The sequence below is a fragment of the Trachypithecus francoisi genome, unplaced genomic scaffold (genome assembly GCF_009764315.1).
Source record: "Trachypithecus francoisi isolate TF-2019V2 unplaced genomic scaffold, Tfra_2.0 Lachesis_group0, whole genome shotgun sequence".
Classification (NCBI taxonomy): Eukaryota; Metazoa; Chordata; class Mammalia; order Primates; family Cercopithecidae; genus Trachypithecus; species Trachypithecus francoisi.
Window position 1 is genome coordinate 188,836,563 of NW_022681453.1, and position 72,089 is coordinate 188,908,651.

The 72,089-nt window shown below is 38.7% G+C and overlaps 1 non-coding gene and 1 pseudogene across 1 annotated transcript; one reads left to right on the forward strand and one right to left on the reverse strand.

The window, feature by feature from the left end:
- Window positions 1–892: 892 nt before the first annotated feature.
- On the reverse strand, window positions 893–999 carry LOC117084602. The gene has a single exon (XR_004437532.1). It is a non-coding gene; the product is annotated as a U6 spliceosomal RNA (small nuclear RNA).
- Window positions 1,000–2,243: 1,244 nt separating this feature from the next.
- LOC117078900 lies at window positions 2,244–36,278 on the forward strand (annotated as a pseudogene).
- The last annotated feature ends 35,811 nt before the right edge of the window (window positions 36,279–72,089 follow it).

Consider the following 72,089-nt stretch of genomic DNA (forward strand, 5'->3'; position numbering starts at 1 on the left):
TGCCTTCCTCAGCCTGCTGACTCAAAGGTGAATCTCTTTTGGCAACACCCACACAGACAGACCCAGAATTAATACTCTGTATCTTTCAATACAATCAAGTTGACACTCAGTATTAACCATCACAGGTCCATTTGGTCTATCGTGCAGATTAAGTCTGATGTTTCTTTACTGATTTTCTGGCTATATTATCTGTTCAGTGCTCAAAGTGGGATGTTGAAGTCTCCAGCTATTACTGCATCTCTCTTTAGCTCTAATAATATTTGCTTTATATATCTAGATGCTCCAGTGTTGAGTGCATATATTTTTATAATTGTTATATCCTGTGGCTAAGTTGATCCTTTTGTTATTATATAATGACCTTCTTTGTTTTTTAATAGTTTTTTGTTTTCACATGTATTTTGTCTAAGTATAGCTACTCCTGCTCTTTCTTGACTTCTATTTGCATGGAATATCTTTTTCCGTCTCTTTATTTTCAGTCTGTGTGTCTTTATAGGTGGAGAGTGTTTCTTGTAGGCCACAGATTATTATTCTTTAAATCCATTTAACCACTCTATGCCTCTTAATTGGAGAGTTTATTCCGTTTATATTCAATGTTATTGATAATTAAGGACCCCTGCCATTTTGTTATTTTTCTTACTGTTTCATGACCTTTTCTTCCTTCATTTTCTTCCTGTCTTCCTTTTTAGTGAAGATGATTTTCTCAGTAGGTTTGCTTCAATTTCTTGCTTTTTATTTTCTGTGTGTGTGTTTGTTTTTTATTTGAGGTAATCATGAGGTTTGCAAATAATATCTTATAACTCATGATATTAAAGTGAAGAAAACCTAGCACTGATTATATAAACAAACAACTAGCAAAGACTCAAAGAGAAAGCTAATAAAAACTCTACACTTCAAAAATATGGACTACTTCACATAATTGCATGTTATTCTTTGACAGGGGCCATGGTAATCATCTCTGTATGATTCTACTTTTATTATATGTGCTGCCAAAGTAAACACTCTATTATTTATGTGAGTAAAGTAAATTCTCCAATCAAAAGACATAGGGTAGCTGAATGGATTAAATAACAATATACAACAATATAATTCCTGCAAGAGACTCACTTTAGTCTCAAGGAAAAACATAGCCTGAAAGTGAAGGGATGGCATAAGATATTCCATGCAAATAGCAACCAAAAGAGAGCAGAAGTGGCTGTACTTACATTAGACAAAATAGACTTTTAGTCAAGAGATGAAGAAGGTCACTATATAATGATAAAGAGGTCAATTCATCAAGAGCATGTAACTATTGTAAATATATAAGCATCCAACTTCAGAGCACCTAAATACATAAAGCAAATATTAACAGAACTTAAGGGAGTAGTAGATAGCAATACAATAGTAGAAGACTTCAGTACCCCGCTGTCAACAATGAATAAGTTATTTACTCAGAAAATCAGCAATGAAAAAGTAGACTTGAATAACACAATAGATCAACTGTCCTAACTGACAAATACAAAACATTACATCCAATAGCAGCAGAGTAAACATTCTTCTTAAGTTTACATGGAACATTCTCCAGGATAGATAATATGTTAGGCCACAAAACAAGTCTTAACAAATTTAGGAAGATTGAAATCATATCAAGTATCTTTTCCAACCGCAATGTTATGAAACTAAAAATCAATAACAGGAGGAACTTTGGAAAATTAAAACATATGTGGAAATTAAATATACTCCTCAATAACCAAATTACTTATTCTGGTTCAGAGAAGAAATCAAAAGGCAGTGAAAACAGACACACAACACATCAAAACTTATGGAATAGAGCAAAAAACTTCATTCCCTGTGGGGGAAATTTACCGTGATAAATGTCTATGTCACGAAAAAGAAAGGTAGAAAGAAAGAAAGAAAGGAACAACCTTACTTTATACTCAAGAAACTAGAAAAATAGGGAAAACATAAATCTAAAATTGACAAGAAGAAAGAAGTAAAAATTAGAGCAGAAGTAAAGGAAACAGAGATTAGAAAAACAACTTAGTCTCCAGGAACACTTAGGCTGGTGGTCAGTGAGGGTGTTAATTACAATTTGGATATAAAACCATTTTCCTAGCCCACCTTAGAGAAGACTGTTGCCACACTAGTTGAAATGGTTCCAATAGCCTCCCTTGCAAGACACTTCAGATTCAAACAATTTTCTTTGTAAAAACAGTAAGGGAGGTGTCACAGTTTTCCATTCAGAGCAACAACTTTAAGTTCTTGCCATGGAAAATTCGGAGAAGACAGAAGTGGTTCTCTTTGCTTGTGGTTCCTTTAATTCTATCACCAACATGCACCTCAGGTTGTTGGAGCTGGCCAAGGACTACATGAATGGAATAGGAAGATATAGAGTTGTCAAAGGCATAATCTCTCTTGTTGGCGATGCATACAAGAAGAAAGGACTTATTCCTGCCCATCACCAGGTCATCATGGCAGAACTTGCCACCCAGAATTCCAAATGGGTAGAAGTTGATACAAGGGAGAGTCTTCAAAAGGAGTGGATAGAGACTGTTAAGGTGCTAAGGCACCATCAAGAGAAACTGAAGGCCAGTAACTGTGATCACCAGCAGAAATCACCTTCGCTAGGAAGGCCCGGATGAAAGAGGAAGTGGACTGAACAAAGGCAAGATTCTGATCAAAAGGAATCCCCTAGAGCCAAAGATGAAAGGTGCGCCAAAGGTCCATCTGCTGTGTGAGGGTAGATTTCTTGGAGTCTTTGGTGTTCCCAGTTTGTGGAAGAGTGAAGATATCATCCAAATCATGGCAGATTATGAGCTCATATGTATTACTTGATATATATTACCACGGGAAATTCAGATTAAATTGGAAATGATGCTCAGAAATTCATCTATGAATCTGATGTGTTGTGGAAACACCAGAGCAACATTCATATGGTAAATGAATGGATGACTAAGGACATCTCATTCACAAATATGGAGAGTCCTCAGAAGGGACCAGAGCATTTGCTAGTTGGCACCAGATCTTGTCCAATAATACACTGGAAAGCACAATTTGTACAGCTCTGAGAGTGAAGCCAGGAATGTTGGGATCATCCTGCCCCTTTGCAGAGAAACACTGCAGAAGCTAAGGCGTAGGAATTCTAGAGCATGATGTTTTGGACTTCCCTTTTGGGGATTTGAAACAATCTGGGTATTGGTAACGGGAGCAAGCAATTGTGATCCGTAGCATAAAATAAAGCTTAAAAGTTTAGTAAAAATCAGTAGTAAGTTAAAATCAGGATTTATTTTTATTAGAAGTTGCTAAGATGAATGTTTTCCACATGTTTTGGTTTTTTTTTTAGAATGTACAAATCTCTTTATCTTTAAACCAAGAGATTAGCAGCACACTAAAACCAGAAGAATTTTCAGTGAAACTAGCTAGAAATAAGAAGTAAAAAAGTACATTCAACTCTACCACATAAAAGAAACAGAGTGTGAAAAGCAAAAGTTCATTTAAAATTCTAACTTTGGTTATGAAGGGAATTGACATTTTCTGGCTGCCTGTTGCTGGGTAATCAAGAGCCAGGATAGACAAAGGAAGAAACTCTTACAGTGGTGATCTTGTAAAATGCACCATTGATAAATCATCCCCAGTTATGCAAAATAATGATTGTGAATTTGCCTGGCAGAAACATTGCACCAATAGTGAGTTTTCTGTGGCACACATCAGAATGGTCGAATAAACTTTGGCAAGACTTAACTGCCTAGAGCTCCACCTTTGGAGGCAGGGAGTGAGGTCCAAACTCTTGTATGTTTAGAAAGGTATGTAGATATTTCTGATGCCCACCAGAGATAGAGAGTTGCTGCCTTACAGGTTACACACATTCATTTAGCCTTTTGTGAATCATGTTCTGGCCCTGGCCATCTGCCACCTCTTTATCTTCAGAAACAACTTCAGAGATAACATCATGCTGCCTTGAAATGAGAAAATCACAGAGAATGCGGGGTCTCATTCAAGGAATTTATAAGTCTGAATGCTCTCAGCCTTTATTGATAGTTTAATCAAAAGATCTGAGTGGGGCACAGTGGCACATGCTCTGTAATCCCATCTACTTGAGATGCTGTGGCCGGAGGGTCTCTTGCGCCCAGGACTTTGAGACCAGCTTGGGAGAAACAGGGAGAGTTCATCTTAAAAAAAAACTCTGGAGTTTCTGAAGAGCCCTGCTCTTTCTCTGTTCCAGCCCACTGTGAATCTGCCATTTGTGAATTTAAGCAGAAAAGGGATCTGTTTTCTTATACTTTTCCTCTTCTTGCCCTTTTGTATGAAGTTTAACTAAAAGTAGTACTCTCAAATCATTAGTCATAGCTGTATGATAAAAACTGGGTAAAATTTCATGGAAGTTCTACCAATTGGGAAAATGAAAGACTAGAAATAGCTTTTTGTAAAATAGTTTTCAGGGTTTGTGAAAATAGTTCTGCAACAGAAACAGGACTAAAATTAAATTTCTAATGAAAATAGAATAATTTGCTTTTTTGTAATTTCTATTTCTTACCTATACCACCCCAGATTAAGGGTTTGGGTTAGGGCAGAAGAAAAACATAGAAATGTGCAATTGCATAGTCAGACCTGAATCTACAGTTTGAAAAAGGAAAATGTTAAATAAGATTAAGCAAATGTTTATGCTATAGCTCCCAGCTTATTCCCACTAAAGCCATCGGGCCAACTCCCAAAGACAGGGAAGGCGAAAAGCCCCACACCTACAGCTTTCATTATCCATCTGCCGAGTGAATGAAAGATTGGAATCTCAAATCCTAGAGATGCGAGTCATTTTTCTACTCCTTAGCATTTTGGAATTTAAGAAGTTGAAGCAGCACTGAAAAATAACAATTGAGCAAGATGAAGCTATCATAACTGAGCTTTAGTTTCTTCTGGGCAACTTCTAGATCATCTGAAACTTCTTTCATACTGTCATGCCTGCCTGCTTAGAAGTGCCCGGGCCCTGCTCACCTGTGACAGCACTGACCTCAGAACCTCACTGGATGAGGCACGTGCAGGAGGCCTGGTAATGGGGAAATAAATGGAGCAACAACATTATACAAAGAACAAGTCGCTTGGCTTTTTCTCCCAGGTCTGAGAATGCTGCTGATGCTGCCACATAATAGTATAATTCTGGGTGTCCTCCTGAACAGAACTTCCCCTTTGGATATGGAAATAAGAACAACGAACTTCGTAGGAGAATAAATATTGATAACCGTTGTGACTTTCTTTAGGAAGAAGAAAACATGTCATTGTTTATTCCCTACTTCATCATCTACGTAATTTGCTTTTGCAGTGTGAATTTAGAGGAAATATGTGATGCTGGTATTGTGTTTTGTTTGTTTGTTTGATGCTGGGGGTTTTATTTGTTGTATACTTTACTTTGTATATTGTGTAATTTGAACGCAACAAACAAAGATGCAGGAAAAGTCCTTTATTGGCAGCTTCAAAAACAATTTAAAAATCAACAAAACTGAGTTGGTTTCTTTTGAAATAAACAAAACTACCAAACCTTTAGCTAGACTAACCAAGAAAGAAGAGAGAAGCCTTGAATAAATGAAACTGAAAATGAAAGAGAAGATGTTACAACTGATACCTCAGAAATACAAAGGATCATAAGTGACTATTGTGAACAATTATACTCCTAGTTTCTAGAGAGCAAAGTAGTAGCTATGTCTTTATTAACTACGACTAAATGTTCGATTACCCCATATGGTAATATACTTGAAAAAAGGATCATTGTGCGTTAATTGTTCTTGGCCAGAATATCAGGTGATGGAGAATAGTAATATCATCTTAAGAGAGTTGACGGCAGTAAGAAAAAGATATTAACAAATGTTATTAAGATAACATTATAATTTTTGATTTTACTACCATTTATAGTTTCAATGGCTGTCATTTAAAAATGTTTTTATATCTACAGCTGAGGCAACATATGTATTTTGGAAAGCAGAATACCATGCTTAGAAGTTAATAATGCAAAATTAGTCACTTACTAGCTCAGTGACATCTGATGACTCAATTTAACCTCATTGTGCCTTGGTTTTCTCATGCATAAAGGGGAAAATAATAATGGTGCCTTTATCTTATGGAGATAAAGTAATGTTTTATGGAGTTAATACCAACAAAAATCTTAGAAGTGTGCCTGGCATATAGTAAATGTTACATATACATTAGTTCTAATTATTTGTAGAGAGAACATTAGTATTCTGGTCTGAGCTCTGTTACTCTCTGATTATCTGTAATCTTGGGCAATATATTCTGATCTCTGAGCAGGCTCCATTTTCTTCCGTAATAGGTGCATAATATTTCTTTATAATGTTTTAATGAGAACATGGATACAAAACTATACATAAAAAATTCCACATTATTTAAAAATTTATTTATTGCATAGCATAAAAAGAATATGTGATCTCCGGTTCCATCCATGTTGTTTTACATGACTGGATCTCATTCTTTTTTATGGCTGAATAGCACTCCATTGTGTATATATAACACATTTTCTTTATCCAGTCATTTGTTGATGGACACATAGGTTGCTTCCAAATCTTGATTATTATAAAGAGTGCTGCAACACACATAAGAGTGCAGATATCTCTTTGATATACTCATACTGATTTCCTTTCTTTTGAGGATATATATACCCAAAAGAATATATATGGGCATATATATCCTTTTGAGGATATATATACCCATATATATATAATGCAGTGGGATTGCTGCATTGTATTTATGCTAAGTGAAATAAGCCGGGCACAGAAAGGCAAACACTTCATGTTCTCACTTATTTGTAGGAGCTAAAAATCAAAACAATTGAACTCATGGACATAGAGAGTGGAAGGATGATTATCAGAGGCTGGGAAGGGTAATGGGGGTGTGGGGGAGGTGGGAATGGTTAATGAATAAATAAAATAGAAAAAATGAGTAAGACCTAGTATTTGATAGCACTACAGGTTGACTATAGTCAGTAATCACTTAATTGTATACTTTTAAGAGCGTAACTGGATTTTTTTTTTTTATTATTATTATACTTTAAGTTCTAGGGTACATGTGCATAACTGGATTGTTTTTAACTCAAAGGATAAATGCTTGAGGGGGTGGCTACCCCATTCTCCATGCTGTGCTTATTTCACATTTCTTACCTGTAACAAAACATCTCAGGTACCCCATAAATATATATACATCTACTATGTACCTACAAAAACCAAAAAAATAAAGAAATAAATAAAAAGAATGTGTGAAAATTATGGAGAAGAACAACAAAAAGAACACTCTAACATATAGAGAACAGACCAAAGATGATATAGTCTTGATTGATAGTTTGAGATAGTTTTTAATACCATTCCACCAACCATTTTTTACTTCCTTCTTTCTTTCTTTCCTCTCTTCCTTCTGCCCTCCCTCCCTTCTTTCTCTCCTTCCTCTTTTCTTCCTCAGTATATTCAATCATTTATCACACATTTGCTGAGAAACTATACTCTAACAGGCCCAGTGCTAGCTACAAAAGCATTCTCCACACGTGGGAGAGTTCAGGCAGATAGTAAAGAACCAGTCACACTGAACATCCATGGATGAGTGGGTAACACAGCTAATTTAATCTTCAGATTTGAAGTTTCACAAATTAGTGACCTCAGGATAATTTGTGTGGCTTTTAAAAAATGCAAATTTCTAGACCCCACTTCTTGATTCTACCAACAGGAATTCTGAAAATGAGGGAAAGGAAATTGCAGAGAGAAATGGTCTATACTTTCTAACATTTCACCAAAGAATTCTGATGTGGCAGGTCCACAGACCTTGGCCAGTTTGAAAATTTATTGAAATATCTTATAGTTCATTCCAATGTAAGTACATGATTAATCATTTTTAAAAGATAATTTTATATAAATCAAAAAATATTGTCATTATTGCTTTCTTAATTTCAGCATGTGGGTATTGTGATATAGGTTCCTTTCATGATTTTCCAAATACAATGTCATCACTCAAAATGTAGCGATACTAATCACAATAGTAGAAAAAGAAACACATTCCAACACCTTCTATACCTAGATCCAGAATTTTTGTCCAGTGATATCAATCACCTTGTTCCACAAATCTAAATTTGAGATAAATCCTCTTTTTTTGCTTAGATGGTTTTGTTTCATTTTTATTCCACATCTGAATTAGTCCAAACTATTGATAACAAAGGAAAGAGGTGAAGAAGTATAACTTGATTAGCTTAAATCCATTCCCACTGTGAAAAAGAGCATGGAGCCAGCCTGTGAGCAATGGTGAGTAACATCATCATTACTAACAAACGTGGGCCATTTTTAGGTATTCTAATCTTGGGCTTCAAAGTCTAAAACATTAAAAAATAAAAGAATAAAAGTTCTTTTCTTTAAAGCAATGCTGGTTTTCTAATGGCTCAAAGGTCAATCATTGGCTTATGTCTAGTAAAAATGAGGATTACATGCTATCTCTTTTAGAACCAGAAAATAAGATAATATTGGAATGCAGATTTTTGGAAATGAGGCATTTTTTGATGTGTCTGATTATTCTCTCATTCAACATATGTCTAACCTGTGTGATTCTTCTGTTAAATAATATCTAGGCCAACTAGAAATCTACACAATATTCCTAGGAGTGATTATTTTCTACGGGTTTCAGAGCAAGTACCAAAAATGTATAACATTTATTTTTCATTTCTTGAATGCTAAAGCATGTGAGCATCTTGGTCTATTATATTTAGTTAAGAATATCTTTCCACTATTTCTGCATTAAACATTAATGAGTAGATTCCTTCGGAAATTTGGCATTTTTCTCCTGAACTAGAATTAGAAAAAGTTTTCTCCTCAAACAACTGGAAACAGCGTGTGTTCTGTTTATTGCTTCACTTCAAAGCCAGCCTTATAATTCCTTTCTGATTTTGTCTGGACAAGTTCAAATTAGCTACTACATGACTAGCCCAGACAGCCTTTCATAATCAAAATTGGCTGGCAAATGGTAAGACCTTTGGCTAAAACTGTGTTTTCCTGTGCTGTTATTAATTGTCTAGCTTAGAGGAAACTGAGAGTTGTACAACTGCTCGTTTTCTAATGAAGTTTCTTAAAATCATAAAATGGTACAGTAGAACAACAAAAAAAGGCGCTCTGAGGATAAATTTCATCCTGTGTTTCTGTGGAAATAACTAGATTTTGGTTGTATCTTTCCCCAATCTGTGAGACATCAATGCTTTTGAAAAAAAAATGAATTATTAGATTAAAAGATACTAAAAATTAAGCTCCATGTTTTATTAAATTCAGCAGAAATAAAATTACTCTGTCAGAATGCTGTGAAAGGTTTTTAAACATTTGCTCTCACTTTCTGTACTCATTTAATCTCATATTAGTAACAAAAATTTTCAAAACTGGCATCATTCTGCGGGTCATATGTTGCGTAATAGTAATACAGTTGGTTTCCCTCATTTACTATATGGTGTCTCTGAGACTCCTGGAGGACTAATGGTTCTCTCAAAATCACAGAGACAATTGCTGGCAGAAATAGGGCTTGATTTTATGATCTTCAATGCATAGGCCAAAGTACTTTGTAGTAGAGTGAGCTGCTTCAACTACTAACTCTTAATGAAGATGTAAGGAGAGCCTAGAAGACTCCAATTCAGGCACCTGTGCAAGTCACTGCCAGAGTTCAAATTGATTTTCAGTCTTGTATAAATTCCAAAACATGTAGGTGTTGAGTTCCTGGACACTTCCCTCAGAAACTTTTGACAGATAAAAAAGTACTTTGAGCATTTTTAATATAAATTTTATACTTTTATTTAAAAATTAGAAGTATTAACTTTGTAAAATAATTAATCTGGATGACTGTATAATCATTTCAAATTTTGACTTTGCCTGGAAATTCAAAGGATAGCAAGTTCATGTGACTTATGCATTTTTCTTCTTTCTCTCTCTTTTTTCTTTTCTTTTCTCTTTTCTTTTTTATTTTCTTCCCTCCCTCCCTCCCTCCCTTCCTTCCTTTTTTTCTTTCTCCTTCCTTCCTTCCTTTTTTCTCTCTTTCTCCTTCCTTCTTTCCTTCCTTCCTTCATTCTTTTCTTTCTCCTTCCTTCCTTCCTTTTTTTCTCTCTTTCTCCTTCCTTCCTTCCTTCCTTCCTTCATTTTTTTTTCTCTTTCTCTCTCCCCCTTCCTTTCCCTTCCCTTCCTTCTTTTCTCTCTTTCTTTCTTCTTCTTTTTTTGATGGAGTCTCACTCTGTCACCCAGGCTACAGTGCAGTGGCACGATCTCAGCTCACTGCAACCTCTGCCTCGTGGGTTCAAGAGATTCTCCTGCCTCAGCCTCTCAAGTAGTGCACACCACCATGCCCTGCTCATTTTTGTATTTTTCGTAGAGACAGGGTTTGCCATGTTGGTCAGGCTGGTCTCAAACTCTTGACCTCAGGTGATCCACCCGCTTTGGACTCTTAAAGTGCTAGGATTGTAGGCAAGAGATTGTGCCCAGGACTTTCTTTTAAAGAAAATTTCTGGATACAGACTGATATTCAAACTGACAGCACTGGTTTTGTCTTTTTAATTAAGTCTTCCTTGGGAAATAGACTATCTAACTGACACTTAATTTTTATGAATGTCATTAAATATCAGAAGATTTTTGACAAATGAAACAGCTCCACAGATAAGTCTGCATGCTGAAAATGTCTAAACTCTAATTACCCAGCAAGTTCTAGTTCTCATCTTGATCTGCATGTTACTGATTATCAAATTAGAAGAATTAAGTTAATCATATTGTCTACCTTCTAGCATATACTCATAAAAGTATGTATAAGTATTTAGTTTCTAACTTACCAATACATTCATATATTAATGTTCTAAATGTTAGTTTCTGAGTAGTATATTTCTAACTTACTTTGTAATTTTCCAAAGGAAAAAAATTCTATAAATGGTTTCAAAGTACCCAAATTATTAAATAGACATATTTTATATATAAGATACTTCAATTATAATACATAGAGCATGATAGAAACTTACCATCATGCTTAGCAGTGTGTGAATGTTTACAACATACACAGAATTCCAGGAAAGCAAAGATAAGCCTGACTCATTCTTAATTGAACCAGGGATTACTTCATCCTAATGGGCAATGCCTTTCTGTTAAAGTAGAATGAATTCTCTTTCAGTTCTATAACAATAGCAAATCTTATCACTTTGAAGGCTGTAGAGGGCAAATAGATGGATATCTTACTTAGGCACACTAGGCTTCAGACCAATTAGCTGTAGTCATTTAATAATTATTCAAAGGCCTGTTAATCCCAAAGTCTGTGCTCTTGTCACCAGAAACACCAGAAAAACAATTTTTTAATAGTTGATTTGATAAGCAATAATTGCAAATCATTTATCTTATTTTATTAATTTTGAATACACCGTAGTCAATAAGAAGTTAGAATAAATAGTGGCCCATTGGGAAAAGTCACGATAATGGATGCTAAGAACCTGATCAAGAGCTTAAATAAACCAACAAGCGTGGAATCAAAAACTTCCATAAGAAAATCCTAGTTGATTAACCTATTTTGCTGATTTGCAAGGGTTATCGTTATTGATACCTCTCCCTCAATATGACAAAGGGTCTATAGAATGGCATCAACTTTTCAGCAGACCAGTGCAGATTTATCATGGAGCTGATGGAGGCAAATTTCTACAGACTCTTCCTAAGCCCTGGGAGGATCCCTTTTGCAACCATGTGGTCTTATGTTGTTATAAAGTTTACAAAATATTCTTATCCTTTAAACTTCCTTTTTGTTATTCTTCTGTTAATGAAATGTGCCCTTGGAGTGGCCATAGGGAAAGCGAGTTGGGAACACATTTAGTTTGAGTTTACTGCAACATGTTTATGTAGCTTGCATTTAGTGAAGACAAAAGTATTTGAGTGCTATACACCAGTAGCAATGAGCATGCAGATCCAGCACACAGAAATCATCTCTGTCTAAAGGAATCAGGGTTTTTTGGACTTATGGATGGTACCAGGGTTAGGGCAGATATAAAGTAAGCCTGCTGAATAACTTTTTAATCAAGAACACATAGTGCTAAAAAATATAGGAACATATACAGAGACTCGGGAGCCAGCTTGAAGGGGCTCCCAATGGCCATGTATGAGATAATTTGATGACCAAAAAATTAAATACAGTAATGAATTATAAATCATTGAATAAATATAAATTTATGAATCTACATGATAATAAATGAATAAACTAGTAAGTAACTGGAGGAAAAGAAACATGCACAATAATAAGGCAAGTGGATTAAAATATTAGCTGTAGGTAAATCTGGATAAGGGTCTATACAGTTATTCTTTTACTGTGTTTATTTCAAAACAACTCTCTGTAAGTTGGAGGCTATTTTCAAATTAAAAATTTTTTTTTTCTAAGTAGGTTACTGCTAATTTCTCCTGTGCAGGAATGATTTTCAGGAATACTCCTATGGCCACTGTGTCCACTCATCCAGCGATGTGACCTCATAGTGTGATAAAAATGGGTCCTGTATGACTCAGCACACAAAATACAGGCTAGTAGAAAGGAAAAAACATGGTTTAAAATGCATTAATTCAGAAGATAATGTGTAGGAACTTTTTCTATCAGCTGTAACAACTGACATTTAAGTTCTTATTAGTTCCTAATCCATAAGAAGATCTCTCCTTATAGAAATATAATTGGTATTGCGGGTATGCAAGTATAAACATAATCTTTATTTCAAAGTTTGGTTAGAAACTATGCAAAATAGAATGTACTGTAATATCTGTGTTTGATGGGGTCAAATGTGAAGTAATGCTATAATAGTGAATACATCTGTGAGTGAAAATTTATATCTTATATATCCTAACATATGGGATCATGTCTGCACACATCTCCTTTTACCTTGCCCTGACAAATCTGGAGCTTTCAGATAAAACAGCATGCAAAATTGCTTTTGACACAGAGAAATGGTCTGAAGAAAAAAAGTGTTTCTACATTTTGTATCAATGATCCAATTCATATAACATAGTTATTACTTGATCATACAATTAGGTAACCTAATACACCATGTCAGACAATTTCAAAAACATTTGAGTTGCTCCTGTCTATAGCATATCGAATAGTGAGTTATAAAATGGAAAGAAATTCTTTTTTTTTTTTGAGACGGAGTCTTGCTCTGTCACCCGGGCTGGAGTGCAGTGGCCGGATCTCAGCTCACTGCAAGCTCCGCCTCCCGGGTTCACGCCCTTCTCCTGCCTCAGCCTCCCGCGTAGCTGGGACTACAGGCGCCCGCCACCTCGCCCGGCTAGTTTTTTGTATTTTTAGTAGAGACGGGGTTTCACTGTGTTAGCCAGGATGGTCTTGATCTCCTGACCTCGTGATCCGCCCGTCTCGGCCTCCCAAAGTGCTGGGATTACAGGCTTGAGCCACCGCGCCCGGCCAAGAAATTCTTTTAAACTCAAGAATGAAAAAGCTTTGATCAATCACGCTAAAACAAATATTGAATTATCCTTATATTTGGATTTTTTCCCCCCACATTTGTGCTGTTGGTCAGCTTTAAAAAATTGGCCAGGCATGGTAATCCCAGCACTTTAGGAGGCTGGAGTTGGAGGATCACCTGAGTCCAGGAGTTTGAGACCAGCCTGGGCAATGTAGTAAAGCCTCTCATCTATGAAAAATAAAACTAGCTGGGTATGGTGGTGCACATCTGCAGTCCCAGCTATTTGGGAGGCGGAGGTGGGAGGATTGCTTGAGCTTGGGAGTTTGAGGCTATAGTGAGCTGAGATCTCACTACTGTACCCGAGGTGACAGAGAGCGACTGTATCTCAAAATAAATAAATAAATATTTGGTAACTAGTAATTATTTCCTGATTCTAATAAATATTGTTTTCCTCTATCGGCAGACATATAATGTCTCATTGTGACTCTTTTTGTGACATTGACAGTTGTTAATGATCAATGCTAGGGTACTTTAATTTGTTAGAGGGTGCAAGATTAGAGGATTTTAATTCACTTACACCTTAATATAATAGCACAAATCCTTCCATAAAGAAAAATTTCCCTCTAGCTATGGTTACACAGTAGTATACTTTTCAAAGGAAAAGTATGAGGGGTAATGAAGCTCATTTCATAATGATAAAGGGTTCAATTAATCAAGAGGACCTAACAATGCCACTAATGTATGCACCTAACAACAGAGTTTCAAAATAATAATAAAAAAAACTAAAAAATCTGATATAAATGCAAGTAGAAATAGACAAACTCGCAATTAGCTGGAAATTTTAATAACCCTCTCAATAACTGATCAAACAAGCAGACAGAGAATCAGCGACTGTGCAACAGACTTGAACAATACTAATAACCAAATTCAACCAACTGACATTTATGTAACAGTGTACTTAGTAAGGAGAGAATGCACATTCTTTGTAAGTGTACACAGAAAATTTACCAAGATATACCATATTCTGTGCCATAAAGCAAGTCTCAACAAATTTTAAAGGATTTAATTGTACAGTGTATGTTATGTAACCACAATGGGCTTAAATTAGATATTAATCAGTGACGGACATCTGAAAAAGTCCCTCATATTTGGAAACTAAATGATACACTTCTGAATAGGCTATGAGTCAAAGGAAATTTCAGAAAGTAAATTAGAAAGTATTTTGAACTAACTTAAATAAATATGTACTCAAAATTAATAGAATGCCACATAAGCAATCTTTAAAGGGAATTTTATAGCACTAAACCTACATTCAAAAAATCTTAAATCAATGACTTCCACTTTAACCCTTAGAAACTAAAATTAAGTACAGTACTTTTTACCTAAATTGAGCAGAAAAGATAAAATAATAAAGAGAGCAGAAATTAACAAAATATAAAGCACTTACAACTGTAATGAAAGTTAATGAAAGAAAAGCTATTTATTTTAAATGATTAATAAAATTTATAAACATCTAGCCTGACTGATCAGAGAGAAGAAAAGATGAACAAAATTACCAGTATTAGCAATGAGAGAGATGATATCACTACAGATTTTATAAAGAATAAAAGAATGAAAAGAGAATGTATAACTCTACAATAACTTAGTTAACATAGTTGAAACTGAAAAATTCCTTGAGGATAGAATTATCCTGATACCAGATCTTGACAAAAACAATACAAGGAAAAATATATCTATTATATACACATTTACATTTATTTATTTTAAGGTAAAACACCTCATGAGTTCATATTCATACTTCCAAAATAAAATTCAGAGCTCTAGGTTGGGCGTGGTGGCTCACACCTGTAATCCCAGCACTTTGGGAGGTCATCTGAGTCAGTAGTTCAAGACCAGCCTGGCCAACATGGTGAAACCTCACCTCTACAAAAATACAAAAATCAGCCGGGCATGGTGGTGGGCACCTGTAATCCCAGCTACTTGGGAGGCTGAGGCGGGAGAATTGCTTGAATCCTGGAGGCAGAGGTTGCAGTGAGCTGAGATGGCATCACTGCACGCCAGCCTGGGTGACAGAGTGAGACTCCGTCTCAAAAAAAATAAAAAGTAAAAATAAAAAAGTATATAAAAATAAATAAATAAAATTCAGAACTATAGGATTTTTAATGATTCCCTTATAACATCTTTATCTTCTTTCTTTTTTTTTTTTTTTGAGATGGAGTCTTGCTCTGTCACCCAGGCTGGAGTGCAGTGGCCGGATCTCAGCTCACTGCAAGCTCCTCCTCTCGGGTTCACGCCATTCTCCTGCCTCAGCCTCCCGAGTAGCTGGGACTACAGGCGCCCGCCACCTCGCCCGGCTAGTTTTTTGTGTTTTTTAGTAGAGACGGGGTTTCACCGTGTTAGCCAGGATGGTCTTGATCTCCTGACCCCATGATCTGCCCGCCTCGGCCTCCCAAAGTGCTGGGATTACAGGCTTGAGCCACCGCGCCCGGCCTATCTTCTTTCTTTAACAAGTCAAATATCTTGGTTCTCAAGAACAATAAAGATATGTAATTAGAATGACACATCCTTATGCCTTTGTTTTGTTCCATATTATACATTTTATTGTCTCAGAAAGCCATACCAACACTATCCCTGATATTATGATAATTGAAAATATTTAAATATTTTAGTGTGCTATTTATCTCTCCCAGATAATGCAGTAAATTTGTTCTCTCCTTGGAAAAATTAAAACGCCCACATTTTTCTGACCTGAAATAAAATGTAAGGTTTAAGCTGACATGCATGTGATATAAGACAGATACTAGACTTTATAATTAGACACACTGTGATTGAATTTCTGCACTACCATTTCTAAGTCTTTGCATTTGAGCAAGGTCATTTATCTTTTTTTTTTTTTGAGACAGAGTCTCCCTCTATCCCTCACGCTGGAGTGCCATGGCTCGATCTCAGCTCACTGCAAGCTCTTCCTCCTGGGTTCATGCCATTCTCCTGCCCCAGCCTCCTGAGTAGGTACCTGCCACCATGCCTGGCTAATTTTTTGTATTTTTAGTAGAGACAGAGTTTCACCGTATTAACCAGGATAGTCTCGATCTCCTGACCTCGTGATCCGCCCACCTCAGCCTCCCAAAGTGCTGGGATTACAGGCATGAGCCACCGTATCCCGCTGGTCATTTATCTCTTGAAACTGTTTTCTTCATCCGTGGAATGGAGATCATCTCTACATTTCATAACTGTTAAGTATTAACATTCATGTGTTACACTTAAAGTGCCTAGCACATGGTAAGTGCTCAATAAATAAAAGTTATCGTATCTGAAAGAAATATAAAGATAGACATGATGGCCGGAAATCACCTTGGATATATTACTGAGAAGTATCTTTCACATTTCTACTCTGCAATGTGGCTATAGTTGTACACAGGAATGATTCAGGTGAACATTTATTATTCTTAATATGTGTTTACACACATGACTATGTCAGAAATCCTGAGTCCTTTCACATACATTTACTCTCTAAATGCTGTCAATGAATCAGTAAGGTATTAATGTCTTCTTTTACATTTGAAGAAATTAACTCAGAGAGTTGAAGTGGCTTTGAGGTCACAGTAATATATTCTTGCCCGGAGACAAGAAAGAGCACTGAGGTATAATGCCAAAGTGACCAACATCATGACTTTGGAATTATAACTCAGTGCTCTGTATTGTCTCTGGCACAAGAAACTCTATATTACTATGAAGTATGTATACAACCAAGGCATTACACAGACAGAGCAGTGCAAATGGTAGGAGCCTGTCTCATTTCCCTTTGGAAGTTCTAGTACTACTGTTCTCTTCCTCTTTATTTTTTCCACAGCACACATTCTGAGGCCAAGACAATGTGTTTATTGAGGGACGTTATTGGGGACACATTCAGGAACATTTCAGTAGAGAGGTTTGGCCAAGAGGTGCTGGTATATTTTCCATGTGATACATTTTTCAGCTGAAGACGTGATTGGAAGATTATCTCCCAGCAGTTACTGCTTGTTAAGCTGTTTTATTTTCTTCATTTGAAAGGCTTGTGGAATTAAGCTGTGATCCACTTGTAGTGGAATACAGAGTAGAGACAAACAAACCACTAGAAATGGGATACAGACTAGAGGAAAACACACTTTATTGTCTTAGTCAAGGATGCCATTGGCTGGAAGAAGACTTAAATGAGTTGCTATCTGCCAGACCACAGCATGTGGCAGATAAACAGAAAACAATGAGGTCATGCAGAAGTAGCTCATTACGCTGAACACAAAAATAGAAGCCTGACAACCCAGCTTGGTGTGATGTTAAAAAGCACTGGACTGGCAGTCAGGACATGTGGGTTCCAGTCCTAGTGTTAGTGGCAACTTGATGTATGGTTTTAGTCAATTCCTCCTGTTTTTGGCCTCAGTTTCTCTGCTTATGAACAAATAATGAAGGAATAAGATTAGATAACACCTATGGCCTTTCCTGGTGTGGCAATCAATAAATATATATTTATTTAGCACCCACTATGTGCCAGAAATTTTATTATGTCCTGGGAAAACATTAGTATACAAAACAGACTTGATGCCTGCCTTCATTTCAACACGAAGAAAGAGCCAACAAATGGATTGATGTGGCCTTCAGAGGCCTCAAATATCACCTAGGGAGTAAGAACACTCCAGGAGTTCTTTTGCTATGCTTGAAAGGGGATATGTATTTGCATTAAAATTGCAACTTTACTGCCATTCTCTAGCTTATACTCTCATTACTTCTTGCTGCAATGGTAACAGTCACCTCTTCACCAGTCTCCTTGTTCCCACTGTCGATCTTCATATAACCATGCAAATTGCTATCAGAAATTGTTTTCGGTGTTTTCAGAAACTGTCAATATCATTCTCCTTTTCAAAAGTCTTATTTTCCCTGGAACACAAAAATAAGTACAAATTTCTTAAGACGAAATTCAAAGGCTCTTGTAGTCAGCCTGAAATCCCCTCTCTTATTTTCATCCATTACATGTATACATGTACTAGTCTATGCTTTGTTGTTGTTGTTGTTGTTTTTCTTTTTTTGAGACAGTGTCTTGCTCTGTTGCCCAGGCTGGAGTACCATGGCATGATCTTGGCTCACTGCAGCCTCTCTTGAGTTCAGGTGATTCTTGTCCCTCAGCCTCCCGGGTACCTAAGACTACAGGTGTGCACCACCACGCCAGGCTAATTTTTGTATCTTTAGTAGAGACAAAGTTTTGCCATGTTGGCCAGGCTGGTCTCGAACTCTTGGCCTGAAGTGATGTCCCCTCCTCAGCTTCCCAAAGTGCTGGGATTACAGGCATGAGCCACTGCACTAGGCCTAGTCTGTGTTTTAAAGGAGAGAAGCTACTTAACAGCTATAATCCCTACCACTACAATCTGAGTTGTCAGTTTCTGTCACTACACCAAGAGCTCTTGGAGAGCAGAGATGGCTCCTTATATATCTCTGAGTCCTGGTAGTGAACCTGCCCTTGGTGGCACAGTAGGCACTGTAAGTGTTTGTGGAATTGATTGGTTGCTCTTTTAGCAGGCTCCCTCCTACCTCTTTTGTCTCTCACAAGGCAAGCTCTCAATAAATAACTGCTGATTGTTGTCTAAGCTAGTATGATCTTTGAACTGCTAGCATTGGCTTGATCTAGGAACTTGTTAGAAATGCAAATTATTGAGACTTGATCCAAGTTTTTTTTTTTTTTCTTTTTTTTGGCAGGGTCTTGCTCTGTCACTCAGGTTGGAGTGCTGGAGTACAGTGGTGTCATCATACCTCACTGTAACCTCAACCTCCTGGGCTCAAGAGATCCTCCTGCCTCAGCCTCCCAAGTAGCAAGGACTACCAGGTGCACACCACCACACTCAACTAATTACTTTATTATTCTATTTTGGAGATGGAGTTTCACTTTTGTTGTCCAGGCTGGAATGCAATGGCCTGGTCTTGGCTTACTGCAACCTCCACCTCCCAGGCTCAAGCGATTCTCCTGTCTCAGCCTCCTGAGTAGCTGGGATTACAGGTGTGCACCATCACGCCCAGCTGATTTTTGTATTTTTAATCGAGACGGGGTTTCTCCATGTTGGTCAGGCTGGTCTCAAACTCCTGACCTCAGGTGACCCACCCACCTCAGCCTCCCAAAGTGCTGGGATTACAGGCGTGAACCACCATGCCCGGCCTAATTATGTTATTTTTTTGTAGAGATGGAGGTCTAGCTATGTGGCCCAGGATGCCAAGTACCTTCGAGAGTGGGAATAAGGACATCTCCAAAAGTCTCCAGAATTGTTATGCATGCTTAAGTTTGAGAAGCACATTTCTAAACCATTACCAGGAACTAACTTATAGATTCTGGGAAGATGCTGACTCATGTTTCATTTAATAAAAATGTGGTTATTTAGCCAGTGCCAAAACACCAAGGCTGGGAATTCCATTAGTTGGTAGAATCTTAAGACATAGCCAAGATAAAGCCTGAGTATTGGCAAAGGTGGGACAAAAGCCAAGAATTTTTTAAAGTCGCTTTGCTTATGATGGCTCCAGCTATAGGGTTCTGCTCCACTCCCAATGAAAAACAGCAAAAATCAACACTTGCTAAGTTCACACAACATAATGAAACTCCCCTGCAGTGTAGTATTGATGTGTGTTAGGCAAGGACTAGGGAGGTGTTGATAGGCTAAGCCTCACAGAAAATACAATTTTATTTTATAGGAATCTTTATAATATCAATCTTTTATTCACTAATTAGATCATTTATTATTTTCACTAATATTTATTGGGAGCCAATGATGTGTAATCTGTGTGCAAACTATTGTGGAGTTACAAAAATAAGTAAAAGGCACAGTCTTCACAGTTAAGTCGCTGACAGTATAATGGAGGTAACACACAATGAGTATGCAATTTTAAAACCATGCCATTTGTGTTAACTAGGAGTAAATATCAGCTGTCAAACCACCCGGCACATGAACACTAACCCAGTTTAGGAGGCTCAGAGAGGCTTCCTGGAAAAATTAGTAGGTTAGTTGAGGCCAGTAGCATCAGTAGGAATTATTTAGGCGATGGGTGCAAGGAGAAGGAATGAAGTGGGGAAGGGGGCGAAAGGATGTTGCAAGTAAAAGATATTACATTAATATAAGCCAGAAAACAGGGTGGGAACTGCAACAAGGCGCCTTCATGGGACTGTAGGTTGTTCATACTGGACAAAACATAGAGTACAAAATGGAGTGAGGAGAAATGAGGGTGGTGAGATACAGGACCAAATTGTGAAAGTCTCCCAAACCACAAGAAAGTCTTCTAAACCATGTTTGTCCTGGAGAAGGAGTGAAGGAGATTAGAGTGGGTGGGTGGCAATCAGCCAGAAAGAACTGAAAGGTTTTAAAGCGGTGAAATAGCTACAGTCTATTTCTGCTGTAGAAGTAGTGCGGCTACAATGTGTGTAACATTGGAATGGGAGAAGACTGGAGACAGGGAGGCCACATAGGAGAATGGTGACTTGAATTAAGTTGCAATGGAGAAGGAAGAGAGGTGGACTCAAGAGGGTAAGTACTAAGAAGCAACAGCTTGACGGTATACTGGATGTGGAATATGAGGTGGTGCCTAGGTTCAGCCTTGGGGAAAACAGTGGGTATGGGTTCACTGACATAGGAAATTCAAGAGTTGTAGTGCAGTGGGGATCCAGGGTTGAAGGGGACAGAAATTTTGAGACAGTGATGACTAAGTGACCTGCTTTAATCCCAAAGTGAGAGCATATTTGAAAGCTGTAAGACTGTTGCTCTTCAAAAGCACACTGTGGGCCTGGTGCGTTGGCTTAGGCCTGTAATCCTAGCACTTTGGGAGGCCAAGGCAGGCAGAGCACTTGAGGTCAGGAGTTCGAAACCAGCCTGGCCAACATGGTGAAACCCTGTCTCTACTGAAAATACAAAAAAATTAGCTGGACATGGTGGCAGGTGCCTGTAATCCCAGCTACTTGGGAGGCTGAGGCAAGAGAATCGCTTGAACCTGGAAGGCGGAGGTTGCAGTGAGCCAAGATTGTGCCAGTGCACTACAGCCTGGGCAACAGAGCGAGACTCTGTCCCAAAAGACAACAACAACAACAACAAAACAAAAACACATACACACACTGTGAACCTACCAGTTCTCCTCTGAATTTCCATGCTATTTCTGAATGAATATGCTTCGTTGCACAGAGCAAGGGCGTGCTGGGCACTCTGGATCAAAGGTGAGGCTTAGCAATAAAATCGCTTTTTGTCACACTATCCAGTTCAGTGAGCCAAGGAAAAGATTGAAGACCAAAGACTCTGCTCTTGTGTTGCTCTATAACCTGCATTTTAATTTTTTAGTTTGTGAAGTGGGAGAAATAGTAACTTATTTTTCACAGCTGACCTAAAAACTTTTTAATTAAATATAAAACATCCTAAAAATTGAATTTGATTATAAACGCCTAACAGCAAACTTGCACAACTTAATTTTTTAAAAAAATCCTAATCTGCAAAACTTAATAATTCTGGAACTGTTTTGAAGCCACAAGCCCTGAATTTTACTTACTTTTGTTTGTTTGTTTATATTTTTTGGTATAGGGTCTTGCCCTGTCACCCAGGCTGGAGTGCAGTGGTGCAGTCACAGCTCACTACAGCCCTGAGTTCCTAGGCTCAAGCATTCCTCCTACCTCAGCTTCCTGAGTAGCTGGGTCTATAGGCTCGTGACACACCATCTAGGTAACTAAAAAAAAAAAAAATTGTAGAGGTGGAGTCTCACTGTATTGCCCAGGTTGGTCTCAAACTCCTGGGTTCAACAATCCTCCTATCTCAGCTTCTCAGAGTGCTGGGATTACAGGCGCGAGCCATGGTGCCCAGCCCCTGAATTTTTGTAAACTGTGTGTTTGCCATTCCATCTCAAGCTCAGGGAGAATATAATATTCCTTCTACATCTTTAAAAACAGGTAATATGTTAACCTAAGAAAACCTTGCTTTGGGATTAGAATGCAGAACACTTTTCATACATTGCTGCTGCATATCTAAGCTTTTGGCCGCTGGTTCTATATACTCTTCTGTTTAATGATCTATTTTCCTACTTTGATTTGAAGACGATGTTTTGAAGGAAAAAAAATCCCATGATTTTTTTCAGAGAATTGAGACTTGAATCCTGGCTTTGTTATTGCCTAGCTGGGTGACTATTGGGTGGGTTTCTTTGTTGTTTATACCTCAACTATTTCATCTGGGCCTATAAAAGTATTCCCTTCAGACACTCTTGATTCATAATCACTTTCTCAAGATCATCACTGGCATTCAACTTGGTCCTGTGCTACATTAGTGCAATCTCCTCAAGCTCACATTTTTGTCCTGGTAACATCTCTGTTTTTCTTGACTGCTTTTTCCTCTATCCCCTCATGCACACACAAGTTGTTTGGTTGGCTAATTGAAACTAAAAATTATAAATTCTAGAAAATCCTAAGATACTTCTAAATGGAACCTATTTTTTTTTCCTCTTTCTGTACCCTACAAATATTACTGCATCTGCTAAATAGCTTTCTGGAGCCCAACTTCAAATTAAGCATCTTGGAAATAGCAGAAATATTTAAATTGCCTCTGAATTAGTTGTGAAAATAATAAGATATAAGATATAGGTATTTATAAAGTCTTCATGGATACTGCCAGTTCCTATAGAGTTCCCCGAACATATTGGCTCTTGCTCTAGTATAAAGAAATGAATAGTAACAATTTACAATGAGATGAATTGACTACCACATTTATTAAATTCAGCAGGAATTTCTCCCTCTGGATTTAAGACCCACTACCACGCAGCTCAAACTCTGTCATTAGTTCCATCTTCTATTAAACCCCAAGGCCCTGTCAGATAATATGGATTATGTGCTTCATTTGAATATGCCTTTGCATTCACATTTCATGTCTATTCTCATGTTGATCCTTTGACTTGGCAGAATAATAGCCTGATTATTAACAAGAGTCTACATTTGCACAGGCATCTCCATGGCCTTTACAATAGCTGATTCCCATTTTGCAAAAGAAAAAAGTAAAAACTCAGGACAGAAATGCCACATTGCTAGAAAGTTACAGATCTGAGATTAGAAACTAGGTTTCACAGCTTCACCATGGCCATATTGCCTCTCCTGGTATGACTGAAACACAAGGAAAGGTACTTTTAATAAATGCAGCCACATATTATGTTGTTTAATAAATTATATATGAACAAATATACACATATGCTGACCCAATATATCAACAGTGCTGAGGCTGAGATTTATTGGTCTACACTGAGGGTACAGCAAACTTTTGAACTGGCATTCTAAGCACTGGTCTTTGAAATTACTAGCAGTACTATGTAATTGCTGATGGAAGAAAGGACTGACTTCTCCACAAAGTGCTTTAATTACTTCAAATTTTAGTATAATTGTGACAAATTTGCTCATGAGATTTGAGGTTGAATTTTTTAGAATGAATTATATAGATTCTCAACTTTAGTCTAGAACAGCAGTCTCAAAGAGATCCAGGCACCCTTAGAGGATCCTGAAACACTTTTAGGGAGTATTAAAAACTAAAACATTTTTGTAATAATATTAGAATGCTGTTTCACTTTTATTTTCTTATGAGATTAGAACAAAGTTTTCCAGAGTCGACATGATTTGCAATATTGCAACAAATTAAATTCAGAAGCCTGTATGAGCATCCAGCTGCTTTCTATTAAGCCAGACATAAAAGAGATTTGCAAAAATGTATAACAACATCACTCTTCTCACAATTTTTTATTTTATAAAAATATAATTATATTACTAAAAAAACACAAAAACCTAGCCAGGCGAGGTGGCGGGTGCCTGTAGTCCCAGCTACTCGGGAGGCTGAGGCAGGAGAATGGCGTAAACCCGGGAGGTGGAGCTTGCAGTGAGCTGAGATCCGGCCATTGCACTCCAGCCTGGGCAACAGAGTGAGATTCCGTCTCAAAAAAAAAAAAAAAAAAAAAAAAAATATATATATATATATATACACACACACACACACATAAAATTATTTTTTGGCCAGGCACAGTGGCTCATGCCTGTAATCGCAGCATTCTGGGAGGCCAAGGCAGGTGGATCACATGAGGTCAGGAGTTAAAAATCAGCTTGACAAACATGGTGAAACCCTGTCTCTACTAAAAATACAAAAAATTAGCCAGTCGCAGTGTGCACCTGTAATTCTAGTCATTCAGGAGGCTGAGGCAGGAGAATCGCTTGAATCCAGGAGGCAGAGGTTGCAGTAAGCTGAGATCGCACCACTGCACTCCAGCCTGGGCAACAGAATGAGACTTGACCTCAAAAAAAAAAAAAAGTTGGCCGGGCGCGGTGGCTCAAGCCTGTAATCCCAGCACTTTGGGAGGCCGAGACGGGCGGATCACGAGGTCAGGAGATTGAGACCATCCTGGCTAACACGGTGAAACCCCGTCTCTACTAAAATATACAAAAAACTAGCCGGGCGAGGTGGCAGGCGCCTGTAGTCCCAGCTACTTGGGAGGCTGAGGCAGGAGAATGGCGTAAACCCAGGAAGCGGAGCTTGCAGTGAGCTGAGATCCGGCCACTGCACTCCAGCCTGGGCGACAGAGTGAGACTCCGTCTCAAAAAAAAAAAAAAAAAAAAAAAAAAAAAGTTATTGTTTATAAATATGTGATTTATGTTAACATATAATGGGTTTATTCAATAAATAAATAAATACATACTTTGGAAAGTCCCCAGTTTAGCAATAGATGTAACCCACAATAACAGAAGCACTTTGGAACCCTGAATATTTTCAAGAGTTTAAGGAGGTCAAGAGACCAAAATGTTTGAGAATAGTTATCATAGTGCAGTGCTTCTTAAACTTTAGTATGTGTATTAAATTTCTGCATATGTATAATATGTTAAATCACATGCTGATTCTCTAGGTGTGATGGTTCATTTTATGTCAACTTGACTAGCACACTGGGGTGCCCAGATATTTGATCAAACATTATTTTGGGTGTGTCCATGAGGGTGCTTTTACCATTTGAATAATTGAACTGAATAAAGCACGTTGCCCTCTAACATGAATGGGGCACATTCAATCAGTTGAAGACCTCAATAGAACAAAAAGTCTGAACCTTTCACGAGTAGAAGTGAATTTCCTCCTGCCTGACTGTCTTGAGCTGGCATATCAATTGATGTATTCCTTTGAACTAAAACTGAATGAAGCATCTTGGGTCTTGAGCCTGTAGGCCTTCACACTGAAACTATACCATTGGCTCTCTTGGGTCTCCAGCCTGCTGACAGCATGTTTTGGGACTTGTCAGACTACATAATTTTGTGAGCCAACTCTTTGGAGAACCCTGATTAATCCAGTACTTCTGGGGTGGTACCTGAGATTCTGCATTCTATCTACCTTCCAAATGATCTTGGTCCATGGACCACACTTCTAGGAGCAGAGGTCAGAGCATCAACATAACCTGGGAGTTTATTACAAATATAGAACTTCAGACCCTGAGTTCAGACCCACTGAATCAGAATCTTCATTTTAACAAGATTCTTAGCTGGCCCATTTGCACACAAAAATTTAAGAAGCACTGTTCTAGAGTGGTGGTAATCAGTCCTGAGTATGGAGTAGAATTGCCTGAATAGCATTAAAAAACAAACAAATACTGTCTAGACTCCACTCCAATTAAATCAGAATCTCAGAGAATAGAGCCTGGATGGATTTTAAAAGCTGCACAGATGACATTAATGTGCAGTCATGAATGAAAACTATTGGTCAAAAATGAAGACTGAAGGCCAACAATGACCATCTTTGAGGCTCTTAATGAAAGAAAATTAATTATCTAGATGCTAGGATGTAAGTCAAAGATCTCAAATAAATATAGTATTTCTGGAAATTGAATCAATAGTTAACCAGGCAGCCAAACCCTTGACTGAAACACCAAAGGAAATATAGCACTGCTGTGTATAAGAAAAAGACTGTACAATTTATTTTTATATTTATTTATTTATTTATTTTTTGAGACAGCATTTCACTCTTGTTGCCCAGGCTAGAGTGCAATGGCGCAATATCGGCTCACTGCAACCTCCACCTCTTGGGTCCAAGCGATTCTCCTGCCTCAGCCTCCTGAATAGCTGGAATCATAGGCACATGCCACCGCACTCAGCTAATTTTTTTGTATTTTTAGTAGACACGGGGTTTCTCCATGTGGGTCAGGCTGGTCTCGAACTCCCGACCTCAGCTGATCCACCCGCCTTGGCCTCTCAAAGTGCTGGGATGACAGGCGTGAGTCGCCGCGCTTGGCCGTACAATTTAGGTGTCTGATATCGTCTTCCTGGCATGAGGCCTTAGCTTTGAGTGTTAACTGAAAATTCTAAGTCTAGGGTTCTTAAGTTGTTATGTGCTGCACTATACAAGTAAACCTACAGAGATGGAAGTGTTCTTAGAGATGATCCGGTCCAAGCACTTCATTTATAGGTAGAGAAACTGGTGCTCAGAGAGGGCGATTCACTCACAATAGCAGGCAGCATAATGTAGGAGCAGCAACAGACCTGAGTTAACTCACAGCCCTTGTATTTCCCCGGAGTCATTTCTTCGTTCCCACAACAAGTCACACACTTCCATCAGTGCTGCCCGCAGCCTTTAAAGTACAGTGATCACAATGCCTCCTTGAAATTCTGCTCACTGTTCATTGACTATTATATATACTATGCATTTATTTATTTATCATTGTTTTCCTAGTCATTCATTCAACAGCTGTTTATTGAGCCTCCACCACACGGCACCAGGAAACTAGTACACATGATTGAAAGTACTTATTTCATCACATTACCATTATTTGTAGAATTGTTTCATAGATTTCAGGTCTTCTGATTTCCACTTCAGTGTTCATTTAACTGCATGTCCTGCTGTCCTCCTTGGCACATGAAGATGGCTGAAAAAATGGAACTGTTCACCCAACTGGGCAAGTGGGACTAGGACCTAGATTTCTGGACCCATTACATTGTCCTCTCTACAAACGAACTATGACTTTAAGAGCAAACATTGATGCTGGAAATAATTAGTAACTGAAAGCTCCTCCCAGCTTTTCCTCTTTTCTCTGAAAATAGAAGTATTTAAAAAGAGAGAGAGGGAATATGGGAGAAAAAGGAAAGAAAAGAAAAGACACACTGTTTGATGTACTGTATGTTGGAAAGCTTTGGAAAAATTTATAATGTGCTCTGTACTCAGAGACAAAATTTTCCAAGAGGACATTTATACAATTTCTTCCAAGAGTCTGCATCCTGTTATACTCTGGAAGAAGTGACCTCACGGGGTTTCTATTTGTCTCTCTCACAAAGCCTCTTTTATAGTATTAATGCATGTGCACATCTTAGGATATGTAATCCATGAGGCCCTGACTTGGGCAGGTCATTCTGAGAACATGCTGCTGCTTTCATAATGGCATCATCGTGTTTTATAGTGGCAGAGGGGATGGGCGGAGGAGAGCCGGCTAGGAGACAGTTCTATGCCAAGTCATTTGGAAAATATAAGCTACAAGCAATTGAGGGAACCTAATAAAACTTGAAGGATATTAAAACGCGATACATGTTACTAGTCTCAGAAGAATTAACAGTAATCACTATAACCCCTTACAGCATATTAGAATTACAGTAGCTCCCTCTTACCTGGGGTTTTGCTTTCCATGCTTTCAGTTACCCACAGGCCAGAAATAATAAATAAAAAATTCTAGAAATAAACAATGCATAAGTTTAAAATTGCAAGCTGTTCTGAGTAGCATGACAAAAATCTCACACCATCCCACCCAGGGCGTGAGTCATCCTTTTGTCAAGGGGATCCATGCTGTGTATGCTACGCACTCACTAGTCACTTCACCCTTTTGGTGATCAGATTGCTATAGCGTCAAGTGCTTGTATTCAAATGACCCCAATTTCACTTCATAATGGTTCCAAAGCACAAGAATAGTGATGCTGGCAAATTGTTATAATTGTTCCATTTTATTACTGTTGTGTTTACCTAGTTTATAAAGTAAATTTTATCGTAGGTTTGTATGTACAGGAAAAAAACAATATATAAAGGGCTTGGTGCTGAGGTTTCAGGCACCGACTGCGGGCCTTGGAACATATTCACTGTGGATAAGGGGGGCTACTATCTAAGGTGATTGTGTGCGTACTACCTCATTTGGACATCAAGTTTCCAGTTTATAGAGTGGTCGTCCCTAGAGGATGTTGATTGTTTCTTCCAACATCCATGTGAGCTATTCAGGACTAGCATCATCCCAAATTTATAAGTGAGAAAATGGAGGCTCTGAAAGAAATACAAATAGTAATTAAATTTTACATAGTATAGGGCATTAAAAGCTCTTATATATATGAATTCCTTTGATTTCTACTGAAAATCCCTGTAGTAAACAAAATGATTATAAATCCAATTTTACATATAAGCAAGTCAGTAGACAGAGATTAAATGACAATGCAGATTTCACAGCAAATAAGTGGCAGAGAATGAAGTTAGATCCAGATTATCTGCCTCCTCAAACAGTGCTCTTTTCATTACATAAAACCGCCTGTTTAGAGAGTGCAGGCTTTGGAGTCAGCCAGATTATGATATAAAACTTGGTTCTTACACAGGTGGACTGTAGGTGAAGCCTGAGAAACCACTTAGCCTCACTACTACACCTTTCTAATTGGTAAAATAGGAAAAGTAATTCCTACCTCAAGGAGTGAGCTAATGTTTGTATAATACAATGTTTAGCATAGTGCTTGACACACTTGAAAGGGCACAATGACTGTTACTGTAATACATTTTATCTCTGTTCCCCATTAGTACACAAGCCCATTAGAAAATGGCATTTGTTTTTTCTAGTTGAAGCTGTAGACTTCTATTGGAACAGTGCAGAAAGATCTGCATTAATCTCTGGAATAGACGCAAATATTTGAAGTGCCATCACTTTCATCTTCCTTCTTTCATGTCTCCTAGAACCCATGCAATGCACGCCCTCTCCTTTCCAGCCTCCATAGCCAGCTGTAGCAGTCAGTGAATGGAATGAAGTGAAAAGTACACTCAAAGGGAAAACAAACTGGGGCTCTGTCAAAACATATGGTTGAAATTCCAGAGCCCAGGACCCCACACGAAGAGGCTCCTCCCTGTCCTGCATCTGGGGCATCTCAGTTAGCCTCAGCTGTCTCTACTGTACCTCTACTCTAAGAAGTCAACCACTCAATTCTTAAAGCAGTTTTAAGACCAAAACCAGCACTTGTAGATAAGGAATAATTAAAGTTTGCAACTATCAGCCTAGGTCACTTAGTTGTTAAACACATTGCTAATTCTCCTAGGAGACAGAAATGACTAGATAGATATTACTATTAGAGATAATACTTCTCGAGCCTTTCCCCCCTCTTCCATGTTGAGGCAGGGTGGTGTTTGTTACCTGGCTCCTGCTGGGCTTTGCAGCCTCAGGCGCTAACATTACCTCATATACAACTTATAGCCCACTTATCCTAAAATATTTTGAGTCCTTCAAATGCACCTTGCTGTCATATTTTAGTACTTTTGCACAGTTGTTCTTTTTTTTTTCTTTTTAGACAAAGTCTCGCTCTTGTCACCCAGGCTGGAGGGCAGTGGCGTGATCTTGGCTCTCTGCAACCTCCACCTCCTGAGCTCAAGCAATCCTTCTGCCTCAGCCTCCCTAGTAGCTGGGATTACAGGTGCCTGCCACCACGCCCAGCTAATTTTTTATATTTTTAGTTGAGACAGGGTTTCGCCATTCTGGCCAGGCTGGTCTCAAACTCCTGACCTCAAGTGATCCTCCCGCCTTGGCCTCCCAAAGTGCTGGGATGACAGGTGTGAGCCACTGTGCCCGGCCCACTTTGTTCTTTTTACCAAGAATTCTCCTTTATTACTTGAACTATGTTTGCAAGGTGAGATCCTGTTCTTCTTAAAGATGTAGGCCAGGCAACTCTTCTTTTAAGTAATGACTCCTGCTTGCTCCTATTCCTGAGGAGTTGTCTGAAGTAACATTGGTGCATTGGTAATTTTCTCCTTTGTCTCACCTCCTCTTCTATGGCCTTTAAATGCTGTATTTATATTTGATATTCACACGTCTATTTCTTCCACAAGTCTCTGATCTCACTAAGGGTAATTTTTTCTTTTAGAGTATAAACCCCCAGTGCCAGGCACATCATAAGGATTTAATGTTTCTTTAAGGCAGTAAAGAGTTTAGGAGTTTTTGAATTTTAAATATTTTTATATGCTGGTCACCTTTGGCTGCCTTGGACCTCCAGTACTACTGTAATTTTTTGTCATCATTCATAGGTAAAGAAAATGTTAAATTTTAGTTAAATATTGGCATAAAGTAATACTTTTTTTTTCCTGATTCAGGTTAGTGGAGTAGAATTCTTTCCTCATGTCTCTGAAAGTTTGGGATTTTAAAATCAAACTGATTGAGATTTAAGTATCAACATCCTTCTATACTGCATTAATATAAGTTTTCCAAAATTCTGTTTCAGATGGTTGTAATACCTGTGTGAGTTGGCATGAGAACAGACAATAGCTGTAATAATATCTAGCCGAAGGTCACTGCTAAATAAATATAAAATATTGTTAGTTTATTTAGACTTTATGGACAATGCAAGATGCACCCAATGTCCTGAATTTGAATACCAGCATTGCTTCTTCTTATGAGACCTAAGCCACTTTAAATCTCAGTTAACGCATCTGGAATATAAGGGTGATAATATTAATACTTACACTTCAGCCTTTTTGTAACAAGTACACAGAAGTGGGCTAGCATGGCATGGAAAATAGGAAATACTCAATAAACAATTAATTGAATGAATGAGCGACTTACATCTCTAAATAAAATCAATTCTACTTCTTTGACTCTCACAAATTTCGGTTCCAGTTGAAACTAAAAATTATCCAAAGCGTGACATGTATTTTATCTACTCATGCAAAATCAATGAAAGATAAATAATATATTGATTATTTTAAAACAAAAAGTTAGCATCTGAAGACAATGTCAATTCTCAAGTTAATAAACTCCTTCTGCAATATTTTTACAAACATCTTTTTACCAGATGCCATACTTTTTCTGAAATAATCTGAAGAAGTTGGTTAAATAAGCAGAGCATATTTCAAATGAGAGATCAATGCAATTACAAGAAAAAAAATCTTTTAAATGAACAGATGTAATTACTTGTTTCTTAGTAAATTCTATTTTTATGTATCAAAAATGCAAGTTTCAACATATTAGCTGAGGATGCATAGTTTAAAAATAAACTTAAACATAAATAAATAAATAGTTTGGGGGAAAAAAACACCTAATGAAATGCTAAGTGCTTAATGAATGCGAGGACTAAATATTTATTAAACAGAGGTCCCAGTGATACACAACATAGTGGGACCAGCTAGATTTCACCATCTGATTGTTCAGGAGAGAGACCCAATTGCTCAAGCATACCCCAAATTTGCCCTTCAATTAAGTGCTGACTATTGCATTTCTTTCTCGCTTGCCTGTTAGTGCCCCCAGAGTCTGAAAGGCCAGGGTGGATGAAATGTGTTGCATATGTGTGGCACAAGTCTGGCCACCCCAGAGAGCTCTTCCTAAGTCTCTAGCTGATGTTTAACAGGAGAAGAAAACATTAACAGATGATGTGTCTTAGCTTTGCCTACTGTCTTACTGTCTTCTCTAATGGGTCTCTGTTGGCCAATGATCATCTAACTTTAACTTTGGAAAGCTTCCTGATAGAGTCAAAGGAGGGAGAGCAGGAGAGACAAAAAGGGAGAGAAAGGGAGGGAGAGAGGAGGATTAGAAATAGGAAAGAGAGCGGAGATAAAGAAGGGGAGAAAGAAGGGGAAAGAAAGCGACATAGAAAACTATCTGGTGTCATGCTGAGAATTAAGACAATTGGAATGTAGTTCAATTGCAGCCTCTAATTTGCTGTGAAAAATTGAGCAAGTTACTATTCTCTATGCCTTGGTTTTCTGATCTATAAAATGAATCCAGGGAATTAGGCAGCTTCAGATCCTATCTAGGGCTAACATAGTGGTATGCAATACTTAAAAGGCAGTCTTTAATTACAGTCTATCCTGCATAGTTATGACCTTACCAAAACAATAAAACCTCTCATAATAAGTCTAGTCTAGGCATTTAGAAAGATGTTTTATTATACCACCAATAATATGGAGAAGGAAACTAATAACAAGCTTGCTATCTGCCATAGATTTTCATACAGTTCTGCTTTTACATGATGACAGACCTAGAAAGTAGCCTATTTCCATTTAAGGAAAGGTAAAATTAAGTTCACAGGTAAATAACTTGACTAGGGTCAGAATATTAATTAGCAAAGTGAGGATTTGATTCTTTCAATTCATTTGTTCCTTCCCTCAATAAATGTTGCTGAACACCATGCCAGGTAGTTCTCTAGGAGAACAGATAGAGCAGGGAACAAAGTATTTCAAAGATCGTATTTCTTTTTCTACTACACTGAAGATATATTCCTGCCAGAATTTCTTGAGAATGTCAAGAAATCAGATAATTTAAATTTTCTAAAATACATCAAATATTTGGGAAAAGAGACCTCCAATTCTCTATTATGGTAGCTTTGTAACATTTAGGCTATAAGTCTGCCAATTTTATATTTCAAATGTGAATTTCATCATGAGAAAAAGTGGATTTTATTAATCTCTTCTCTATACAAGCAAAGCATACATACACTTTTCTCTCCTTTTTTTAAGGGAGCAGCACTAATACCTTACAATTTTTACTATGAAATGATGGAGCATAAATAGAATTTTTGGAAAAAAATTAATTATTTCATGTAAAAAGGCAAACAGAAGGCCAATATTATTAACAGATTAGTAAAATTATTAAAATGAGCAATTAGAGAACATTAAGATAGACAGTTTACCACATCTACATCCTATTATTCTGTGCACTATACATTAAGCCAAGTACAATGGAGGTTGAAAAGCTCAGAAGAATCCAGATCATACCAAAAGACTTGGCAAATTCCCTTGACTTCTTTCAAGATTGCTACTACTCTTGAAAACAATAATTACTGTTTATTGTGTTCTTAGTATTTGCCTGACACTGTGTTAAGTGTTTGAAAGTATTGTAGCATTCATCTTGATAACTCTGTCATGTAGACATGATCATAAATTCATTTTATAAATGACAAAGTCTGAGAATTAGAGATGCTGAGTTACCCGCATAAAGGCAGAGAAAAAAATGTGGTAAGGCAGATATTCGAAGCCAGATTCTTCTGAGTCCAAACTGAATCTCCCAGCATCTAATGTAATACTTATTTTGAGATTTCAATTCTAAGTAATTAACAGAAAGATTATATTGTTAATATAACATACCTTACATACCTTATTCTACTTTTTATTGTGCTTTGCTTTATTGTGTTTTGCAGATACTGCTTTTTTAAAAAAATAAATTGAAGGTTTGTGGCAACCTTGTATTGAGCAAGTCTACTGGTACCATTTTTTTGAAAGCATTCACTTCATTTCTCTGTGCCACATTTTGGTTATTATTGCAATTTTTCAAACTTTTAAATTATTATTATATCTGTTAGGGTGACCAATCCTCCATTACATTAGGCAAGATCGTCTGAGAGACTCTAGAATATTTCTTTCTTCTTCTTCAAACTTTTTTGAGTGTGACCTGCAGTATGAAATATATTTTTATCGCAACCCAGTATACATATAGATGCATATATTTAGCTGAAACAATATCTCACAGAAGTAATATTTGCCTTTACTACATTGTTAAACTCTGACATTTTACTACCATATAGTATTTTATTTTATTTTATTTTATTTTATTTTATTTTATTTTTGAGACGGAGTCTTGCTCTGCCACCCAGGCTGGAGTGCAGTGGCCGGATCTCAGCTCACTGCAAGCTCTGCCTCCCGGGTTTACGCCATTCTCCTGCCTCAGCCTCCGGAGGAGCTGGGACTACAGGCGCCCGCCTCGTCGCCCGGCTAGTTTTTTGTATTTTTAAGTAGAGACAGGGTTTCACCGTATTAGCCAGGATGGTCTCGATCTCCTGACCTCGTGATCCGCCCGTCTCGGCCTCCCAAAGTGCTGGGATTACAGGCTTGAGCCACCGCGCCCGGCCAGTATTTTATTTTTTTATATTGCTGGATGCAATGAACTAAATTGGGTTCACAACTCAGTAATAGGCCATAACTTACTATTTCAAAAGTATTGGCTGAAAAAACATTAAGAGAGGTAAATGCTGATAATCTATGTGCTCTAGAGGAAGAGAAGGACTCAGGTAATGTACAGGCCGTGTTAGATGATTGTTAAAAATATGAGGTTTGGACCAGACGCAGTGGCTCACACCTGTAATTCCAGCACTTTGGGAGGCCGAGGAGGGTGGATCACCTGAGATCAGGGGTTTGAGACCAGCCTGGCCAACGTGGTGAAACCCCATCTCTATTAAAAAAACAAAAATTAGACATGCGTGGTGGGGCACACCTGTAATCCCAGCTACTTGGGAGGCTGAGGCAGGAGAATCACTTGAACCCAGGAGGCAGAGGTTGCAGTGAGCTGGATTGTGCCACTGACTCCAGCTCCAGCCTGGGCAACAAGGGCAACAGCAGTCTGAATATATATATATCCTCAGGAATAGGAGCAAGCAGGAGTCATTTCTTTTCTTTTCTTTCCTTTCTTTTCTTTTTTTTTTTTTTTTTGAGACGGAGTCTCCCTCTGTCGCCCAGGCTGGAGTGCAGTGGCGCGATCTCGGCTCACTGCAAGCTCCGCCTCCCGGGCTCACGCCATTCTCCTGCCTCAGTCTCCCCAGCAGCTGGGAGTACAGGCTCCCGCCACCACGCCCAGCTAATTTTTTGTATTTTTAGTAGAGGTGGGGTTCCACCATGTTACCCCCAGGATGGTCTCGATCTCCTGACCTCGTGATCCGCCCGCCTCGGCCTCCAAAAGTGCTGGAATTACAGGCGTGAGCGACCGCACCCGGCCAGTCATTTCTTAAAAGAAGAGTTGCCTGGCCTACATCTTTAAGAAGAACAGAAACTCACCTTGCAAACATAGTTCAAGTATATGTGTATATACACACACACACACACATATCTATGTGTATATATATGTCAAACCTCATATATATGTATATATGTGTGTGTGTGTGTACATATATATATATGAGGTTTGACATAAAAAGGAACGAGATGATGTCTTCTGAAGGGACATGGATGGAGCTGGAAGTCATAATACTTAGCAAACTAACCCCGGAACGGAAAACCAAACCCTGCATGTTCTCATTTATAAGTGGGAGCTGAATGATGAGAGCACACGGATACAGGGAGGTGAACAACACACAGTGGGGCCTGTCTGGGGTCGGGGTGGGGGTGGTGGAAGGGACAGCATCAGGGAAAATAGCTATTGCACGCTTGGCTTAATACCTAGGTGATAGTTTAACACTCATTGCGAAGGTCCGCGGCTTCATTCCTGAAGTCAGCGAGACCACGAACCCACCAGAAGGAAGAAACTCCGGACAAGACGGAACCTCAGAAGGAACAAACTCTGCACACACCATCTTTAAGAACTGTTAACACTCACCGCGAGAGTCCGCGCCTTCATTCTTGAAGTCACCGAGACCAAGAACCCATGGAAGGAAGGTGAGTTTACCAACCTTTAGCTAGACACAGAGCGCTAATTGGTGCATTTACAATCCTTTACCTGGACGGAAAAGTTCTCCAGTCCCCGCCCTTCCCAGAAACCTAGCCGCTTCACCTCTCACTGGCACTCGCTGCGGGACTTTGCGGCTCCTAACCTGGGCACTCCAGCAGCCCAGAGGGAGCTGGTCCCAGACAACCAAGAGGAAAAGAGAGGAAGCGAGAGAGGGAGACCCACCGGAAGGAGCCAATTCCGGAAACAATAGGTTGATAAGTGCAGGAAACCACCATGGTACACGTTTACCTATGTAACAAACCTGCGCATCCTGCACATGTAACTTCAAACAAACAAACAAACAAATAAATAAATAAGGCTTTAGAATGAAATTGAGTTTAGGGCCATGAATACAGTTGGGCGGATAAGGAGGGCACAGAGGTGATGTTTGACATCAGAGTAGATAAATAATTTAAGAGAGAAAAACAAAAAGAATAAAGCAGAAGATGAAAAATTAAACCCTGAGTACCCACAGTTCTGCAGTGGAGAACAGAAGAGGACTTAGAGAAGGTACACTATATATATAGTATTTGTATATGTATATAAATGAAGGATTTAGTAAAGTATCATTTATGATAATCGTTTTTAGAGTCAGAAATATTTTCTTTATTTTACAGTGAAGTTTTTGTTTTAAGATTAATACTATTGGCCGGGCGCGGTGGCTCACGCCTGTAATCCCAGCACTTTGGGAGGCCGAGGTGGGCAGATCACAAGATCAGGAGATCGAGACCATACTGGCTAACACGGTGAAACCCCGTCTCTACTAAAAATACAAAAAATTAGCCGGGCGCGGTGGCGGGCGCCTGTAGTCCCAGCTTCTCGGGAGGCTGAGGCAGGAGAATGGCGTGGACCAGAGAGGCGGAGCTTGCAGTGAGCCGAGATCGCGCCACTGCACCCCAGCCTGGGCGACAGAGCCAGACTCCTTTTCAAAAAACAAAAAAAAAGAAACCTCCTCCACAGAAACACTCATATTGGTGTTTGGGAACTGTAGTCTAATTAAATTGACACATCACAGCTCTGTTGCTGTTTCTTGTTATGCCTCTCTCTCTGTCTGTGTCTCTACTGTTGTCAGTATGCTGGTTCATTGTGGAGTATAAAATTATTCTTCTCTACGAGCAAGTCGTGATCAGTTTCTTGTCTAAAAATGTTCCTGTAAGTCCAAGAAAGATGGCTTATTCTGCCATCTTGTGGCTTGTTTTATTATGTTATCACTGTTCTTTGAGAAGTAATGTGTTAAAAGAAAACCAAACCAAAATTTACCCGAAGGTATATTTTAATTATATACATACTAAGTGTATTTTGGAGGCAATAGAGCTAGGAAAATAAAAATATGAGATATATCCTCCTCTTAAGGTTGATACTGGGCACCCATTCAGAATATTCCTTCTCATAAAGTTCTGGGAAAAAGAATCATAAATTAAGTAGGAATAAGCCTAACATGAAATGAACAAGATATTTATGAGGAAAATTATAGAACCTTACTAATGAACATAGACTAATGAAGGGATATATTGTAATTGTTAAAAGAAGATTTATTATTATAATATGCATACACCTTCCAAAGTAAGCTACAAGTCCAAAAATATCACAGGCAAAACCCCCAAATAATGTTGTTTGTGTATTTGAATATTATAACTTCGTAGTAGAGTTCAAATGAACGAGAAAATGTGAAACGATAACAAAAGAAAAATGAAAAAGGAAGAGGAGAAGAAAAAGGGCTTGCCTAAGATATAAAATGCACCATAACATAACAGTCATTAAAAGACACAAAATATGCAAAAGTAAACAAGTAGGCCCACTGAATAGCATAACAAGTCCAGGAAGAAACTCATGAAAAGTATTGACACTCAGCTGATGATATCAGAGACATTTTAAGTTGGTGGGGGAAAAAGAGAGCAAGTATTTCATGAATGATGTTTTAAAAATTTACCATGCATTAGGAAAAAAATAGAGTTATTTTCAACTTTAAGCTATATACCAATGTGAATTTCTTACATTTTGAGAGGTAGATGTGGAAAAAAGTCTATGTAAATATGATATGGCTTGGCTGTGTTCCCACCCAAATCTCATCTTGAATTATAGCTTCTCCCATAATTCCCATGTGTTGTGGGAGGGACCTGGTGGAAGGTAATTGAATCGTGGGGGCAGTTCCCCCATACTGTTCTCATGGTAGTGAATAAGTCCCATGAGATCTGATGGTTGTATAAGGGGAAACCCCTTTTGCTTGGCTTTCATTCTCTCCTTGACTGCTACCATGTAAGATGTACCTTTCGCCTTCTGCTGTGAGTGTGAGGCCTCCCCAGTCAAGTGGAACTGTGAGTCCATTAAACCTGTCTTTTTCTTTGTAAACTGCCCAGTGTTGGCTATGTCTTTATCAGCAGCATGAGAACAGACTAATACATTAAATTGGTACTGGCGGACTGGGGTGCTGCTGTAAAGATACCCAAATATGTGGAAGTGGCTTTGGAACTGGGTAGCAAGCAGGGGTTGGAACAGTTTGGAGGGCTCAGAAGAAGACAGGAAAATGTGGGAAAGTTTGGAACTTCCTGGAAACATGTTGAATGGCTTTGACCAAAATACTGATAATGATATGGGCAATGAAATTCAGGCTGAGGTTGTCTCAGATGGAGATGAGGAGTTTGTTGGAAATTAGAGTAAAGGTGACTTGCTGTGTTTTAGCAAGGAGACTGGGTGGCGTTTTGCCACTGCCCTAGAGATTTGCAGAACTTTGAAATTGAGTGATATGATTTAGGGTATCTGGCAGAAGAAATTTCTAAGCAGCAAAGCCTTCAAGATGTGACTTAGGTGCTTTTAAAAGCATTCAGTTTTAAAAGGGAAACAGAGCATAAAAGTTTGGATAATTTGCAGCCTGATAATGTGATAGAAAAGAAAATCCCGGCCGGGCGGGGTGGCTCACGCCTGTAATCCCAGCACTTTAGGAGGCCGAGGTGGGTGGATCATGAGGTCAGGAGATCGAGACCATCGTGGCTAACACAGTGAAACCCCATCTCTACTAAAAATAGAAAAAATTAGTCGGGTGTGGTGGCGGGCGCCTGTAGTCCCAGCTATTGGGGAGGCTGAGGTAGGAGAATGGCGTGAACCCGGGAGGCGGAGCTTGCAGTGAGCCGAGATTGCGCCACTGCAGTCCAGCCTGGGTGACAGAGAGAGACTCTGCCTCAAAAAAAAAGAAAAGAAAAGAAAAGAAAAACCCATTTTCTGAGGAGAAATAAAAGCCAACTGCAGAAATTTGCGTAAGTAATCAGGAGACAAATGTTAATCTCTAAGACAGTGGGGAAAATAACTCTGGGGCATGCCAGAGACCTTTTTAGCAGCCACTTCCATCACATGTCCAGAGGCCTAAGAGGAAAAAATGATTTCCTGAGCCTGGTCCAGGACCTTCTGCTCTGTGCCGCCTAGAGACTTGGCGCCCTGCAGCCTAGCCACTATAACCATGACTAAAAAGGGCCAAGATACAGCTCGGACCATGGCTTCAGAGGGTGCCAGGCCAAAGCGTCGGCAGCTTCCAGGAGGTGTTGGGCCTGTGGGTGCTCAGTAATCAAGAACTGAAATTTGGAATCTTTGCCTGTATTTCACAGGATGTGTGGAAAAGCCTATATGTCCAGGCAGAAGTTTGCTGCAGGGGCAGGGTGCTCATAGAGAACCTCTTCTAGGGGAGTGTGGAAGGGAAATGTGGGGTTGAAGCTGCCACACAGAATCCCTACTGGGACACTGCCTAGTGGAGCTGTGAGAAGAGGGCCACTATCTGCCAGACCCCAGAATGGTAGATCCACTGACTGCTGGCATCATGCACCTGGAAACGCTGCAGACATTCAACACCAGCCCACGAAAGCAGCCGGGAGGGAGACTGTACCCTGCAAAGCCACAGGGGCAGAGCTGCCCAAGACCGTGAGAGCCCATCTCTTGCATCAGCGTGACCTGGGTGTGAGACCTGGAGTCAAAGGAGGTCATTCTGTAGCTTTAAGATTTGACTGCCCCACTGGATTTTGGACTTGCATGGGGTTTTAGCCCCTTCATTTTGACCAATTTCTCTTGTTTGGAATGGGTGTATTTATCCAATGCCTATATCCCCGTTGTATTTAAGAAGCAACTAACTTGCTTTTGATTTTACAGGCTCATGGGTAGAAGGGACTTGACTTGTCCCAGATGAGACTTTGGATGGTGGACATTTGAGTTAAAGCTGAAATGAGTTAAGACTTTGAGGGACTGTTGGGAAGGCGTGATTGGTTTTGAAATGTGAGGAGATTTGTGAAGGGCCAGGGGTAGAATGATGTGGTTGACTGTGTCCCCACCCAAATCTCATCTTGAATGATAACTTCCATAATTCCCATGTGTTATAGGAAGGACCCGGTTGGGGGTAACTGAATCATGGGGGCAGTTTCCCCCATATTGTTCTCGTGGTAGTGAATAAGTCTCATGAGATCTGATGGTTTTATAAGGGGAAACCCCTTTCACTTGGGTCTCATTCTCCTTGTCTGCCACCACGTTAGTTGTGTCTTCTGCCTTCTGCCATGATTGTATGGCCTCCTCAACCATGTGGCACTGTGAGTCCACTAAACATTTTTTTCTTTATAAATTGCCCAGTCTTGAGTATGTCTTTATTAACAGCATGAGAACAAACTCTAATACAAAGTGTTAAGGAGAAAATGCAGTTTTTATAACCATATGGTTGGAAAGCCTAAGCAAAACACAGCCCTACAGCCATAAAGAAAAGGTTCTCTGTGATGAAAGACACCATAAACAAAGTTAAACAACAAATGACAGACTGGAAATGATGTTCAGAATATACAAGTGGTTCTATACATCAATAAAAAACCAGATCAATAGCAGATGGGCAAATTATTTTGACTGTGATTCACTGAAGAAGTATAAATGGCCCAAAAACTGATAAAAGATGTTCAACCTTAATACTGATAAGAAATGCAGATTAAAATTAAAATAAGATATTTATTTGTTTTTAAAGTTTGTAATACTAGGAGTGTATCATACTATGGGAAAATAGGCACCCTCAAATATTCTTGTACAGTAATGAATTGGTGAAGCATTTTTGGAAGGCAGTTTGACAGAAACTATAACATTTTAAAATGCACTTATTTTTGACAGCAATTCTACTTCTGGAATCAATCCTAAGGAAATATTCACATACGTGCACAAAGATGTATGTTCATTGTTTCCATTATTTTTGATAATAGTGAAAAAGTGGAAAATACATTTAAGTAAAATAACTTTCTTCACTTGCTTTCCAAAGCAATATTTTCCTGACTTTCTTCAATGATTCATACTGAGTCTATTTTCTTGGTTCCTGTTCATATTCCCCACCTCCTGTTACAGTTCCCCAAGGCTCAGTTCTCATATCTTTATACTTATTCCTTGGGGGCATCCTTTGGTCTCTTGGTTCTATGACTCAGCATCCACTGTTCACCACTTGACTCACTCTATGCTGATGACACCCCAGTTGATATTTCTTTCTCAGACTCTTCCTCTAACTTACAAACTCTTACATCTACCTACCTGCTTGACATCTGCTTTTCTATACCTAATATTTATCTCAAACTTTACTTGAAAAACAAACTTATTTTTTCTATTTCTTCTTCTTCTTTTTTTAAAATTATACCTTAAATTCTAGGGTACGTGTGCACAATGTGCAGGTTTGTCACATATGTATACATGTGCCATGTTGGTGTGCTGCACCCATTAACTCGTCATTTACATTAGGTGTATCTCCTAATGCTATCCCTCCCTGCTCCCCGCACCCCACGACAGGCCCCAGTGTGTGATGTTCCCCACCCTGTGTCCAAGTGTTCTCATTGGTCAATTCCCACCTACAAGTGAGAACATGTGGTGTTTGGTTTTCTGTTCTTGCGATAGTTTGCTCAGAATGGTGGCTGCCCTTAACATTTTTTCCTTCATTTCAACTTTGGTGAATCTGACAATTATGTGTCTTGGAGTTGCTCTTCTTGAGGAGTATTTCTGTGGTGTTCTCTGTATTTCCTGAATATGAATGTTGGCCTGCCTCACTAGGTTGGGGAAGTTCTCCTGGATAATATCCTGAAGAGTGTTTTCCAACTTGGTTCCATTCTCCCTGTCACTTTGAGGTACACCAATCCGATGTAGATTTGGTCTTTTCACATAGTCCCATATTTCTTGGAGGCTTTGTTCATTTCTTTTTACTTTTTTCTCCAAACTTCTCTTCTTGCTTTATTTCATTCATTTGATCTTCAATCACTGATACCCTTTCTTCCACTTGATCAAATCAGCTACTGAAGCTTGTGCATGCATTGCATAGTTCTTGTGCCATGGTTTTCAGCTCCTTCAGGTCATTTAAGGACTTCTCTACACTGTTTATTCTAGTTAACCATTCATCTAATCTTTTTTCAAGGTGTTTAGCTTCTTTGTGATGGGTTCGAACATCCTCCTTTAGCTCAGAGAAGTTTGTTATTACCGATCGTCTGAAGGCTTCTTCTCTCAACTCTTCAAAGTCATCCTCTGTCCATCTTTGTTCCATTGCTGGCAAGGAGCTGCATTCCTTTGGAGGAGAAAAGGTGCTCTGATTTTTAGAATTTTCAGATTTTCTGCTCTGGTTTCTCCCATCTTTGTGGTTTTATCTACCTTTGGTCTTTGATGATGGTGACGTACAGATGGGGTTTTGGTGTGGATGTCCTTTATGTTTGTTAGTTTTCCTTCTAACAGTCAGGACCCTCAGCTGCAGGTCTGATGGAGTTTGCTGGAGGTCCACTCCAGACCCTGTTTGCCTGGGTATCACCAACAGAGGCTGCAGAACAGCAAATATTGCAGAAAGGCAGATATTGCTGTTTGATCGCTCCTCTGAAAGCTTTGTCTCAGAGGGGCACCTGGCTGTATGAGGTGTCAGTTGGCCCCTACTGGGAGGTGTCTCCCAGTTAGGCTACTTGGGGGTCAGGGACCCACTTGAGGAGGCAGTCTGTCCATTCTCAGATCTCAAACTCTGTGCTGGGAGAACCACTACTCTCTTCAGAGCCGTCAGAAAGGAACGTTTCAGTCTGCAGAAGTTTCTGCTGCCTGTTGTTCAGCTGTGCTCTGACCCCAGAGGTGGAGTCTACAGAGGCAGGCAGGCCTCCTTGAGCTGCGGTGGGCTCCACCCAGTTCAAGCTTCCCAGCTGATTTGTTTGCCTACTCAAGCCTCAGCAATGGTGGACTCCCCTCCCCCAGCCTCACTGCCGCCTTACAGTCGATCTCAGATTGCTGTGCTAGCACTGAGCAAGGCTCCATTGGTGTGGGACCCTCAGAGCCAGGCGCAGGATATAATCTCCTGGTGTGCTGTTTGCTAAGGCTGTTGGAAAAGCGCAGCATTAAGGTGGGAGTGTCTGGATTTTCCAGGTACCATCTGTCACGGCTTTGCTTTGCTAGGAAAGGAAATTCCCCCACCTTTTGCACTTCCTGGGTGAGGTGATGCCCCACCCTGCTCCGTGGCCTGCACCCACTGTCTGACAAGCCCCAGTGAGATGAACCCAGTACCTCAGCTGGAAATGCAGAAATCACCCATCTTCTGCATCGCTCACACTGAGAGCTGCAGACTGGAGCTGTTCCTATTTGGCCATCTTGGAACCTCCCTGAATTTTTGATCCTCTCTTCCAAATCTGTTCTTACCTTAATCTTTTAGATCTTAGTCAGTAGAAACTTCATCATTCCAGTGGCCCACGCCAAAATTCCAGATGTCATATTTGAAATTTCTTTCTCTCATGTCCTCCATCCAATTTGTTGGCAATGTGTAGAGCCTAGTTATTGGCTGTGCTTTCAAGACGTATGAAGAATCCAATCCTCTCTCACCTCCATTCTTACGACTGTGGTCTGAACCACCATCATCCCTTAACTGAATGACTGAAACAGCCTCCTAACGGGCTTCCTGATTTCCACCCTTATCCCTCTGTGGTTTGATTTCAGTAGAGTGGGCACGGTCGCCTGCGCTCTTTCAAATCCTCAGAGCCTCGAGGCATAGTCTAGACAGAGGGCCCATGTTCTTCCTCTTTCCTCAGCCTGTATTTTGTCACTCATTATCTCACTTATTTTAAACTTTTACTCAAGTGTCACCCTTCATATTGAGACTTCCTTGACTTCTCTATTAAAAATTACAAGATTCATCACCATCTGATATAGTATATATTTTATGCATTTTTTTTTGTATTTTTGTTTGTTTTTTAGATAGAATCTTGCTCTGTTGCCAAGCTGGAGGGCAGTGGCACGATCTTGGCTTACTGCAGCCTCTGCCTCCCTACTTCAAGTGATTCTCCTTCCTCAGCTTCCCGAGGAGCTGGGATTACGGGCACGCACCACCATGCCCAGCTAATGTTTTTATTTTTAGTAGAGATGCGGTTTCACCATGTTGGCCAGGATGGTCTCAATCTCCTGACCTTGAGATCCACCTGCCTCGGCCTCCCAAGTGCTGGAATTACAGGCGTGAGCCACTGTGCCCGGCCTGTGCATTTATTTTCTGTCTCCTCTAAGTGGATATTCTTTTGGCCAGGTTTTTTTTTTTTTTTTTTTTTTTTTTTTTTGGTTTGTTTGTTTAATTGGCAGGTTTTTGCTTACTATTGTTTATTAATGTACCTCCCATTCTTGAAACAGTTGTTTGGAACACATTAGGTGCTCAGTAAGTATCTGCTGAATGAAAGAATAAGTTCGTCACTAGGAGAGTATCATAACACAATGATCTTTAAAATTTTGTTCACATATTCCTTGTAAGAGTTTTGTGAAAATATGACATTTACTTTATTTTAATTTCAATGCTATATTGTAGAATGTGTCACTTCCGATGTTTTTAATATTTATACATTCTTTAAATATATTTTCATCAAAACCTAGGTGCTGTAAATTTACTTACTCAATTTATGGAAATGCCATATAATCTAAACAGCAAAGACAGTTCTAACTTTGCATCAGACAAATTTGACTTCATTTTCAATTCAAATAAATATAGGTTTCAGTGGCAACCATCTCACATCTAAATTCCAAATCTAAGCTATTTCTATTGCCTGAATGAAATAAATGTCACCTCCGAATATGTTAAAACTGTATGTGCCTTGCTCTTCTTGGCCCTTTCCCCCAGGAGCTATGCATTCTCCACTGTCCCTTGATTTCCACTTTGAAATCTTTTACACCTCAAGCAATTGCCTCATAGGTCATATTAAGGATTGGTGAGAGGTGTGCTTTTCACCCACAGTGGTGACTGATTGTAAAAGTGAATGGAGAAAAGGAGAGTAGTCACACCACAGGAGCATTCTCAAGCAAATCAGTTTTAAGGAGAAGTAAATTTGAAAGTTGAAGATCTGGAAACTAATTCCTTGACAAATTTTCATTCCCATATAATCCTTGAAAGTCTAGGAGCAGCTGTGGATACTCAGGCACTCACAACCCATTTAAAAAATAAACTGGAATTCTATGCAACAAGAATAAATAAAGGGTATATCTGTATGTAATTATGCAACCATTGGTAAGAAACAATTTTAATTGACAAAAGCAAGTGGCATAACAATACTTCCCATTTATTTTTGAAAATGTTTTTAATCTATATGCACTCATATGTCAGTTCATAGAAGGGAAGTCAAGGAGACATAAAAAGCCGTCGATAGTGGGTATCTCCAAGAATGGGTTGGGGGACATGGAAAGAGAGATTCACAATTTTCTCAGTTACCTTTTTGTATTTTATTTTTTTAAAATGGCATATATTAGTTAAGAAAAATTAAGAGTAAGTAAAAGTCTACTAAGAAAAAAATGTAGCAGATTCTGATATTGTAGTGTTGATAACAACTTTTAAAATATTTTCTTAGAGCAGTATGTAAACATTACCAATAGCTTTACAAAAGTGAAAATCAGTTGCAAGAAACTCTTACTTCCCTCTTTCCTTTTTACATTGGGTATTTTCTTTTACTTTTGTTTGATAGTTATTTTATCATGTGCTCTGTTACAGTTCTCTGTGCCTGTATTTGTCTCCCTCACTAGACACATGCTCCTTAAAGGAATATATCTTTTCCAACTTTGCAATGCCTTCACACAATGCCTGGGGCACAGGTGGATTACAATGAATTTTTGATGGAATTAATGAGTGAATAAATCAATGGAAGTGAATGGCTTATCCCTGTTTTCTTGTGTCCTTGATTTAACAAATGAATTTTGTTTTATCTTGCTGCTTAATGTTCTATTCTATAGTTATTGGATAGTACGTTCTAGACATTTTAATACATTTACAGACATTATCTCACTTTTCTTCTCTATTTTGTGGTGAAGAGCCATGAGTAAAAAATAGACTCAGCTTACACATGGGGAAGTAGAAGTCCACATAGACAAAAAACCTATTTCTAAATTCACAGTCATAGATACCATAAGCATTAGATTGTAATTATTTACCTAGCAGCATGAAGATCCATAGATAACTTTAATACTTAGCCAACAGCTTGTCTAATAGTGCTTCTAATGTGCTATTTGAAGTTTAAAAGGTGTTTAAAAACAAAGACTGAGATTGGATGCTTTTTCTTTAATAATTAAATATAATTAATTAAACTATGCTTTGAAAGGTATTTAAACAAGCCTTTAGCTAGTTCTTAAAATATTTTAATAACATACCAGAGAGAGAGAGAGTCATCTCAACAGATATGTTTGTCAAAGAAAAAAGCAGAAATGTAATTTTTGTGATGTGGGCATATGCTTATATATATATATTTATCAAAGTGAAAGCAAAGTAGAAATTTACAAAAGCAGAAAATTTTTCTTTGTGTTTGAGTTCTGTAGTGATTTTGTTGTTGAATATCATTAATAGCAGCGGTTAATATAATATCAATGAAACAAGATAACAAAGCCAAGCAGGAAAATGGTAGGAAATTTCACTGCCGTTCCCCATGCTCCTTCAGAGATATGGAATTTTGCTCAAGAGAAGCAATAGAGTCATTTCTGAACTATAAATATTACAAAGCATTGTGTGGTGGCCAGGGTCAGGACAAACTCTTAGGTATCTAGGTAGGGCTGTATTTGCCATACTTATTTCAGTCTTTTGTACACAGAAATATCATATTTTCAATGACAGAATTTAATAGAAAGTAGACTATCATACTCCCAGTAACATATAGAGACCCTAGACCAACAAGTGTGGTCCATTTCAGTAACAGTTTTAAGTTTTTCATTTTTTGAAGACTTAATTACTCAACTGAAGTATAATAATTAACTCCCAAGTTTTCCAGAAATATTTTCTGCTACACAAAGACAAATGAGCCAGAAGCCAGAAAATATTAAAAATAAGCTTCAGATTAATTTAAAAGAATACGATTTTTCTAGTAATCGATTAGAGATAAGAAGGAATCTAGGTAAATGCACTTACATAATATACATTTTAATGCTAGACCTAGGAATTCTCATTTCAAAACAAGAATGAGAAAGCAGAAAATAAAATAAAACAAAGAAAATCAAAATACAAACAATAAGAAACATTTCACAGGAACTAGAAAAATATTATTCAACATAAAGTAGGCAAATAGCTACTGAGGTGCTCATATATCTCTTTGGAGATCAGTGATGTAATATGACTTATCAGTGCAGTGGAAGATACAGTAATATAATCACCTCAAATTTTGCTAAAAGGATATGGTAAATATAATCTTATTTCTGATAAAACCTTTTAGGAAGCTAGAAATATAAGAGTTGTTATTTTGTTTTAAGAATGCAGATAGAGAATATAATAAAATATCTTCCCATCAAAACTAAACCCATTGAAATGATATAATTTTAATAAAATGAAAAAATTCTTAACCACACTCAAAAACATATAAGAGAGCTCTTTATAAATAAGAATTGGAGAGGCATTTCTAAAATAGTAATGCAAAGGAACACCACAGCAAAGGCTGCTGCTTTACTATCATGAATCTGAAACTGGAGCTGCATTGCTTAGAAACAAATTCTGAGGCTTCCTTGCCCAGTAGACAAGTCTAAAGCTAAGCTGCCTTCAAGGTTAATGTTGATACTATTATAACATCTCACTACGGGAAATTCGCATCATAAAGTATGAAAATAAGACTTCTTTTGCAAAAAACTAAGAAACTTAAATAATTAGATAATACGAAATCTTTCCAGAAGCACAATAAACTCAAACATTAAGAGAACTTATGGCCAAGAAAGTTGGGATAATAATACAAAGTAAAAAATGAAATATTGAAATATTTCATAATCTTGAAGAGTCAAAGGAAGTAACTTCTTCCAATAAGCAAGAACCACACATTACAAAAAAGATAAAAAACAGTTATGACGAACTAAGAATTCCAAAAAGTGTTTTAATGTACTTTTATTTCAAAAAGTTCAATAGAAAGACTAAAAATGTGGTAGAAAACTGAGCTGAGAAATTTCCTGACAGAGTTCAAAAAAAAAGAGAAAAATATTAAGAAAAAAAAGAAAAATAAAAATATTAAGAAAAAACTTTAAAAAAACTTAAGAAAAAACTTAAAAAATTAAGAAAAAGAAAAATATTAAGAAAAAACTTAGCAGACTGCCAAGATTCAGCTAAAAGAAGTCCCAGAAAAAAGAATGGAGAGACTAAAGGGGAAAGATATTTAGAGAAATGCATGGTCAAGAATTTTCCAAAAGTAAAGAAAGATGACTGTATGCCAACAGTGAATAATCTGAAAAAGAAATTTAAAAAGTAATCCTATTTATAATAGCCAAACATAAAATTAAAAACCTAGGAATTAACCAAATAAGTGAAAGATCTCTGTAACAAAAACTATAAAACAGTGATGGAAAAATTGAAGAGGACACCAAAAAATGGAAATATATTGCATGTTCATGGATTAAAAAAAATAAAATTGTTAAAATGTCCATATTATCTAAGCATTCTGCAGATTCAGTGCAATGTCTATGAAAATACCAATGGCATTCTTCACAGAATAGAAAAAAGCTATTGTAAAATTTATATGGAACCACAAGAAAAAAATAAAAGTAAAAAAGCAGAATAGCCAAGGCTATCCTAAGCAAAATGAACATAACTGGAGGAATCACATTACCTGACTTCAAATTATACTACAGAGGTATGGTAACTGAAACAGCATGGTACTGGCATAAAAACAAGCACATAAACCAATGGAACAGAATAGAGAACCCAGAAACAAATTCATACACCTACAGTGAACTTATTTTCAACAAAGCTACCAAAATTAAAAATAAAAAAATTTTGAAAGCTTCAAAATAAAGTTAACACAATTACTTATTTATGAGATAGAGTCTTGCTCTGTCACCCAGTCTGGAGTGCAGTAGTGTGACCTCAGCTCACTGCAACCTCTGCCTCCCTGGTTCAAGTGATTCTCCTGCCTCAGTCTGTCAAGTAGCTGGGATTATAGATGCCCGCCACCATGTCCAGCTAATTTTTGTATTCTTAGTAGAGACAGGTTTTCACCATGTTGGCCAGGCTGGTCTCTAACCCTGACCTCAGGTGATCCGCCCACCTTGGCCTTCCTAAGTCCTGGGATTACAGGCATGAGCCATCCTGCCTGGCCAAGTTAACAAAATTTTAAAAAGAAAGATGATGGCTAAAATTAAAGAACGTTTTAATTGCCAAGCACCATCAATAAAAAGTATAAGAACAAATATTCACAACTAGAAATAACAAAATGAAACCTGAGGAAATAATAAAATTTAACTTCTAAGGAGAAATTTTACACAGAAGAGAAAAATAAACATAAAGGAATGAGAACTAGAATAATATCAGTAATATTGTATTCAAAAAGACAAAGTAGCAACATCTTTATACAATTGAAATAAAATAATTGAATATAGAATTTTATACCCAGCTAACCTATTTTATCTGAGTCAGTAATTTTATGTATACAGTGGTTATAAAGTTGATGATCCTCAGATCCTGTCTGAAAGAGCAAAAAACTAACATCGTCTACCAAGGAAAAAAAAGTTAATAGTAAATATTAAGATGCAGTAAGGATGAGCAAGCAAGGAAATAAGTAAACAAGATTAATAAATCTAAATATTATTTCTCTCAGAAATGGTTTTAAGTGACAAGGGTGTAACTACACCTTTAGGTAATATCAGCATGGGGTTTGTATACAGGTAGAGATAAATAAGATTCTGTCATAATAGTTTTAAATGTGTTTGTCAGTTGTGTAGTTAGGTTGTTAATTTAAGGTCTTTCTAACTTTTTGATGAAGGCATTTAGTGCTATGAATTTTTTTTTTTTTTTTATTATACTTTAAGTTCTAGGGTACATGTGCATAACGTGCAGGTTTGTTACATATGTATACTTGTGCCATGTGGTGTGCTGCACCCATCAACTCGTCAGCACCCATCAATTCATCATTTATATCATGTATAACTCCCCAATGCAATCCCTCCCTCCTCCCCCCTCCCCATGATAGGCCCCAATGTGTGATGTTCCCCTTCCCGAGTCCAAGTGATCTCATTGTTCAGTTCCCACTATGAGTGAGAACATGTGGTGTTTGGTTTTCTCTTCTTGTGATAGTTTGCTAAGAATGATGGTTTCCAGCTGCATCCATGTTCCTACAAAGGACGCAAACTCATCCTTTTTGGTGGCTGCATAGTATTCCATGGTGTATATGTGCCACATTTTCTTAATCCAGTCTGTCACAGATGGACATTTGGGTTGATTCCAAGTCTTTGCTATTGTGAATAGTGCCGCAATAAACATACGTGTGCATGTGTCTTTGTAGTAGAGTAATTTATAATCCTTTGGGTATATACCCAGTAGTGGGATGGCTGGGTCATATGGTACATCTAGTTCTAGATCCTTGAGGAATCGCCATACTATTTTCCATAATGGTTGAACTAGTTTACAATCCCACCAACAGTGTAAAAGTGTTCCTATTCTCCACATCCTCTCCAACACCTGTTGTTTCCTGACTTCTTAATGATTGCCATTCTAACTGGTGTGAGATGGTATCTCATTGTGGTTTTGATTTGCATTTCTCTGATGGCGAGTGATGACGAGCATTTTTCATGTGTCTGTTGGCTGTATGGATGTCTTCTTTTGAGAAATGTCTGTTCATATCCTTTCCCCACTTTTTGATGGGGTTGTTTGTTTTTTTCTTGTATATTTGTTTGAGTTCTTTGTAGATTCTGGATATTAGCCCTTTGTCAGATGAGTAGGTTGCAAAAATTTTCTCCCATTCTGTAGGTTGCCTGTTCACTCTGATGGTAGTTTCTTTTGCTGTGCAAAAGCTCTTTAGTTTAATTAGATCCCATTTGTCAATTTTGGCTTTTGCTGCCGTGCTTTTGGTGTTTTAGACATGAAGTCCTTGCCCATGCCTATGTCCTGAATGGTACTACCTAGATTTTCTTCTAGGGTTTTTATGGTATTAGGTCTAACATTTAAGTCTCTAATCCATCTTGAATTAATTTCGTATAAGGGGTAAGGAAAGGATCCAGTTTCAGCTTTCTACTTATGGCTAGCCAATTTTCCCAGCACCATTTATTAAATAGGGAATCCTTTCCCCATTTCTTGTTTCTCTCAGGTTTGTCAAAGATCAGATGGCTGTAGATGTGTGGTATATTTCTGAGGACTCTGTTCTGTTCCATTGGTCTATATCTCTGTTTTGGTACCAGTACCATGCTGTTTTGGTTACTGTAGCCTTGTAGTATAGTTTGAAGTCAGGTAGCGTGACGCCTCCAGCTTTGTCCTTTTGACTTAGGATTGTCTTGGCAATGCGGGCTCTTTTTTGGTTCCATATGAACTTTAAAGCAGTTTTTTCCAATTCTGTGAAGAAAGTCATTGGTAGCTTGATGGGGATGGCATTGAATCTATAAATACCTTGGGCAGTATGGCCATTTTCACGATATTGATTCTTCCTATCCATGAGCATGGTATGTTCTTCCATTTGTTTGTGTCCTCTTTGATTTCACTGAGCAGTGGTTTGTAGTTCTCCTTGAAGAGGTCCTTTACATCCCTTGTAAGCTGGATTCCTAGGTATTTTATTCTCTTTGAAGCAATTGTGAATGGAAGTTCATTCCTGATTTGGCTCTCTGCTTGTCTGTTACTGGTGTATAAGAATGCTTGTGATTTTTGCACATTAATTTTGTATCCTGAGACTTTGCTGAAGTTGCTTATCAGCTTAAGGAGATTTTGGGCTGAGACGATGGGGTTTTCTAAATATACAATCATGTCATCTGCAAACAGGGATAATTTGACTTCTTCTTTTCCTAACTGGATACCTTGATTTCTTTCTCTTGCCTGATTGCCCTAGCCAGAACTTCCAACACTATGTTGAATAGGAGTGGTGAGAGAGGGCATCCCTGTCTTGTGCCAGTTTTCAAAGGGAATTTTTCCAGTTTTTGCCCATTCAGTATGATATTAGCTGTGGGTTTGTCGTAAATAGCTCTTATTATTTTGAGGTACGTTCCATCAATACCGAATTTATTGAGCGTTTTTAGCATAAAGGGCTGTTGAATTTTGTCAAAAGCCTTTTCTGCATCTATTGAGATAATCATGTGGTTCTTGTCTTTGGTTCTGTTTATATGCTGGATTACGTTTATTGATTTGCGAATGTTGAACCAGCCTTGCATCCCAGGGATGAAGCCCACTTGATCATGGTGGATAAGCTTTTTGATGTGCTGCTGAATCCGGTTTGCCAGTATTTTATTGAGGATTTTTGCATCGATGTTCATCAGGGATATTGGTCTAAAATTCTCTTTTTTTGTTGTGTCTCTGCCAGGCTTTGGTATCAGGATGATGTTGGCCTCATAAAATGAGTTAGGGAGGATTCCCTCTTTTTCTATTGATTGGAATAGTTTCAGAAGGAATGGTACCAGCTCCTCCTTGTACCTCTGGTAGAATTCAGCTGTGAATCCATCTGGTCCTGGACTTTTTTTGGTGGGTAGGCTATTAATTGTTGCCTCAATTTCAGAGCCTACTATTGGTCTATTCAGGGATTCAACTTCTTCCTGGTTTAGTCTTGGGAGAGTGTAAGTGTCCAGGAAATTATCCATTTCTTCTAGATTTTCTAGTTGATTTGCATAGAGGCATTTATAGTATTTTCTGATGGTTGTTTGTATTTCTGTGGGGTCAGTGATGATATCCCCTTTATCATTTTTTATTGCGTCTATTTGATTCCTCTCTCTTTTCTTCTTTATTAGTCTTGCTAGCGGTCTGTCATTTTGTTGATCTTTTCAAAAAACCAACTCCTGGATTCATTGATTTTTTGGAGGGTTTTTTGTGTCTCTATCTCCTTCAGTTCTGCTCTGATCTTAGTTATTTCTTGCCTTCTGCTAGCTTTCGAATGTGTTTGCTCTTGCCTCTCTAGTTCTTTTAATTGTGATGTTAGACTGTCATTTTAGATCTTTCCTGCTTTCTCTTGTGGCCATTTAGTGCTATAAATTTCCCTCTACACACTGCTTTAAATGTGTCCCAGAGATTCTGGTATGTTGTATCTTTGTTCTCATTGGTTTCAAAGAACATCTTTATTTCTGCCTTCATTTCGTTATGTACCCAGTAGTCATTCAGGAGCAGGTTGTTCAGTTTCCATGTAGTTGAGCGGTTTTGATTGAGTTTCTTAGTCCTGAGTTCTAGTTTGATTGCACTGTGGTCTGAGAGACAGTTTGTTATAATTTCTGTTCTTTGACATTTGCTGAGGAGTGCTTTACTTCCAATTATGTGGTCAATTTTGGAATAAGTGCGATGTGGTGCTGAGAAGAATGTATATTCTGTTGATTTGGGGTGGAGAGTTCTATAGATGTCTATTAGGTCTGCTTGGTGCAGAGATGAGTTCAATTCCTGGATATCCTTGTTAACTTTCTGTCTCGTTGATCTGTCTAATGTTGACAGTGGAGTGTTGAAGTCTCCCATTATTATTGTATGGGAGTCTAAGTCTCTTTGTAGGTCTCTAAGGACTTGCTTTATGAATCTGGGTGCTCCTGTATTGGGTGCATATATATTTAGGAGAGTTAGCTCTTCCTGTTGAATTGATCCCTTTACCATTATGTAATGGCCTTCTTTGCCTCTTTTGATCTTTGATGGTTTAAAGTCTGTTTTATCAGAGACTAGGATTGCAACCCCTGCTTTTTTTTGTTCTCCATTTGCTTGGTAGATCTTCCTCCATCCCTTTATTTTGAGCCTATGTATGTCTCTGCATGTGAGATGGGTCTCCTGAATACAGCAGACTGATGGGTCTTGACTCTTTATCCAGTTTGCCAGTCTGTGTCTTTTAATTGGAGCATTTAGTCCATTTACATTTAAGGTTAATATTGTTATGTGTGAACTTGATCCTGCCATTATGATATTAACTGGTTATTTTGCTCGTTAGTTGATGCAGTTTCTTCCTAGCCTCGATGGTCTTTACATTTTGGCATGTTTTTGCAATGGCTGGTACCGCTTGTTCCTTTCCATGTTTAGGGCTTCCTTCAGGGTCTCTTGTAAGGCAGGCCTGGTGGTGACAAAATCTCTAAGCATTTGCTTATCTGTAAAGGATTTTATTTCTCCTTCACTGATGAAACTTAGTTTGGCTGGATATGAAATTCTGGGTTGAAAATTCTTTTCTTTAAGAACGTTGAATATTGGCCCCCACTCTCTCCTGGCTTGCAGAGTTTCTGCCGAGAGGTCTGCTGTTAGTCTGATGGGCTTCCCTTTGTGGGTAACCCGACCTTTCTCTCTGGCTGCCCTTAAGATTTTTTCCTTCATTTCAACTTTGGTGAATCTGGCAATGATGTGTCTTGGAGTTGCTCTTCTGGAGGAGTATCTTTGTGGCATTCTCTGTATTTCCTGAATTTGAATGTTGGCCTGCCCTACTAGGTTGGGGAAGTTCTCCTGGATGATATCCTGAAGAGTGTTTTCCAAGTGGTTCCATTTTCCCCCTCACTTTCAGGCACCCCAATCAGACGTAGATTTGGTCTTTTTACATAATCCCATACTTCTTGCAGGCTTTGTTCATTTCTTTTTCTTCTTTTTTCTTTTGGTTTCTCTTCTCGCTTCATTTCATTCATTTGATCCTCAATCGCTGATACTCTTTCTTCCAGTTGATCGAGTCGGTTACTGAAGCTTGTGCATTTGTCACGTATTCTCGTGTCATGGTTTTTCTCTGTCATTTCGTTTATGATCTTCTCTGCATTAATTAGTCTAGCTGTCGATTCTTCCACTTTTTTTCAAGATTTTTAGTTTCTTTGCGCTGTGTACGTAATTAATTCCTCCTTTAGCTCTGAGAAGTTTGATGGACTGAAGCCTTCTTCTCTCATCTCGTCAAAGTCATTCTCTGACCAGCTTTGATCTGTTGCTGGCGATGGGCTGCGCTCCTTTGCAGGGGGAGATGTGCTCTTATTTTTTGAATTTCCAGCTTTTCTGCCCTGCTTCTTCCCCATCTTTGTGGTTTTATCTGTCTGGTCTTTGATGATGGTGACGTACTGATGGGGTTTTGGTATAGGTGTCCTTCCTGTTTGATAGTTTTCCGTCTGACAGTCAGAAGGACTGTCTGTTGGTCTGTTGGAGATTGCTTGAGGTCCACTCCAGACCCTGTTTGCCTGGGTATCAGCCCCAGAGGTTGCCGAAGATAGAATTTTGCTGAACAGCGAGTGTACCTGTCTGATTCTTTCTTTGGAAGTTTCCTCTCAGGGGTGACTCCACCCTGTGAGGTGTGGGGTGTCAGACTGCCCCTAGTGGGGGATGTCTCCCAGCTAGGCTACTCAGGGGTCAGGGACCCACCTGAGCAGGCAGTCTGTCCGTTCTCAGATCTCAACCTCCGCGTTGGGAGATCCACGGCTTTGATCCCAAAGCTGTCAGACAGAGTCGTTCGCGTCTGCACCGGCCCCCGCTGCTTCCCCTATTGGGCTTCAGCTGTGGGCTGTCCCCAGAGGTGGAGTCTACAGAGACAGGCAGGCTTCCTTGAGCTGCTGTGAGCTCCACCAGTTCGAGCTTCCCAGCGTCTTTGTTTACCTACTTAAGCCTCAGCAATGGCGGGCGCCCCTCCCCCAGCCTCGCTGCTGCCTTGCGGATAGATCGCCGCAGACTGCTGAGTTAGCAGTGAGGGAGGCTCCGTGGGCGTGGGACCCTCCCGGCCAGGTGTGGGATATATTCTCCTGGTGTGCCTGTTTCCTAAAGTGCAGTATTGGGGTGGGAGTTACCCGATTTTCCAGGTGTTGTGTGTCTCAGTTCCCCTGCTAGGAAAACGGATTTCCTTCCCCCTTGCGCTTCCAGGTGAGGCGATGCCTTGCCCTGCTTCAGCTCTGCTGGTCAGGCTGCAGCAGCTGACCAGCACCGATTGTCCGGCACTCCCTAGTGAGATGACCCCAGTACCTCAGTTGAAAATGCAGAAATCACCGGTCTTCTGTGTCGCTCGCGCTGGGAGTTGGAGACTGGACTCAATGCTATGAAGTTTTATGTTAACACTGCCTAGCTATACAGGTCCCAGAGATTCTGCTATGTTTTATCTTTGTTCTTATTATTTTCAAAGAACTTCTTGACTTCTGCCTTAATTTCATTATTTACCCAAATGTCATTCAGGAGCATGTCATTTAATTTGCATGTACGGCTCTGAGCAATTTTCACTGTGTTAACTTCTATTTTTACTGTGCTGTGATCCGAGAGTGTATTTGGTATAATTTCGGTTATTTTAAATTTGTTGAGAATTGTTTTATATCCAATTATGTGATTTATTTTAGAGTATTTGCCATGTGACAATGAGAAGAATGTATATTCTGTTGTTTTTGGTTGAAGACTTATATAAAGGTATGTTAAATCCATTTGATCCAATGTTGAGTTTATGTTCTAAATATGTTTGTTAATTTTCTGCCTCAGTGATCTGTCTAACACAGTGGACTGTTGAAGTCTCCCACTATTATTGTGTGGGAGCCTATGTCTCTTTGTAGGTCTCTAAGAACTTGTTTTATGAATCTGAGAGCTCCTGTGTTGGGGGCATATGTACTTAGGATACTTAGGTCTTCTTGTTGAATTGAACCCTTTACCATTATGTGATACCCTTCCTTGTCTTTTTTGATTTTTGTTGGTTTGAAATCTGTTGTTTTCTGAAATTAGAATTTCAACCCCTGCTTCTTTCTGTTTTCCATTTGCTTGGTAGATTTTCCTCCATCCCTTTGTTTTGAGCCTATGAGTGTCATTATGTGTGATATGGGTCTCTTGAAGGACAGCGTATCATTGGATCTTGCATTTTTATCCAGCTTGCCACTCTGTGTCTTTTAACTGGGGCATTTAGCCTGTTTACATTCAAGGTTACTGTTGATATGTGTGGATTTGACCCTGTCATTGTGCTGTTAGTTGGTTATTGTGTCAGCATGTTTGTGTGGTTGCTTTACAGTGACACTGGTCTGTGTGTTAAAGTGTGTTTTTTTAATTAGCTAGTAGCAGTCTTTTCTTTCTGTAGTTTGTGCTCCTTTCAAAATCTCTTGTAAGGCAGGTCTGGTGGTAATAAAATCCTTCAACATTTTCTTATCTGAAAATAATCTTATTTCTCCTTCACTTAGCTTAATTTGGCTTGATATGAAATTCTTGGCTGAAGATTTTTTTCTTTAAAAATGTTGAATATAGTCCCTCAATCTCTTCTTGCTTGTAGGGTTTCAGCTGAGAGGTCCACTGTTAGCCTGATGGGGATCCCATTGTAGGTGACTTGCCCTTTCTGTCTACATACCTTTAACATTCTTTCTTTCATTTCATTTCAGCCTTGGAAGGTCTGATGATTATGTGTCTTGGAGATGTTCTTGTGTAGATTCTTGCAGGAGTTGTATGTATTTTCTGAATTTGACTGTTGGCCTCCCTAGCAAGGTTGGGGAAGTTTTCATGGATGATATCCTAAATTATATTTTCCAAGTGGTTTGTTTTCTTCTCTTCCCTTTCAGGGATGCCAGTGATCCATAGATGTGGCCTCTTTACATAATCTTATACTTGGAGGTTTTGTTCATTTTTTAAATGATTTTTTCTTTATTTTTACCTGATTGTCTTATTTCAGAGACCCAGTCTTCAACTTCTGAGATTATTTCTTCAGCTTAGTTTATTCTGCTGTTAATTGTTGTAATTGCATTGTAAAATTCTTGTATTATTTTTTATACCTGCTATTTTGTCCTTCAGATACTGTATCATTTTATTGTGATTTTTATTTTGCTTGGATTGTGTTTTGTCATCCTCCTGAATCTCAGTGATCTTTGTTCCTATCTATATTCCGAATTACATTTCTGTCATTCCAGCCAGTTTGGCCTGGTTAATAACTCTTGTTGGAGAACTGGTGCTGTTGTTTGGAGGACATATGACACTCTGGACATTTGAGTTACCCGAGTTCTTCGTTGGTTCTTTCTCAACTCTGTGTGAGTGTCCCTTTTACTGCAGTGTAGATTGAGTCCACTCAATAGACTTCCTTTCTGGATGTTTTCACTGGGCCAAGGCTTTGTGCAGGTTCTTTATTTGAAGCTGACTTTTTGTCTCTGGTTTCAGTGGGGGCTATGTTAGTGAGGTATTTTGGCATTGGAGCTTTAGGGTATGATCCAGCAGTTGACACCTAGGCTTATTGATCAGTGGGTAGATGCTTTCTTGGTTGTGTGGCTCTCCTGGGTTTCCTCACAGTTGTAGTTGTGTTCCCTCTCAGTGCTCTGAAAGTGGGGGTTCCTCTGCCCCTTGAGTGCTGGCAGTAGTTCATTACTTGGGACTCCTGGGTTGCCCACTGTGTTTATGTTCCTTCCCTAGCTTAGAGGCAGCACAGTGAAAAATCTTAGTAGTGGCTGTGGCCAAGGATCGTTTGCTTGACTTGTAGGGGCTCCACCCCAGAGAGATGCAGGTCAGCAATCACTCAGTGCATTCAGCCCAGGATGGAGGGTCTGTGCTCTGGGCCCAAGTCAGGGGTTCCTTATCTGGTGACAAGCTGTGTGTGTGTGTGTTGGGGGGCGGGGTGAGACCTATGGGAGATGGACTGGCCCCCTCTCCTTGGGTCAACTCACAGCTTGTTGGAGTTATGGATAAGGCACTTAGGATCTTTGCTTTTTCCTTAGTCTGAGAGTGGCAAAGGCAGTTCCATTGCAGAGGCAGTGGTAGAGAGGCTTTCAGTTGTCCCTGCAGGCTCTGTTCAGTGAGCTGCTGAGTTGTTAGTGGCTCAATAGTTCTGACATGAGGTGGCTGGAGGCCTATAACTGTAGGACTTGCCTGGGGATGAGATATGGCAAAGGGCACCCATGTAATAGTCTGGCCACTTTTCTGTAGGGCTTCTGTAATATGCTTGGGGCCTGCTCCAGTCCCTAGTCATCCTGGATTTTCCAGGACCTGGAGATGTCACTAGTGAAGGCTGTGAAACAGCAAAGATGGCAGCCTGTTTCTCCCTCTGCAAGCTTTGTCCACAGACCTGTTGCTGGACCAAAGGTACCTGTAGGAAGTAGCTGGAGGCCCTGGTTGAGGGGTCCCTCCCAATGAGGGGTAACAAGGTTGGGACCACTTAAAAAAGCCGTCTGCCCATGCTTTGGTAGAGCATCTGTGCTGTGCTGGGGATTCACTTCAGCTTCTGGTTGCCTCAGACACTCTGAAGCCCAAAGGCTAGAATGGGTAAATCATAAAAATAGCAAAGATGGTGGCCCACCCCTACCTCTGGGAGCATTGTCCTGGGGGAGTTCAGGTTGCTGTCAGCTGGAGAGCTTGGGCAGGGGTGGCTGGAGGTCCCAGTTGGGAGGTCCTGTCCAGTAAGGAGGAATGGGGCCAGACACCTGCTTAAAGCAGCAGTCTGGCCACATTTTCGTAGCACAGCAGTGCTGTGCTGTGCTGAGGGATCCCTTTCTCCCTGGGTTGGCTCAGACTCTCCAAAGCCTGAAGGCTGGAGTGGCTAAGGCACCCAAACATCAAAGGTGGCAGCTGTCACTCCTGTTGGGAGATCCTTCTTAGGGAGTTGCAACACCACTACCAGTAGTTGGCTGGAATTCCAAACCAGTGGGTCTTATCTTGTGAGGTGCCCTAAAGTATGGCCTGTGAGCTGTTGCTGCTCAGCTCCTTCCTAGGGGTATGTATGGGAGTCTAATACCCTACTTTGCCAGAGCTGCAGCTATTTTTGCAGGAAAGCCCGAGTATCTAAAGCTCCAGGGTCTCCACACATGCCTGGGTGGCGGCTCTGCTGAGATTCCAGGTAGCTCTGTCTGTCAAACTGAAGACTGAAGGCCCTGTTGGAGGGAGTGCACAAGGAGATCTCCTGACCAGAGGGTTGCAAAAGTCTGAGACAAGCGTGGTTTCCTGGGGTCGTGCATTTACTTGCCGCTTTCCTGGGCAGGGGAAGAACCCCTGGCTCTGTGTTGCTCCAAGGTGGGCCGTTGTCCTATCTTGCTTTTCTTCATTCTCTGTGGGTCAAGTTGTTTTTTTGATTAATCCCAATGCAAGTACCTGGATGTTTCCATTGAAGGTGTTGTATTTACTCGCTCTTTCTGTTCTTCTCGGTGAGAGCCACACACCAGCTGCTTCCGGTAGGCCATCTTGGCCACTCGCCCTAAATTATTAACATACATTTATTTATTTAATTTTATATGGACTCTATTTGCAATCATATTTTACAGGTTAAGAAACAGAATTTGTAAATTTAAGTAGCTTACCTGAATTTGTGCTGTTCAGAAATGAAAGGGCCAGTGTTCAAGCCTTAATGTTTCTTGCTACAGAATCTATGTTCTCAGCTCTCTACAGGTATGATCATGAAAATGTTAACTGTGATTATTTCCAATTGCTCATTGTCCCAGCAAGCTTTGTTCCAGGGAGGTACGGACCTGTTGTTTGAACTGGGCTGAGTTTATTCCTTCATGAATTTATTTATTCGCTCATCAACAGTTACTCAATTCAATTCATTTATCTGAAAACAATTATTTGGGTTTTTACCACGTTCGGTGTTGATACTAGGCAGTGTGTGTTTTTGTACACATAGCTAGTTGATTATACCCTTCCTCATTCCAGTGAAAATTAGGGACAGCAAAAAAATAAATAAATAAAAAAGATAAAAAATAGGTGGCACATGTTCCCAAGTAGATCACAGTATGGATATAAACTCAATCATTATCATATATAAATATCAAAAGGACCTTAAAGATGTACAAATGAAATGTGTTTGGCATACAGAATAGAAAAAGAGCACATCTTGGCTCTGAAAATCAGAGAAACATCGATGGAATGGATGTAACTTACCCGAGCCTTGATGTGTCATCATAATTTTTAGAGGCCGAAATGCCAGGAAAACATTTCAGGCATTCTTATGCAGTACTAAGGGGACTGATTCTTGAACTGCAAATCTTTCAGCTCTATGTCAATGTGATCCCTGAACCTCAGTCACTGATTTGCATTCAAATTGGTCTCAGTTCCTTTTTTCTGTCTTGGTTTTGACATCGATCCAATTGAGAGGAGAGCAATGCTTTAATTCTGCCCTATTAGAAGGATTAACTAATAAAAATGGCTTCATAAGATTTATATTCTATAAAATACATTATTTTGTTGTAAATATTTATGGTTATTGTCTATTTTATTGTAAATATTTATGGTTATTGTCTAGTTTCAGCCCAGCTAATCTACTTAAGGACAAGAGTCACATATTTTAGCATAGCTGAAAATAGACTCCAAAGTAATCATAGCAAAATTGGATTTTAATACGACTCGTAGAGTGTGTGGTCTTGTTAAATTTTTATTACCATGTCTCAACCATACAGGGTCCTTAATGTAGCTCTTAAAAATAAAATCAGTAGTAATTTTACAGAACACCAATATTTACAAGCTAAGTAGTTCGTCTCATTATTCAGAGCAGAGTGGAACACATTTTCATGGAAGAATATAGTTCTCTCAGCTTTGTTCCACGGCCTGACCTGTCACTTAGAAACCAACTGACACTTGAAAGGCCTCAGTGAAAGGATGTGAAAGATAATCTTTCCACCAATAGATGGAGCTACATGAACACAATTTTAAAATAATTTACGGAGTTACTTATTTAATCTCAAATCATCACTCAAACGGATACATCTTTTTCTTGTTTTGTTTCTCCTTCTTTCCCTCCCTCCCCCTCCCTCCCTCTCTCTCTCTCTCTCTTCCTTCCTTCCTTTCCTCTCTCTTTCTTTCCCTCCCTCCCTCCCTCTCTCTCTTTCTTTCTTTCTTTTTTCTTTCTTCCTTCCTTCCTTCCTTTCTCTCTCTCTTTCCTTCCTTCCTTCTCTCTCTCTCTTTCTTTCTTTCTTTCTTTCTTTCTTTTTCCTTCTTCTTTCCTTCTTTTCTTTCTTTCCCAATAAGACAATTTCTCTCTACCATTTTTTGTTATTTATTTTTCTTTCATTGTTTCCTTTCTCATTTTTTCATTATTTTTCTTTTCTCCTTTCTTAATTAAAAAAATCACACAAATATATGTTCTTTTACTACCAAATTGTCAGAATCAGAATTTTATATTTTAAGGTGTTTTGGGTGATGTTCTAGTCTAGTCCCTTTTGCATGTGTTCCTAGGACCAAAATCTTAGGGATTTCAGGGTTCTACAAAAATCTTGCTTTCCAATCTGACTAGGTATATAGCCGGAACCGTGAAAAAAATATTTTTCTTTCTCTCCTTTTTACAAAATAAGTCGGCTGCTTTCTGCCCCATCAAGACAGTGTTTTTCTCTCCATAATAAGAATACTAAACATCATAGCACTACTCCTCAATGCTAATTATCTCACAAGCTGCTCACCTTTCCTCAAAGAAAAAATAATAATTTGAGGGTAGGGTTATAATGATTGTAATTCAATTATTTTCTCAACAAACACCTTTTAAGCACATTCAAGGCATCAGCAATTTATGTTGGGCATTTGTCTCTAACAGCTTTTTCTTCTAGCAGCTACTAAAGTAGCAGCAACATAAGGAATGAGCTGATGCCACTGAGCAATGTGATAGAAACAAACGGTAGCTAAAGGAATTAGAGAAAATAAAAACAAATCTACATACTTAGACTAAAAAGAGGGAGGGCATTAGAAAATAGCCTTTGTCATTTAGGCTGTCTAGACTTTAGGACCTCAATATCACTTAAGTTTTGGCCTTACTTACCTGAAATGTGTCACTTTAGTTTCCTAGAGAAGTCAGAATCTTTCAGATCTCTAAATACAAAAAAGAAAAATTCCTGAAGTGACATCCTGAGTGTTCAGATTGCAACAGATATTGCATATGTATTTGTGGCAAATTATCGTGGAAGTAGAACACATTGTCTTTGTTCTTGAGGAACATGAAAGTGAAGGCGGAACCAACCCTATTGGAAAGACATAAGGACCCAAAGATTCTCATGGAAACACAGCACACAGCCTTATAGAATTGTGGTTGCCCTGAGATAGACTCCATTTATTCACCCAAGTTAAATGCCTTTATGGAAGGCTAGTTATGGGAGGTGATTCGCGGTGTTCAGGAAAAAAAGGGCTCAACTCATTGACAGCAAAGACTAATGAATTTGAATGGAAAGTCCAGAGTTTGCATGGGCAGTGTTCTCTGCTAAAGGGAAGGACCATAGGTCAGCTCTAGAGACGAATCAGCTACTCATTTACAAAGGAAAGTAAATACTGTTTCTAGTCAGAGTGTAGGATATGAGTTGGGACGACATGAGACAAAATGTTTTGAAAAAAATAAGTGAAATTAAGAGGAACTAATATTGTTTTATAATGACGTAAGTAGTCATTTGAAATTCCTTTTATATTTTATTATAGAAATTTCTAAACCTACACCAAAGACAACACAATGAACCTCTCTGTGCCTATTACTTACCTTCTGACAAATTTCAGTATTTTATCAAACATTTGAATGGGTATTACTGCCCCCAATATGGGAATTATTTAGGCTTCTGCTGATGATGTGTCATTGAACAGATTATCAGACAGGAATCATTTGAAAGGTGTATTTTTAAGCCAGGATGGATTTAAACATTCCAGGCAAGTCAGATGAGTTCTGCTTTCAAATTGGCTCCCCACAGACCAGAAGCAGGAACATAGTGGGAGTCAGGTTTTTTATATGAATGTCTTGCCAAAGGAGCTGACAGGAAGTAGAAAAGCACCCATTGGATAGTTCCTCTCACTGGCACAGATAGAAATATCATTTAAGTATAACTAAAGAAACCATATACTTCCAACAATAATGGCTGGCTTGCAAGCATGTTTCATATACTGAAAATGGAAATAGAACTCTACCGAATGCTGTACTGGATATTTCACCCATGCTATTTTATTTAAATCTCACAAAACCCACTGAAGGAAACTATTGTTTTCCCATAGTACATATAAGTTTACTGAGGCATAGATTTGTTAATTCACTTATTCATGCCACACAACCAGCAATAGTGGATCTAGGGCTGCAGTTAGTTCAGTCTGATATCCAAGTGTGTGTGTTTCTCCACATAATCGGGAAACTAGAGAGAAAAAACAGGTCTTACTTTACATCACACTGCCCAGGGACCCAAAGTCAGAATGACTTTTAGGAGTGGTTAAATGGACCATGCCAAGCAGTTTAGGGTGTTCTTATATTCAGAAAATGAATATGCAGTCCAGATAGGAAATTATCTTCTTCATCAAGAAGGTGGACTGGAACACAATTAGAAGTTTGTGCCATTTTACCTCACTACTTAATGTGCTTTTTATCTTTTGTGTTTGGTTTATATTTTCCATCAATTTTCTAATAAGGTGTCAACTTGGTGGTGAAAATGAATTTGTCCACGCATTGGTCAACCTAGAAGAGGCCTCAGAAAGGAGGTCCCAGATAGTGACAGAAGCAGTTCCTGGACGGATAGACCTAGTGAACTGGACAGGTTCAACTGGGAGCAGTCTAAGGGTTGGGGAATGAGGACAGCTAAGCCTGTGGCTCCATTCTCAGCTGGACTTTTCCAGTTGGTCTTCGTTCATGTTCCCTATTATGAGGATGGCTTCCTCATGACCTCCAAACAGCTCCAAACAGGAAACCTCGTTTCCTCAAAATATGGTTTGTTTATAAGTGGTGATATACACGATTTTACATGTACATGGATAAGTTAAAAATAGTGTGGATATTGCATTGGAAAACACATAAAACATGCCTGAGCAAGATATTGATTGCCAAATAATGATAAATTGGAAGACAAGGAAAGAAATGATGGGGATGTGAGTGTGGAATGATGGAGAATGAAACTAGAAAAGCTAATATCACAAGGTGGCAGCCATTATGCAAGTGGCATTTCATAGAACTTTCTGAATATGTAAGTGAAATATCTGAGGTCTGGAGAAGACAATTACCCAGGATCACACAAGAAGTTAGTTATAGGGCAATGACTAGAACTTGGGGCTTTGCTTCATAATTGAGTGATTTTTTAAAAATTCAGCTTCTCCCTTCTCCTTAAAAAAGAAATATTTTGTTACATACAGGTAATGCTGTACACTTTCAACATTATTCAAACATTTATTTATATATTATTTGTTATTTTCAACTTGATTCAGAAAAAAATTTGTCTGGAACTCGTTTCACTTCATTTGAAAGAGTGCATGAATAGATCCAAATGATTGAAACCAGTTTTAAAAAATAGTTCATGTAAGTAAAATATTTTTGAAGGAGAAAAGGTGAGGCTTTGACAGAGAGATGATGCTGTTTAATGATAAGACGAGAGCAAAGTATCACGGGGACTCAGTTAAATCCTGGTCCTCTGCAATCCACAGAAAGACTTTAAACAGTGTACTTAGATTCTTGGGGTCTTGGTTTCTATAACACTGGGACAAGAATAACCTTCTTGTCAGATGTAGATCAATATTACCGATATGTATATCAATATTACCAATACAGTAAAAATTACCAATACAACTGCTGACACCTCATAGTAATTCAACATGTGTCAGCTATTGTTATATGTGTGATGGGGGCTTGTTTATAGCAAGAGAGAGGAGAGAAAAGCTGTGGAATGGTCTCAAGACCAAGAACGGGAAGCATCTGATGCGATACCATCAGGAAGTGGATAAATAGGAAGGGACGGGTGAGTTGGGGTTTTTAGAATCACTTCCAGAGGAGGTGGAAGGCATGTGTGTTCTCCTTATACCGGGATTCTCAGTCTGAAAAATGAATCATTTTTATTCTCTCAGGGTATTGACTTAAGATTTCTGAAGAATACTGAGAATTTAAAAAGAAATTTCTTAGGCCAAAATCTAAATCCTAGTATCTGACTTTCATGCAGCTAGTGTTGACAGCTTGTAGTGAACATTTTCAGCATCTGGATTATGTCTTATTTCAGCATATCCTAGAACTTTTATCTTTTCCACATTGAGAAAATCAATTTTTAATAGTATTGTTTCATGTGTCTATATTTCTTGGCATAGCAGAACACAGAAATGCAAATTGCTTTTGAGGGGAGTGAGTACATTTAGGACTGATGCTACAAGTACACTCCTCTCATTTAATGTACATTATTTTCAAAATAAATACAAATACCTTCTTTACACAGATACAGCTCTTATGAGTTTGTAAAGTAATTTCACACATATTTCATTCACTTTTCATAACAATACTGTGATGTAGGTACTACTATTCCCATTTTCTAGATGAAGCAACAAAAGCTCAGAGTTTAAGTGGTTTGGGGTAACATGGCTAACAAGTAGTTGATCCAGATCATCTGACTCCAAATTAAATATATTTTTTACTCTGCCTCTTTTTTTTTTTCTCATTTCAAGTATTCAATGTAAAATGAAACTGAAACATGTTTGCTCCTGCCCACAAGGAATTCCCAATTTCATTGGTCATGAAACACACACACACACACACACACACACACACACACAGTTGAGTGAAACATGAACAGGGAACTAGATTGAGATCACTATGAGTGGAAATGGTCAGGGACATATTGCAGATTAGGGAAGAAGAAAGGCAAGAATATTTTTAGAGAGTAGAAAACCAGGCGCCCATTTTGGATGATTGTAATAATCAAGTTGTGCTCCACCTCCAGGCTCCAACTCTCATCTGTAAACATGCCACAAGGAATAGGACATTGAATTCTTGGCTGGAAATGAAACAAACAAATGAATCATCTAAAAATTCAAGGTTGGAGTAGGTTTTCATCTGATTAGAATGAGAGATATCTATATTAATGGACTCCCTGCTGACGGAGTATCCCACAATAACTGAATCTGGGATGTCTGCCACCTTTTATACTCTTCTACTGGCAGCCTCACTCATAACCAGAGTTTGAAAACCCAAACCATAACTTTTTTTGAGCCATTATGGAAAGCATGGCGAAGGAGGAGACAAAGAAAGGGCAGTGGATTAGAATTCAGATCTGGATTTTGTCTTTGTGTTGTAGCAATTGGATGAATATAACTTTGAGCAACTCACTTCATCTCCCCACATTCCAGTTTCATCTCCTGTAAAATGGGGCTAATGATACCTGCCTGGCCTACCTTTTCTTTTAGAAGAATGAATGAAGCCATATGTGAAAATGCCCTAAAATCATAAAATATATAAAACATTACACAGATGTACAGATATACCTGATACATTTTTTATGATATATGATTTCCAAAGGATTCTTCTTATAAAACCCCTTCCATTCTCTCTTGCAATTAAGCAAGTGACCCCTTTAAAAATATTTTTGCCTCAGCATAATTCCCAAATTTCTGATATATACAGAGATAATTGTGAAAGTATTGTATGTAAAAACTGGTGAAAGAGTCACTTTCTTCAAAGCCCACTCGTCTAGAAATTGTTGGTTGTTGTTTTTAGTAGGGCTCACTATGTTAGGTGAGCATGAGCATTCTTACAGATATATGGTTTAATGGGGAGAGTTAGGGTAGAAGTCAGTGAAGGAGGGGGAAAATTAAAACATAAAGGCTAAAGAATATTGTTTCCTGAAAACCTGTTAAAATAAGTAAATAATAACCAATTCTGTGTGACATTTTACTCTCTACCACCATGCTATTCAAAATGTGCTTTGTGCATGGGCCACCATTGGGAGCTTGTTAGAAGTTCACATTCCCAGGCCCTGCTCCACACCTACCAAATTGTAATCTGTATTTTAACAAGATCTTTATGTAGTTTGTATGCCCAGCCTATTCAAGTTTGAGATTCGCTGGCCTATGAGGTACATACAGCTACATAATGCCACTTACTTCTTAAGACTATTTTATTAAAAACAGTATTGTTAATACCTTGCCTTCCACATGGCCAAGTGTGGTAGCTGAGGGATTTAAAAGTTTCTGCTGGGTGTGGTGGCTTACACCTATAATCCTAGCACCTTGGGAGGGCGAGGTGGGCAGATGCTTGAGGTCAGGAGTGCGAGACCAGCCTGGCCAATATGGTGAAACCCCATCTCTACTAAAAATACAAAAATTATTTGGGTGTGGTGGCACGTGTCTGTAATCCCAGCTACTCAGGAGGCTGAGGCACGAGAATCACTTGAACCTAGGAGGTGGAGGTTGCAGTGAGCTGAGTGAGGTTGCACCACTGCTCTCCACCCTGGGCCACAGAGCAAGTCACTGTCTAAAAAAAAAAAAAAAAAAGTAGACTTTCTGACTCTAAAGCCTATGTTTTTCCCATACAGATGTCTTCTGTTAAATTCATCTCTCTTGGATGTTACATTATGAGGACCTACCTTGAAACCAGATGTGACCTCCGGTAATCCTTTCGGACTTTAAGATCCACTGATTTATTTAAGATACCCCACTTATATAGCCCTATCTCATGACTCAGTGAAAAATCACAGAAGCAGAGGAAGAACTGCTTCCTTCTGTGGAGCATTCAGACCCTTTGGGTTTGTGCCAAGATGTCAGGGGAAGTTCCCATTTCATATTCTTCTTCTTTTGCTTGGATAATTGAGGACCTTAAATGATGTCAGACTTTCTGAGGTCTTTCTGTGAATTCATTCTTGGCTGATCTCATCATCATAATGCCACTATTATAAGGTACCACCCCTGGAATTGCTCAAACCTAGCAGCTGACGAGACTTCTTTAGGGTGCCCCAAGGCGGCCACTTGAAGGGCCACTTGGAGCAAAGAGGCTATTTCTGTTCTTAGGTGATGGCCTGATTCACTTGCTTACTACAAGTGCTTGAAATATGCTGCTGGATGTCCTTCAGCATTTTCTTTCTTAATAGATTCCCAGTCTTATCACAGAAAATATGTTTGCGATAGCAGTAAACAGGCAGTGGCTGGCAAAACTGTATCATCAGTGATTTCATACAGTAGAGAACTTTGGGATTAACCACACCCAACTTAATGTAAAATACATACTGTATATGGGCAAAAAAAAAAAAAAAAAATCATACAAACCAAAAAGTGAAAACTCCAAGGAATAAAAAATACTATGATTATACCCTGAGGCTTCCTGGCATAACAGATGTGCCAACCTTAGTTTTACTTAGCGATGAGGTACGTATCATGTCCCTTAAAATCCTCATGAGTTAGCTCAATTGGCTTTCCAGATGGAGACCAATGGCCCTAAAATATCTCACCTCCTTCCTCTCCATCCCTAGGATGTAGCACAGAAGACACCACACGTTCAAGAAAGCTTTAAGTTGAGATACCTATGGAAATCCTCAATGAGTAGATAGACTCAGAGTCACTCACAAAATGGGAACAAGTCCCCAGATGATTGTCTCTGTTTAGTACATTACAGTGAGAAATGTCATTTTATTCCCCACTCAGTCTTTCTAGCCTTCCCTGGAGCCCCAGCCACCTATGTAAAATGCATTTAACTGTTGCACTATTATTATTCCTATCTACAGATGCCCACAGATCTTTGCTTATGGGATTCTTCCAGCCTAAATGTTCTTCACAAACTCTGCCTTTCTAAATCCCAGGAACCTTTCAATGCAGTTCTTCTCTGAAGCCTTCCTTGGTTACTACCATTAAATCTAACACCACATTTATAGCTTATGTGTTTCCTAGAGCACTTGGAAGTTCTGCCTGTTTTAGAGTTTTTTGTGTTATTGTTAGCCTGTCTTACTGGCCACATATCAGTCTGTTTTACTACATTGTTTTACTTGTTTGTATGAGTTTGCAAGCTCTTATAATACCAATTTATTATACATTCTGAAACAGATGGGTGCACTAATAAATTGCCATTTGACTGGGGAATGTTTCTTCTAAAGTTAAGAAAAAAATGTCAGACCTTGCTCCTCCAAAAATGTCAGGTGGATCACCTGAGGTCAGGAGTTTGAGACCACTCCTCCATTGTGGAGTAGACAAGCCATGATTATAACCCTCAAACCCTGTGGTCCTTTGAGGTTGCCACTGTATCCAGGGTGTGTGGCCAAACCAGTAGGACTTGCTCTCTGGCCTCCATGAAAAAGAGTTCTTTACTTCAGAAGTAGTTCCACCCTTCCTCATTTCACAAAACTTAATGCTTTGCTATAATATAACATGATATGTGTAGTAGACTCCAAAAATATTTCCTTATTTTTAAGAAATTAATACTTGTGACACAAGTGATAAAATAAAAAATTAATGGGTAGTTTTATAGGTCTCATTTCATCTACATGTCTGTATTTTAAGTATTTCCCTATATTACTACACAGAAAAAATATTTCAAACAATTCTGACAAAAACTAGTAATTGTTTCATGACTGAGACTGTTACAAGGAAGTTGACTTGAAAGGGCAGGTCCTCAAAAACATAAAAGGATTCTGTAAAGCGTTCTGATGGGGCAGAAATGGCAAATTTATTTTATTTTATTTTATTTTTGTTTTTTTTTGGTATTTTCTTTATATATATATTTTTATTATACTTTAAGTTCTAGATTACATGTGCACAACGTGCAGCTTTGTTACATTTGTATACATGTGCCATGTTGGTGTGCTGCACCCATTAACTTGTCATTTACATTAGTTATATCTCCTAATGCTATCCCTCCCCCCTCCCCTCACCCCACAACAGGCCCTGGTGTGTGATGTTTCCCTTCCTGTGTCCAAGTGTCCTCATTGTTCAGTTCCCACCTATGAGTGAGAACATGCGGGATTTGGTTTTTTGTCCTTGTGATAGTTTGCTGAGAATGATGGTTTCCAGCTTCATCCATGTCCCTACAAAGGACATGAACTCATCCTTTTTTGTGGCTGCGTAGTATTCCATGGTGTATGTGTGCCACATTTTCTTAATCCAGTATATCACTGTTGGACATTTGGGTTGGTTCCAAGTCTTTGCTGTTGTGAACAGTGCCACAATCAACATACGTGTGCATGTGTCTTTATAGCAGCATGATTTATAATACTTTGGGTATATACCCAGTAATGGAATGGCTGGATCAAATGGTATTTCTAGTTCTAGATCCCTAAGGAATTGCCACACTGTTTTCCACAATGGTTGAACTAGTTTATAGTCCCACCAACAGTGTAAAAGTGTTCCTATTTCTCCACATCCTCTCCAGCATCTGTTGTTTCCTGACTTTTTAATGATCGCCATTCTAAGTGGTGTGAGATGGTATCTCGTTGTGGTTTTGATTTGCATTTCTCTGATGGCTAGTGATGATGAGCATTTTTTCATGTGTCTGTTGGCTGCATAAAGGTCTTCTTTTGAGAAATGTCTGTTCATATCCTTTGCCCACTTTTTGATGGGGTTGTTTGTTTTTTTTCTTGTAAATTTGTTTAAATTCTTTGTAGATTCTGGATATTAGCCCTTTGTCAGATGAGTAGATTGCAAATTGAAGTTCTTGCCCATGCCTGTGTCCTGAATGGTATTGCCTAGGTTTTCTTTTAGGGTTTTCATGGTTTTAGGTCTAACATTTAAGTCTTTAATCCATCCTGAATTAAGGTATAAGGAAGGGATCCAGTTTCAGCTTTCTACATATGGCTAGCCAGTTTTCCCAGCACCATTTGTTAAATAGGGAATCCTTTCTCCATTTCTTATTTTTGTCAGGTTTGTCAAAGATCAGATAGTTGTAGATACGTGGTGTTATTTCTGAGAGCTCTGTTCTGTTCCATTGGTCTATATCTCTGTTTTGGTTACTGTAGCCTTGTAGTATAGTTTGGAGTCAGGTAGTGTGATGCCTCCAGCTTTGTTCTTTTGGCTTAGGATTGACTTGGCAATGCGGGCTCTTTTTTGGGTTCCATATGAACTTTAAAGTAGTGTTTTCCAATTCTGTGAAGAAAGTCATTGGTGGCTTGATGG